The sequence below is a fragment of the Pelodiscus sinensis genome, chromosome 5 (assembly GCF_049634645.1).
Source record: "Pelodiscus sinensis isolate JC-2024 chromosome 5, ASM4963464v1, whole genome shotgun sequence".
Taxonomy (NCBI): domain Eukaryota; kingdom Metazoa; phylum Chordata; order Testudines; family Trionychidae; genus Pelodiscus; species Pelodiscus sinensis.
Window position 1 is genome coordinate 95,738,863 of NC_134715.1, and position 72,089 is coordinate 95,810,951.

Below are 72,089 nucleotides of genomic sequence, written 5' to 3' on the forward strand. Positions count from 1 at the left end.
CCTTTACCCAAAAGAAAAAAAAGAACAAGAAATCTATATTACATTTTGAGGAAAGATCATTCCTATGCTTTGGTATTAGCTTTCATATAAGTTATTTCTTGCAGTAGGTTGCATTCACCCTTTTCCTCAGTACATACTTTGGTACATGTTTTATTTGATGCTGAAAGAAGCCTCATATTTACTTATATGAGGTACATAAAGTTTGAATAACTATTATATACTTTCATCATGAAATAAACATATTTAGAAATTAATTACATTAGTTCATAGAAATTATTCTTCTTGAAATATAGCCTTCTGAACATTTAGTCACAAACTAACTTCAGGAATCATCATGTCTGAAAAGGTAGTTTCATAGCTTTTAATCCATCTATAACCTGTATTATGATAAGTGAGGCATAAATATCAAACAAAACAATGGCTAATTTGGCAAGGCAATGTTATTGAAACTATTTCCCAAACACTGCATAGTCATTTTCCTATTATTTACCTTTCAAAGGAGAGACACATCTACGCAATATGTTATAGTGCCTGATTCTCATATATTTACACCAATTCAATCAACTCCTCTGACTTAATACACGTATTTATCTGATAAATACAGAACTGGGCCCCTGTGCTTTTCTTATTCCCTTAGCTTTGTTATTAATTTACCTAAATATTTTTAAGAAAAAATCAGATAACAGAGAGTGAATCAGATGTTGAAATACCTTGTCCAAGAATTTTTATAAAGTTTCGTAGTGCTGACAATCATGATTCTTGGGTCGTTCTTCCCAATCAAACCTCCAACAGTGAATCATTGGTAAATGAATTGGTAAATGATTTCCAGATTAATTCCACCTGCTAGGTATGGCAACCACAAAATCCCCACATGTCACCATTAGAAAAGGAAGCCAATTCTCCAAAAATAACCTTGCAGATTTTTACCTACATTAGCTTATTTGGTAGCAGGAGTTGGCTATACATTTTGAAGACTCTCAACAAAACCTATCTGGGAGGAAAGGAACTCTCTTCTACAGAGAGGCAGAAAGAAAAGTTTGCTGCACAAGTGACATTGTTGCTTTGGTCTGAAAGTGAAAACAGAAAAGGGTAATTCAGCTTCAAAATAAACAAAAAAAGAAAGCTGGAGAGTATATGAGAGAGATGGAGAGTTCTTCATTATTGTAGGTTTATCAGCCTAACTTCCCAAATTCTTAGACACTAAAATATTTTGCTAGAATTAATTTTCCTGACAGGGAGTTTTGCTTGAGTAATTAAGAGTAGAGACTGAGAAGCATACACTCACTTTCTCAAATAAACTTGAGTGGAGTGGACAGTTAAGAAATATGAGTAATATGTTAAGTATTCATTTTGCTAGAAGTTTATGTTTTCTTCTCCCTCTAGTAGGCTGGAGTTATTAAACTAGCCAACAAGAATTAGATGTCCAGAATCCATGATATTCAAGAGAAAGTGAGTGCCTAACTTCTCGAGACCCTTTGAAAATTCCAGCTATTGGTCACAAAGCCACAGCATTGCTCCTGCCCAAACAGCTCTATAATTATTTTAATTCAGAACTATTATTTTGAAGGTCATGATGGGGGACCATGTCTGTTGAGATGCACTGCCTCCATTGGCCCATTGAAGGATTGGTACACCGTATAGTCAGGACTTCGTGTTAGTTTGAGTAAATGTATTATGTGGGCTCCAGACTCCCGGTAGGGCTGAGCAAACAAACAGTTCACAGGCTTTGAGTCTCCACCCAAAAGGCGAGGTTGGGGCTGACAACAACAGCTGGAGTTTTGGCCCATTGGGTAGAGCAGAATAAAAATCAGTCTATAGCCCCTGATGGGGCAGGGCAAACAAAGAGTTTATGACCAGTAATCTATCTAGCTGGGATCGAGAGCAAACAATAGCTAAACTTTGTGGCCTGTGGGGTGTAGTAGATGTACCCACCCGTTCCTCCAGGTTCTTACCCAGGACCCTTTGAAACTGGGGACTTCCTTGTTAAGGGTTTAGACATCAATTTCTAGTGCATCCCGTAGGTCACTTCGTATCACAAATTTCATTGCAGGCATCTCCTTAGCTGATGGTGGCCTGGTGTCCTTGTCAGTCTCTTCAGTCCATGAGTTGTCCACATCAATAGACTGGATCCATGGCTCTGCTGCCTGGAGTATCACTGGCACCTCTGGAGGAATTTGTAGTACACATCCTTCTTCCTCCTAGCCAGCCACAACTGGGCTGGGCTGCCTCCTTTTTATGGCTTTTTCACCCATAGAATGTGCAGCAGGGAAGGATGGGAGCATGGCCCCCACACTGATTGGTCCATCCCAAGTGCAGGGTTGGTACACCCTATCACAAGGGGGGAACAATGTTTCAGAAGAAAATGTAAAATTTATTTCATATACTTATTCCACTGTTTAATAACATTGCAGGCATTCTGACCAATTGACTATATTCTCTGATACATGACATAAGAGGCATAACAACAATTGTTAGGGGATATTTGCAAAAAGTAACCAATGACTGTTAGTCACACGCACATCCCTGTGGGAGTCATGCATATAACTCTTGTTATTCATAAGTCTCTTGTTACATGTATACAAGTAACACAAAACTAAAATCCCCCCCACCCCACAAAATAATTAATCCAAAAACTTAAGCTCTCATCCCTCTTTGAATAAGAGGAAGAGGAGAGGGCACTTCTTCCCTACACTCACTTCCATTAAATAATGCACATCAACATCTTTTTTTTTTTTGAAGAGTAGAAATGAATGCTGCCCACTAAATCCAATACCATCACAACCCTCTATTTGCAAAAAATCATCCCAAATGCTTTTAAACAATAAGAATTTCAGATGAATTATAGGGTGCATCTACACAGCAGAGTTGTTTCAGGATAATGGCCACTATTCCAAAATAACAGTGTGAGCATCTACATAGCAATTCCGTTATTTTGAAATAAATTTGAAATAACAGATGGCTTATTCTGAAATAGCTACTTTGAAAAAGCTGTAATGTGGACCTTCGACTGCTGCTATTTCTAAATAGCTCCTCCCTAGGGCTATGTCTAGACTACGCAGAAGATTCGAAAGAGGATATGCTCTCACTTTCGAAAGCAGACGTGGGACGCGGCTTTTTTGGCAACTTCCCCCTTTTTCGAAAAGCCCTCTTTTCCTCAAAAAATGAGGCTTATGTGGCTTTTTGAAAAAGGGAGGTGGTTGCCAAAAAAGCCACATCCTGACTACTTTTACAAGCTCTGCTTTCGAAAGTAGATATGCAAATTCCCATGGAATTTGCATATACTCTTTCGAATCTTCCCTGTAGTCTAGATGAGCCCTAGAGCCATTCAAAGTTATTACACCCTAGTGCTCTCTGGGTCTCTACATTGAGTTAGTGCATTCACATTAGGGGAGCCTGCCTTGGACTAATATTGAGGCTTTCCTGTAGTGTAGATGCTCTATTTTGAAATGAGCTATTTCGGAGTATTTCTTCCCGAATAGCTTATTCCAAAATAAGTGTGCAGTGTAGATGTACCCTTAGCTATGAGTATAGACTTCACACTACCAATTTGCAACACACTAATGTTCTAGTTTAATTTCAAACTTCTGTTCTTTATGGTGTCTGATGGCTGTGTTTAACTTGAAAAAGTCTGTATCCAGTATCCCTGGATATAAATACTGTTATGCATAATCAGAGAGAGGGTTTTTCAAGGAATGGCCCCCTTTACTCTTTCAGTAGCTGTAGCAATATTAGCTCAAAACTATTTGAAACACTAGGGCTGCATCTAGACTCGCAAGTTTTTCTGCAAAAGTAGCTGCTTTTGCAGAAAAACTTGCCAGCTGTCTACACTGGCCACTTTGAATTTGCGCAAGAACACTGACGATCTAATGTAAGATTGTCAGTGTTCTTCCGCAAATACAATGACTCTCCCGTTTGGGAAAAAGCCCTCTTGCACAAAAGCTTTTGAGCAAGAGGGCCAGTGTAGACAGCTGAGAACCGTTTTGCGCTAAAAAGCCCCGAAGGGGAAAATGGCGATTGGGGCTTTCTTGCGCAAAACCGCATCTAGATTGGCACGGATGCTTTTTCGCAAAAAGTGCTTTTGCGCAAAAGCATCCATGCTAATCTAGACGCTCTTTTCCACAAATGCTTTTAATGGAAAAACTTTTCCGTGAAAAGCATTTGCAGAAAATCATGACAGTCTAGACGCAGTGTAGCTGACTAGGAAATACATTTTGAGGTTCTTTATATATTTATACCTGTTTTGATTATTGTATTATGGGCTGTGTACCATTTCTGCATTGTATAGACTTTAAAGAGTTAACTGACAAACTTAGCTTCAAATATATTATTTATCCCTAAATCTTAAAGTGATAAAAGCAAAGCAAATGTGTTGCCATTTCTTTTGAATTAACATAGTACATTTTATTACTATACCTTTTTATTTTCTGCCAACAGGCCTGAATAGACACTGACAAGGCAGTGGGACATTATGTAGGCCAAATTTCTGACTTTCATTTCCCTCAGATGTGAATTTATTACAATAGAAAATAATCTGCATCCCACAATGAAGCAAAAGAAACAGCCAAATGCTTTTATACTTAAAGGTTATAGCAACTGAAAATAATTTTCTCTGGAGGGAAACTTTGTTGTGTAGAATTAAAATGGTCTGCTGAGACATGCAACATCAAAAGTCAGAGTTAACGACAGCATGCTCTCTCTGAGTCTTCGTTTAGTTAAAGGCATTGGATAAGAAGAAAACACCATCTGTGTGCAGCCAGAATCAATTTCTGACTCTAGGTGTCAAGAAAACAGGGAAAGTAGCATTACTGTCCCCAAGGAGTACATTGTAGACAAATTAGAATAATAATAGCACAGTAGAAACTATGGGTTTGTTTGTTAGAAATACCAAGACTTCAGCTGAAGTCAATGAGGCTGTGGGCATTCAGAATCACTGAATAGCAAACAGATCCAAAATTTACTTATAATTAAAATTACACTTAGTTACCATACACAAGCCCCAGTCCTCTTTTATCTTTAACCTTTTGTGTAAAGACATTATAATAGTTTCAGTGAGCAACTCTGGATTTAAAACATTATATAAATGGCCAGAAACTTCTTAATTTTGTAGAAGTCATTGGAACACTGGTGTAGAAGACAAATGTTGAACTGTTCCTTGTTACAAATAGAGTACTGTTTGAATGACCTTAATATCCTCATCTTAACGACAACAAAAATTTTGTACTTGAATATTTTTGTTTTTAAATAGCATATATCTATTACTAGAGTTCCTTTCTAATTCTGTGATTTCTGACTGCTAATAAAAGAAACAGGTATAACATATACTAACTGCACAGCTGAACCCAACAGAAACATTGTAAAAAGGACATACGAGTTCTGTCATTTCAAGAAAACTAAGAGTTAAACAAAGAAAAAATAAAATCTTTGCTAATCCAGAAACAGAATAATCTTTTATTTATCTTTTGCCTTTGAAAAAGTGATTACTGAAAAACTGTTTGTGCATCTCTGGGTTTACTACCAGAAAAAATACAGAGATGGGTATTTACCAGTAATAACTTGATATAACTTTCATCCAGAGAGAGCTTACAATGCCTTCAGATTTTATCTTTGACTATAGAAGTTACATATGGGAATTAATGTGCAATAACTCCAGGATCTCAAATGTAGTAACTTTAGATAAAATTATATTACACAATAGATTAGAAGAGGGGAAAATATTTAATTCAATGAAATCAGGGACATATTTTAGGTAGGCAAATTATATTTTCTCAAATACAAATTTAATCATGGGGCTAAAAGTACTACTTTGGCTCTGTGATGTTATCTGGTTGAAATATTAGACATCCAATTAAAATGTGGCACATGATCAGAAAGAGTGAACTAGCTCAAAGACTGACTGATCCAGGATCAACCTTTAAAGACTTGCTGGGAAATACTCAAATGATAAGTGGTCTGTTACATTAGGTTAGAGTCGAACTTTGAAATGCAAACTTGCATTGTTAGACAAGTAGAATGTTAGATGCTTGCTCAGGTCTTCTGATGTGAACAAACAATTCGTGTCTGTTACTGTAGCTTTGATTCAAGATCAGAAGGGAATATTAACCTTTATGATGAAACTTGATTAAAGTAGTATTATTGTTCATATGTCTCTTTGACGGTTGTAGTAAACTGTTTAACAGATAAATTGGTTATTATTCACTTATACTACAGTATCATCCCGAGGCATGCAAAGATTCAAGGCTTGTCTAGACTAATGGTTCATACATAGCAAGTTGGAGTGTAAATCCACATTTTGCACGTAGCATGTCGCAATCTATCTTTGTGGACCTTCATGCCATTCAGTAAGATTACACCCCAAGTTGCCAAGCATTGGCTGTTCATCTAGACCAGGACTGGGCAATAAAATGGGGTGCTTCACCCGAGTTAGCCCCTGGTGGGCTGCCACCACTATATTTACCAGTGCCTCCACAAGTACTGGTGTTCACAGCTCCCATTGGCTGTGGATCACCTTTACCAGCAAATAGGAGGCATGATTACCTAATACTTGCACAGGTATTATAGTGGGGGGGACTTGGGACATTATTTCCCCATCTCTCATCTAGACAGTCTTATGCTTTCTCCCTTAAAGGGTTTACAAGGATGATCACATACATCCCTGTCAACATTTTGTTTTCTCTACTAATCTTATGCTTTAGATTGAATATGTAAAATTCTTAATTCCATGTCATATTTTTAAAGATATCTTTGGAAGACAACTGTTTGTGTTGTATATTGGGTTGTAGATATAGATCTTGTTGTTATGGTAACTGAGTAGGTCACTGGGGTCAGCCCAGCTAGTCTGGGCTTGTTCTAGTGAGTTCTGTGCTATGCAATAAAATGGACACTTGCACCTACTCCAGCTCTCTGCCTTTCCACTGATTTCTTCCTATGCTGTGAAACTCTCTACGACATAACAGTTTGCTATTAGTCTGAGCAATTTGCCAAGATATTATAATTTGGGGCAAGACACTAAGTGCTTTTCCCCACTTTCATACATTGTAACCTTTCTCTCCATTTTCTCACTGGATTGAGAAAAGTGGGAGCAGGAAAAAATAATGAAAAGGAAAAAAAGTCCCCAAACAAAACCTCAACATTTGTCTGTCTATAATAATTGAAACTTAACAACATTTGTGTTTTGAAATTTCAATAAAAATTTAAAAAAATACTTTTAAAATTGGGTCAATTAAGTTGTTTTAATGAGAATATTTTTCATTAGAGCAGTCTTAAATTGAAAATGTATCCCATTCATGTCATACATTGGTCTACATGAATGAACACATTGATTTAGATACATAAATAAATTCCCTTAACCTCCTAATGGTGCACTAAAGAACAAATCCATAGGTGCTGTCTCTGGGGGTGCTCCAGGACTGACACACCAATGGGAAAAAATTAGTAGGTATAGAGCACCCACTGGCAGCCAAGCTCCTGTCCTCTGCCTCTCTCTTCTATACTTCTTGCATGCTGTTGGCCCTACTTACTAATCGTCTACCCTCCCCGTGCTTCTAGAGTAAGTACTTTGAACAGCTGATTTGCAGTATTCAGGAAGCTCCAGGAGAAAGCGGGGATGAGGCATGGGTGCAGGGGTGGCCCGTGAGGCTAGGCAAATTATATTAATGACCGATAATACGAATTTAATTTTTAAAAAAATCATATGTGATATTTACATGCACACAGATACACACACAACTCCATATATACATATTTGCATTTCAGGATGAAAATAAAGTGTTACTTTATTTTCTGGCAAATAAGGCGACTGGGTGTATAAGACGACCCCCTAATTTTCTAGTTAAAAGATAGGTTTTCATCTTATACTTGCTGTATAAGACTACCCCCCCTTAAGAGGCCAACCGGCAGTGCTCCAGCACCCCTCCGCCTCCCCGGCTTTGCTCCCGGTGTCCCTGGCCTGCTGGAGACGGTCCCCAGCAAACCAGAGGCACCAGGAGCAAAGCCGCAGCAGTGGCGGGGTCCCGCGCCTCTGAGGCTTTGCCAGAGCAAAGCCTTAGAAGCGCGGCACCCCGCCACTGCTTCGGCTTTGCTCCCGGTGCCTCTGGTCTGCTGGGGACCGTCTCCAGCAGACCAGGGACACCGGGAGCAAAGCCTCTGAGGATGCCGGCAGCGGGACAGCCGCGGCGCGTCTGGGCTGCCCCGCTGCCGGCTTCCCCCGAGGTCTGTAGACCAGGGAGACATGGAGCAGCTTTTCTTGCCGTGGCGTACACGGGCGGCGGGACTGCGAGGTTCCGCAGTCTGTGTCCTCTGGGGCGAGAAAAGCCCCATTCGTACCTGCAAGTCGGGGACTGCCTGTATACCCGGTGTATAAGACGACCCCCGATTTTTTGGGGATGTTTTTTAGCATAAAAAGTCGTCTTATACGCCAGAAAATATGGTAATCTTTTCACAGTATTAATCCTTTTCTTCTCTTGGCATTGAATATTCACTGCAGAGAATCTGATAATTCTGATCATTTTACTCTTCATCCCTTTCAAAGGTCTCCAAAGATGACACTTATTACTTCAAATGTATATGACACCTCTGCACAGATTAAATAAGTTTTAAGCAGAGAGAACAAATATTCTCTGGCAGTGAAGTTCCTCTGAAAACATCCTGTAACTGTTTCATTTTTATTTTTAATAGATACAATATTTTCCCTATATGAAAAAACAAATATATGATAAACCTGCTGGTGAATCTATTGATAGTTCCTTTTGTTATTTTCCTTCTGAAGAAAATAAAATTAGAGAAAAAAATGCAACACAGGGATACAAGTAGGGAACTAGGAAACTAAAATAATTCATAAAGAAATTCATATCTTGACAAACTTTTTTCACAGTTCAGGTATATTGTCATGTTTTCACAAGAACTCAGCTTACTCAGATTGACAGCTAGCTAGATAGGATGAATTCCTTTGAGTTTTTTATGCTATATTCACCTGCACTACAAGAAATGCCCTCCAGGACAAACAGAATTGTAAGACTTCAAAACTACAGTGAGAACAAAATGTGGTTTCTTGTGCTGTATTTTACATGCAGTTTAGTTATCTTCCTTATATGAATGACATCTCTTCTTTACTTTAATTGTTGGTATTAATTTTCCTTTTTGGCAACGAACAGAATAAAATAGGATTAATGCTTTCACCATATTGTGAGATCCCAATGGGAAACAAGCTGGCTTCTCTGCTGACTAACTCTCCCCCTGATAACCTTTACATCCTCTGCCTCAGGCTTGGTTCCCATGGTCTGGATACCTAAAAGTCTGTTTTGAAGTTACCTCTTCAACTGACATGTTCATAACCTGTTACAGATCTATGTGTTACATCTGAAGATAGAACCAGGAATTCATGCCATCTGGGGCTCAGAGGGAAGTCACCTAGTTATAAGAAAACCTGGAGGAAATGTAGCTGACTCTGCTCAATGACAGCATGAGCTCCTTTACCTTTGATAGCACATAGAGTTTTCTCCTTCCATGTTGGGTAGCTGTAATGATAGATGTGAAAAAGAAAAAGATCACCACTTGGGCCCTCACTCTTTGGGAAAACCATTGTGTCTGTGATGCCACACTAGACAACCCCTGATGAGGCTAACTCTTCTGCAGACATGTAAGGAGATTGAAAACTCAAAATAGAAGAGAAAGATAGAAGAGAATCTGGAAAGTAGTCAGATTTTTTAAGACTTGTAATTTTGTGGAAATACAATCTGAAGGATTTGAAAACTAAATAGAAAGAATAGGCAAAAATGTTCTTGTGAAATCTAATGAAAAAATCTGAATTAGACTCGATGCCTGTAGCCTACCTACTAGTCCTAAGTCTTTTAGTCTTCTGTGATGTCATATTGCAACATATTTCTTCATTATCTTCCTCTATATTTTTTGTTTTTTCATATTCTCATATCTATCCCATGCATCTGTCCCTTTGGGTTGTCATCAATTTAATGGTTTGTTGGTAATATATTTCTCCTAAATATTATCAGTATTTCCCAATATTCCTATATATTTCCTATTGTTACTTAGTTGTAATTTCAGACAGTTAAATGATTTCTATAAAGTGCAGAAATAGTTTCATTTTGTGGTAGGAAAGTACTAACACTTGAGACTTTAAAGAAAAAACGCCTCTTATTAATTTGGGCTAAGTTAACCATAAGACCACAGCCTACAAATCCTGTGGCATGTAAATTTCATGCTACTTTATCATAAGAGTATATTGTAACTGCTAAGATTTCTTGTATGCGTTTAATTACTAGCATCCTAAGAGACTTCAGCAATTAAATATAATTATCATCCCCCAAATCCAGAAGGCACACATGGACTTCACTATTAAAAAACAGTTTGCTCACATGTACCTATCCACTTATCATTTCATAGCAGAAAAATATTAACACTACATTGTAGATTAGAGGAATTACTATATCAGTATGATTTTACTGAAACTATGACCCAAAGAATGAAGGGATAGGAGAAGTAAGTGTTTGAATAATCTTTTCTTTGCATATCTTGTGTTTTGTTTGGGCTTTGTTTTCCCTTACAGTTTTCAATCACTATATCCTCTCTGTAAATGATCTACATGAAACATAGCCAGTGGCTCAAAGCCACTGAAGTGGAAGGAGGTGAAGGGGAGGGGGGACTTCCATGTGCCCTACGTATTGCTGCTATTTCTAGTGTGTCCAGATTTAATATCTCACAAATTTCTTTTGTCTATGATTCTCTATATTACCAATTTTAGAGACTGTCTCACTCCAGTTTCTCCAACTGCTTGATTCAATAATACATCTACATTCCCTCACTCTCCAGTTACAGTTGTAATGCCCCTCTGATCTAGGTCAGCCACATTCTCTCTTTTTACAACTAGTAGGCTTGAGTGAACAGCAGTTCTAACTGCCTTAATCTGTTAAACACTCTTTCAGATAGGCCTTTGAAGCAGAAAGGATCTTTTTCTGTCTCTGTCTCAGGTGTCCTTGGCACAATCTTGTCTCCCTTTTGGAGTGGAGATGAGCCTTTCTGAGTTGTTGCTTCTGAGCCATTTTCTCTTACAAAATAAAATTAAATGCCTAGGTTCCTTTTGGAGGATGCCTATTGGATCCTTTGTGAATTCAGGAGTCCAATAAGAGTGGACCCTGCAGCTGCTCACTCAGAACTGTAAGTTCAAGACACCTCAGCAGGTGCCTCATTCAATATACTTTTAATATGTATACACCTGTATGTTCTAGTCTAACTATAAAGTTTTCCCCCTTCTTTCCTTCCTTTGTGCTGCTGCTTGAGCACAGAATATAAGATGGCATCAGCTTCACTTGCTTCCCACTGACTTATACTTCCACCTACCATATAACAGAATATTTTTCAAAGTAACCTTCTGGCCCCACAGGTCAGACCATCACAGCATCATGCATTAAAGAAAAAGACTACATTTCTTTATAGCAGGAGGACAGAACCATCTTCTTTCAATGGGTTAAACATGGTTATTATTTCAGTGATCCTCTTCTGCTCGCAATACATTTAAAACTTTGCTAAATTAAATGACATAAATCCATAATGAATCTGTAAAGGTTGGTACAGAATTAATGTGAAATTTAATTTGCTAGATATTGCTTTATTACCCTGAAGTTTGATTTAGACCAGAAGTAGTACAGTAATATATTTTTAATATGTCAAGTACATTTAACAAGTATATAAAAGATATATGGAGAGATACTGATTACTTAAATTTACTTTGTAAAACCAGCCTAGTTTAGTATGTATAGTTTATTTTATGGACAATAAGAATGGAGATAACACATATCTGGTGCCCATTGGCATAGTTTCTGCAAATTTCCAAAATGAAAAAAAGAACTAATGAGAACAGGAAAGATGTTCCTATGGTTAAGGCGCTGGACTAGAACATAAGAAATCTGTCCATAAATGTCCTGTGTGATTTGAGCAATACTCTTACCTCAGTATGCCTCAGTAAAATGATGATAATCATACTTCCTTTCTCCCATCCTTTATCTGTTTAGATTGTAAGCATTAATTAATTGGGAGGCTTTTATGAAATGTTTGTCCAGTACCTCGTCCAGTGGGACCCTGCTGACAATTATGGTCTCTGTGCACTGGTGTAATAATAAGAGGGTCTAACAGGTGAACTAGATTTTTCCCTCCTCTTTCAGTAGTGGCTGGAATTTTATTTAAAATATCTGTGGGGTATTTTACTTTCTCCTCTATCTTTTTTTAGCTACTGCTATTCTGCTCTTATTGTTTTGGAAGAGCAAACTCACAACAAAGTGTGTGATCCATTTTGTCTGAAAGCTGTCAAGCTTGTAGCAGTTCTTACCTCTTCAGAAAGGGAATTTCATAAATTGGAGTCAATTGCTGTGAATGCTCTTTCCCTGTGTTCACAAGTCTGACCCTTGAAATGCAATGTTTCAAGAGAGTCCTAATCTCTTAATTAGACATATCTTGAAATAAACGCTGTGTTCAACAGACATCCAATCTAGTGTGCAATGCAAAAGGCTCGGGGACATGGCTACCATATTTTGGACTAGTTAAAATTTTTAAAGCACATTTTCTAGTATGATGGACTGCACATGCAGCATGAAAGACATGAAACAGAAAATCATGGTCCAGTCCTTGTCTGACACTCAAGGCCAGCCTTATTGCCTGTTCCAGGTGAAATAAGGTCTTTTTGGAAGCCATAGCTACTTGAGTCTCCAGAAACAGCAAGGTATCTTGAAGGACTCCCACCTAGGAACTGATTTAATCACTTGAGGGCAAGCTTCTTCAGGAGTGAGAGTTGTTATGGTGGTGACTAGCTCTTAGAAACCTCTTCCCACCATAATCTCTGACTTCTGAGAGTATAGTTTCAGCAAGCTATCACTCTGCCAAGCACTCCTACAAATGAATGAGTATTTTTGAGTTTCATATGGAAATTTCCAACTAGGTGTAACATAATAAAGTCCTTAAGGCATTCAGATATCAAGACAGCAGGGGCCATACCAGTGCTTGTATTAAATACTGTTGAATGCTTTTAGTTCAAGAATGAGCACAGGAATTTTCTCCTGAGAAATACTCATACTCATTCTTGACTCCATTAAACTGAAGTACAGTATTGTAGCTTTTTTCAATATCAAACTTGAATAAATTTATAATAAATGTTTCCTTCTACTTCTGTACTATACAGTCTATTTGTAACAACTTCTTCATATAACTTTCTAATAATGAAATCTGTAGCATATATCTTTGCCTTGTTTATACCTCACATACACAGAAATCACAAACAGTAGATATTAGTAATAGAAGAAAATGTATTCTCTCAGCTCAAGTAGGGTTTATATACTTTTATAAAAATTAGACATTAGCAGTCAAGACCATGAGAACTTAATACACTGAACCAGATTAGAGTCTATCCAGTAGAATGTACCAGTATACACAACAGTACTTTATAGGGTTCTTATAATGTATCTTTTAGCATAATAAAAAAATTCTTCAGCATAATCTAAAGTCTAACAATTCGTCTAAGTTTCCATAGAATTCTGTGGTGTTTGTGAGCATGTTCATTAGTACCAAGGAAAACTGTTGAAGTGAAGGTCAGCATTTTCCCTGCAGTGCATAATTTCTCAAGAACACTGCCTCACCTTGAAACAGTTTTGATCAGACAGAACTATTTTTAAAATGTATTTGTAATCATTTCTTTTAAAAAATGTGCAAAGAATAATATATATAATCAATTGTATTTAATTTCCCCAGAGGAAAGATTGCAATTATTGTAAAATGGAGCCTTGTTTACATTCATCTTCCAAATGAAGTTGTGATAAGCTAAAAGAAATATTGTACTCCTTAGGTTTAATCCCAAACCACAGTTTAATTAAATACCAAAAAGACATTCTAGAACAACCATGTAGGTCTACCCTAAAATAAGAGCAGCAGGGAAATTATAACCGAAGGTTGTGTTTAATATAGTGCTTATGAAAGGCCTCAAATTAACTTGGGCATCGGAGTAATCTGTCAGCCGAGCAGGTTCAATGTGGGCAATTTTATAAGCATCCATATATTACCTTGATAAAAAAAAACTTAGTCCCAATTGCTAAAAGGATGCTGCAGTATAAATGCTGATTCAGGACATGGTCTCTGAACCTGAAAATTAGTGTTTTCCTAATGTGGGCTGAGTTTATCCATTCATTTCAAACAGGGGCCCAAACAGCTATTAGATTGTAATTTTTTTGTTATTGACAACCTTAACTAGATTAAAATTAGTGACCTACATTTGGCATTATCTTTCTCTAAAGCCACTCATCTACAGTCTATTTTATCAGTTCTTTACTAACCCTGATCGAGCTTGTGTTCTTGAATCTGCAGAGTCTATCATACTTGGATGTAAATGTAGCCGTGTTAGTCTGGTGTAGCTGAAACAAAAAACAGAACTATGTAGCACTTTAAAAACTAACAAGATGGTTTATTAGGTGATGAGCTTTCATGGGCCAGACCCACTTCCTCAGATCAAATAGTGGAAGAAAATTGTCACAACCATATATACCAAAGGATACAATCAAAAAAATGAACACATATGAAAAGGACAAATCAAATTTCAGAACAGAAGGTTAGGTCCAATAATGGTATCAGCAGAGTGAAAATGTGGACAAAGCTGGCAACAGGGTTTGTTGCAAGGAAAGGTACCAGGGTTGGTATTAGTGTGGTATGTACCTTTCCTTGCATCAAACCCTGTTGCCAGCTTTGTCCACATTTTCACACTGCTGATACCATTATTGGACCTAACCAAGTGAGTTATAAGATCAGGAACACATATTCCTACGCATTCAGAAATATAATTTATGCTATCATGTGCCGAAAGTGTCCGTCTGCTATGTACATTGGACAAACATCTCAGATACTTCGCTAAAGGATCAATGCCCACAAAACAGATATTAGACAGGATCACAAAGAAAAAACAGTTTCTTGCCATTTCAACCAGAAAGGACATTGTATCAATGACTTGATTACCTGCATCCTGCTTCGAAGGCCTTTTAAGACTGCACTTGAAAGAGAATCCTCTGAACTGTCATTCATGCTTAAATTCAACACTTTATGCCTAAGTTTGAATAAAGACTCTAATTATCTTACCCATTACAAAGATAGCCTCCCCAATTATCACCTCTAATATCATTAGCTCACAGACATTTACCTCCCCACCACCCTCTACCTCCCTTCTGTTCTGAAATTTGATTTGTCCTTTTCATATGTGTTCATTTTTTTTAATTGTATCCTTTGGTATTTATGGTTGTGACAATTTTCTTCCACTAATTGATCTGAGGAAATGGGTCTGGCCCACGAAAGCTCATCACCTAATAAACCATCTTGTTAGTCTTTAAAGTGCTACATAGTCCTGTTTTTTGTTTCATACTTGGATATAACAGTGAAACATACTTGGATATAACAGTGTAACAGTATAGCAGTGTGGGCCAAGCTGCTGCTTTCTATGCCTCCCTTTGACAGCAAACAATGAACCACAGTCAATGGGAGCCACAAAGCTCTGTTGCTGCAGAGCTGATAAATAAACAAAAAGGAGCAGCAAGATTTCAGACATCCAAAAACTAAGGCACATGAAACTAGGAACTCAAATTAAGAGGCTACTTTCTGAAAAATTGACCCTTAGGAGACTTCATCTGTCTGAATGCATAAAAACTTAAACAAAGTTAGTATTTAATCACAAAACCAAATTAGCAATAATTTCCAACGGGTTGTCAGAAATATGGTGTGGTAGAGGCCACTAAAACAGAACAGCTCAGGAGACTTACTGTTCCTTTAAAATCTAGCCCTGTGTTCTTGCATACTAATTGAATTGTATTTTTTTTAAGTACTGATAATGTATTTGCTCTGAGGAAGCATTTTATTATAATGTGAAATATGGAATGTTATTTTGCTTCAGGAGATAAAAGCAATTTAATTTGAATCCCTCTAGAAACTAGTGCATCAGCTCAGCTAAGTCATCTGTAACATCTGTGAGCATTACCTTTCAGTAAACTATTCTGCATGATCATTCACTGGTGTGGGGCCTTTACAGATTAAATGTTTCACAAAAAAAATGACATTCTTCTGATACTAAGTAAGACTAAATTGTGACTGTTCCACATAATTTTTACCCTTCTGGACCTGAAACTAGAGTATCTATATTTTAAACTAAATTGGTAGTGTAGATATAATAGTTGCAATTCTGTCATAACCGTATTACAAATGTGGATATTTCACCAGCCAACCCTGCAGCCTGTGAACTTTTTCTCTTCTTAGACTTCTATTTTTTTTAGAAGTTCTTCAGCTATTAAAAAACTGTTTTGGTCTCCTGAGCTTTCTTGATCAGTTTCACAGTCCATGTAGGCCTTAACCAATCATAGCATGTTGCCTAATGGTGTTAATGGGAATTCATTTCTTCTTCTAATTAAACACAGATGTAGATCTAAAATTTAAGAAAATAGGAAAAGCTGTATTCCCTTGCCAAGCTCATAATTTCCTTTTTCTTGCACATACAGGGTCGTTGACAGTACCCAGGAGCCTACCACAGATGCACATTAATTACCCATTCTCTAATTACTAGGGTACTGATATAACTGTTCAACCATTCATTAAGCTTTCTTCTCAACTTTGTAAAGCCCCTGAGACATATGCATGAAGCACACAACTTGGCAACATTAATTGAACCTTATTAACTCTTAAAATGTATGAAAAGTGTAGCTATTGATAAAAAGTCTTTTTTTCATTTTGCCCACTCAACCCGCACTGTACAAATGATCATTTTCCTTGTGTAGTATGTTTGGATATCAGACAATGCAGCTGCTCACAGATTGTTAATTATCAGGAATACATCAACAGGATTAAGCTAAAAGCCTGGATGTAAAATTACCAGCCTAATTTCCCATTCTTGAAGTTATGCACTTTAGGAGTCAGCTGTATAAGCAAATCTAAATAAGATGATTAGCTAGAAAGTTTGTAAGAGGAACAAAATGAGATCCACAAAATAAACAAATCATCAACATCCAAAGCAATAATATTGAAATCTAGGTAAAATTACTATGCATCCAGCATTTATGGAGACATTCAGTTTTAATATTTTTAAACTACCTGTACATTCTTTACCACCGTCAGCAAAATTTATCCAAAACTTATCTTTACTAAAGTAAGTAAAGTTATCCCAGGGTAGAATTTGGCCCCATAGAACTAAAATCTTCCTTTCAATAAAGTTTTTCTTTCCATTCCTTTGATCCTTTTTTTTTATTAAGGTTCATATTTGTAAAAAAAATACAAGCAGCCTTCTTGAAATTCCATTACTTACTGCTTCACATGCACCAGGATAACATCACTGAATCATGATTTGATCTCATAATTGCATGAATATGCTGTATTTTGGAAGCCTATTAGAATACCTTTTCTGGATACAGTACAAGAAGTGTTGTTTCTTGAGAAATGTGAATGTTAACTCGTGTAATACATTCAGAGCCACACTAATCTGCACATCACAACACTACATGTGATCAACTGCATTAAAAACTGGTGGGTTCTCTACAATTTTCAATAAAGATTTAAGCTTCTTAGAGTATCATCTGATTACTCACCTTCCGTAGTACCTTCTGCCGTAGTACCTTCTGCACTAGTGGTCTGATTGACTACAGTGAGACTACTTTGTTATAAGGAGATCACAATCAGGAGCGGTCCAAAATGAGCTGCCGGTAACTGGCGCCCTAGGTGAAATGTGCAATTGGCGTGCGATCGGTGCCCCCGCCTCCAAAACCCCAACGGCAGTTTATCTTGGCACCCTAGTCGACCGCCTAGATCTCCTGTATTGATGGGCTTCCACTGATCACAATCTGTTATATAGAATTGAAGATCACAATCTGGCTCACATGCTCAAGTCACCCCAGTCTTGTAATTCAGATGACTTCTTAGTCTCAGTAACATAACATCAAAAGTGCATGTGTATCAGTTGGACACCTCAGAGCCAGAGGAAAATGGCAGCTCCACAGTTTCCCTCCAATCTCCACAGAAAATAAATCAAAAGATCCTTGAGACCAGTAGCAATTCCCATTCTGCAGGACGCCTGGGGCAGAGCAGCTGGGGTGCTGCTGGGTTGGTCCAGTAGCGCCGAGGAGCGGTGCTACTGGAGCAACCCAGCAGCACCACCCCAGGTGTCCCCAAGTCAGCCGCTGCTGAAACTGACCAGCGCTGACTACAGGAAGCCCGAGGCAGAGGTGCTCTGCCCCGGGCTTCCTGGAATCAGCCGCTGATCAGTTTCAGCAGCAGCTGACTTGGGGACGCTTGGGGTTCTTAAGTTGAATCTGTATGTAAGTCAGAACTGGCGGTCAGTTTCAGCAGCGGCTGAATCTGGACGCCAGTTCCGACTTACATATAGATTCAACTTAAGAACAAACCTACAGTCCCTATCTTGTACGTAACCCGGGGACTGCCTGTACTCTATTTTTGTGGTCATGTGTCTAGGCTTTGATTTAATATTATGTTGATGGGGTTGCATTTCAAGCACCACAAAGTCAAGGAATGTTGGATCAATGATTACAAGGTGATGGAGAAATGAAATGAAGACAAGACATACTGTATTTGAAAAAAAAAGAATAAATTATTTATTCTGGTTATGTCACTGCACTATACTGAAGGCAAAGCATGAAAAAATGCAGTATTAATTATATAATGTGTTGTGTTACTACACATCTATACTATTATAAATGTTTTGATTTAACACCCTAACGATCAGCTTTTGCAGAACTATTTCTAATGAGGTAGTCTTTTAAGTGAGTTTTACCTTTCAGTATTTTTATTCAATTACATTTTATTTAAAATCTTGTAAAGGGACTTCATTTGCATTTAATTAGTTTCTACGTAAAAAATGATTTCTGTTTCTGAAATTATGCATTAGCACATTACAGAACAATCAAATTATAAATTTCACTGCCAAGAATCAATTCAAAACTCAAAGAAATATGAGTTAGGTTTTCTAGCATTAAAATCGCATATAAATTCTTCAACATTGTCTAAACAATGTGAATGGATGTTATTTCGTTTGTTTATGACTAGCAGGAATTAATGGCATTTTCTAACAAGACTGAATTTTCTAGGAAGTTAATCTTTCAGTAAGTGAATGTTTTGCCAGAGGTATATGAAATCTCCAGAATCAATTTGTATCAGTTGTGTCTAGGTTTTTGTCTCCTCACAATGCCTAGTCTATCATTCTTAAGATAAGCACTCAGATGTTGCATGGGTTCTAATTGAAATGTGATGGATTTTAACATCAATAAAGTTTACCTTTAGTGCACTGGATTGTGAAATAGAAAAAGAAAACAGCCTTAAGTTCTGTTGTCACCTTCTAAATCTTTATTTCAGAGGGTGATGATGAGGAAGGGATATTATGAATGATATATTGAAATAATATAATAGTCTGTGGTTCATTACATTTACAGTGGTAGTAGACAGTAAAACAGGGTGGGTGGAATGGGAAAGAGTAGGACTCGCTGCAAGCTGCTTTTCACATATACATCCCTATAGAAGCCATGCTGGAGGATTCAGCAAATACTAATGTTATTTCCCCACTTTTTACTCTGCAGTGGGGGGAGGTAAGGTGGAGAAAGGGAAGAAGAACCTCTGGCTGCAAGTTTTCTTCAGGAGTTATAGCAAGCTGAGCCAAAGGAGGTGCCAAAATTGAGTGTGTGTAGCCTGTTTCCCCTGGAAAGTAGGGATCCTCTGGGTTTCTGAATCCCATCTCATTACTGCTGAATAAAGTCAAAAAGCCTTTGCAACTTGCAGGGAAATTATAGATGGAATTCTGAGGTACTTCCACTGTAAGCTTTTCCAGAGCAGGGGACAAACTTGTCCAGAGTTCTTTTCACAGAAAAGAAAAAAAAAAAGGATTGTTCACATTAGGGAGGGAGGAAAATCTTCAATGTTTCTGTTCTGTATCAGTTCATGAAATGCAACATATTTGATTGTTCAACAGTCATTTATAACTGTTGCTGTGAAAATTGATTTTTCAATTTATATTTGAATCTGTAAAATCCACCAGTGATTAGATACAGCAGGTTCCAGGGAAAACCCTGTTCTGAAACAAAGTCATTATACCACCATTCCAGATCAGGCCCTATATTTAATAAATTCTATTCTGTTAGTGTGCCTTTGCTAATAGTGAGAGCCCCATGTCCACACCAAGGAGAGTGTGGATACTTCCCATAATACTTTCCATAGTAGAGTCATCAGAAACACATGTCCCAAGGACACAGGTTATTGATGAAGAGGCAAAAATGGATGAAGGGCTTAGAATCAATCGGGTGGCAACCAGTGTGCCAGGCAGCGAGGAACTGGTCTCAAGTCCCAATGATTTGAGGACTCTCAGCAACTGTATATGGAGCATGAAGCAAGGGAATAGACACAGGGTACACATTTATAGCTCTAGTGTTTACAATGAACTAAAGATTACATAAAAGTGAATCTCTGGTTTACCTTGGCAAACAAAAGACTTCATCTATAATAATAAAAATCCACTAGGTCCTTCCTTCCCTCTCTCCTTAAGAGAACATTTGATATTGCATGCTATCAGGTAAAATCTATATGAGTTCAGGATGAGGGACAAGAAGGAACCACAAACCATGAGGCTGAAGATGTTGTTGTGGATCTAACTATTTAAATGCTGTGTGCTGTTATCAAGTGCCTCAGGAAAATTGCAAACCTGGAATTATCCATAGGCTGATTTAATTTTCCAAGGATAAAATCTTCAACGTTCGACCATACGTGGTGGTCATCAGATATTACATGATTTGGGCAGTTGAAAATAAGAATAAGCTTAATCTGTTTTTAGGATTTTGTTCTTTTCTTGAATTGGGTCAAGCCTTCCTTCCTCATCAGCAATAGCTATGATGCTTTCATCTGTCAAAGAACATACAGGTGCCACAATTAGAAGTATAATCATAACTGCTATCCTCTTTCAGTGCTTCCATCTTCAGTTGGTCCTGACAGTGAATGTAGACTTTCAAGGCTCAGTCTTGATAAAGGATCAAATTGGGAGGAAATACCAGCTGTTCCAACTTCAATGTTATTTTCATTGAGATGGTACATTTCTGGATCTCTGTCCCAGGAAATTGTGTCCTGAATAGGCCTTCACAGTGGTAGGACTCAAATATAATTAATATCCTTAAACATCTCTTCTACATATGAAAAACAAAATACTGGGTATTAAACTGGAAACTGCTGTGGGCACTTTTACAACAAGATCTGTAAATAATTCTTCTTAAGCAGATGGCTTCCACCATCAGAAGCCTTGGAAATGCCAAATATAATTAAAGGCTTTATTTTGGAATCCATTTCACATTTGAAACTGCTTATTACCCTGTGAACTTTAGGAAAACTGTAATGAATACAACTGGTAGTATTATTTCAGTAAACATTGACTTACAGGATCTCCATATAACATTACTGTACTCAAGCAATAGCAACCAGAGTGACAACAGAGAGACTCATCTGATATTCGGTGACTAATTTCTCTCAGACTATGTCTACACTAAGGAGTTATTTTGAAATAGCAACTCCAAAACAAATATTTTGAAATAAGCTATTCCTCTGCACAAGCCACAGTTATTATTTTGAAATAACAAGACATTTATTTCAAAATAACCGGTGTGGACACTTGCCTTATTGTTTGGAAATAAGGGGAGTTATTTTGAAATAACTGCCCAGTTTAGACATGCCCTCAGAGAAGAGCTCAAAAGCTTATCACAGAGGATGAGAAAAAAATGCATCTAACTAAAGAATAAAGGAAATTATTCTTGGTCTCATAAGGGTGTGAGTATATGTACAGATGCCTATGTGTTCATGTATGTTTTTTTACTGCCATTGAAGTCTTACTGAGACTGATTCTGTGTTTCTTAGCACCTTGCATAGTCATTTGGATCTGTGCTTAATCAGTCAAAGAGCGGGCGTAAAGATTTTCATTTCATTTTTGTTGCATTTTATACTCAGTTTGCACAAGTACAAATGACAACAAAACTCAATAATCAAGCCCCCCTTCTGTGTATCTCAGTTGTTGTTATGTTTTAAGGGAAGAAGGCATCACTTTGATCATTTGAACTCCAGTATAGTGCATGTCATAGATTTTCACCCACTGTTTCCTATATCAAACCTAAAACTTCTGGTTGCACTAGACATCCCATGTTGATTGAAAGACTTTTGGTTTAGAGGGTTCATCCCACTCCTTGGTGAGTGGTACCAATTTTTAATTACCTTCACTATTTAAAATGGTGACTTGTTTCTGGTCTGAGTTATTTAACTTCAGATTCCAGCTAGTGGATTTATTGTTATACCATTGTTTACTAGATCAACAATCCTTTTCTTTGATAAACTAAATAGGTTGACCTTTCAAGTGTCACTGAAGGCAAAATTTCCAGACCTTGAATCATTCTTGTAACTCTTTTCTGAACCTTTCCAATGTTTCATCACCCATTTTGTTGTTAGAGTTAATTCCACTTCCCTACTACTACTCAATATTCTCCAAAGATTATGTTGTGCCTCTGTGATGGGGTATATTTGAGTCTCCCAGACAACTATGTAAACAAGCATATTAATCACCCTCGGGCTGCTGCATTCCCCCCTTTCCAGATTGTGATATATGGAGTTTTGGAGCATTCTAAGTGATCTTTTGGGTCAGAGCTAACATATTTCAATGAGAGAAAATAGGAACCAATTCATACAACCCAAGCCTTAGGACCAAATTTTTTCTCTCAGTTATTCTAATCTATATACCTTAGGCCTAATTATCTTCTCATCTAGATCAGAGTTCTCAGTTTGTATCACAGAATTATACTTTTTATATCATTGAACAAGAGAGTTAATATTTTCCCCTATATTCCAACAGGAATTCTAGAAAGTATTTCAATAAATAAGGTTTCTATAAATGAGTTATTCTAGTCTGTAAAGAATGGAAAGAAAACTATATGCCTGGCTGGCCATCCTGTTACTCAGATACAGACAGAGATAAATGTGCACCACTTGCTGAGTTATAAGCAGCAGTGGAAAACTGCTTTGCTTGCACCTGGTCCATATACAGATTATGCACTTGACTGTCTAGGTTTTCTGTTTGAAGCATCAAATGCTAGTCACTTAAAAGCAGATAACAGATCCTAGATCCCTGTTCTTCAGCAATTCTTCCAAGAGCTGCTTATGATTACCCTCCTCCACCATCTCTTATTTTTTAAAGATTCACTTTTGTGCTCATTTCAAAAAACTGAAAAATTGTGTGTCGATATCTTAAAAAATATATGCATCTGCCAAACAGTTTCTAAATACTGCACAGCCAACTGCAATATGAAATAAATTGAATCTGGATCATATAGTTCTGGGAGTTTTGTATTTGCATAGAAGAGACAGATGCAGGCAGATGGCCAGCTGGTTTGCTGGCCAGGAGAATGGTACATGATTCCAACTGGGATTTTCTGCTTAGAACAGATAGGACCAAACACATAGGGCATGATGCCCCTGTAATGCTCATTTTAATTTTTAATAAGTTCCTCTGACCAGGAGTTGCAAGGGCTTGCACTGGCTTTTTATACTTTGTACAGTGAGTGGGAAAAGATTAGTGATTGCAAAATTTCACTTTGGGAAATTTAACAAAATTACCATTTTCAGTCAAATATTAGTAAAGCTACTGATCTTGCCATAGAAACAAAGAGAAGGGAAAGGCATTTTTGATGTTGCTGTTAATCTGCTACCTGTGATTTATGATTAATAATCATTTCCTCACCTTCCTCTTGCATTTAAAGCATCATCATTAGGTTTTACAGTGATATTAATGAGGAGGAGATGAGGCAGAGGCATTCACTGATCTCATAGTTAATGGTTTCATGCTGTGTGCAGAGTCAGCTTTACAATCAAGAGGGATACAAATTTACTTTTAAAGAACCAAACAAAAGAGAATAAAAGCTTAATTTCCACCAAATGGAATATACTATGCAGATCGGTCTCTCTCTCTCTCTCTCACTCTCTCTCTCTCTCTCACACACACACACACACACAGATTAGGCTATGGCCGGCTGACAGCTCTGTTATACAGGTACTTTTTCTTGCCCCCATCGAATCAGCAATGACAGATGCTGCCTGTATTACACAAACTTGCATAGATTCTTCAAGCTACAGATGCTAACAGGCAGGAAAGGACCTTAATATTTTCTACACATGTGGACAAATTAAGAAACAAAAGCCTTCTTTTTTTAAGATGTATAACATCCAAGTACTATAAAAATGTACAAGGTATTTTAACTTAAGGCTCCAAGGCACAGTGGTACTGTAAATCCTATGTAACAAGCATAAAAAAATATCCAAGCAGAAAATGACATCATTTTCTTAGAACAGCAAATTGTTCTGATAGATTATTTTATTCCCAGGGAAATCTGTACAATGGGTTCTCATGCAGTAAGTTAAATGAAAGAGGATGCTTGACACAGTTGGTTAATAGATAATAATCCCATGCTACAACTTTTAAAAAGAAACTTAGTATGGAAATGTTCCTGTTGGACCCATTCTAGTGTGCAAGGATACAGTATAATGGTTGGCCTCCTAACTAAACTATAGAAATGAAACTTTCAGGGGGGAAATAAGATACAAAGAAAGAAAGTTGGTAACTGTGGTTAATAACCACTTGCAATGTCTTTCACAAAATCTACAAAGATAGCATGCAACTGTATGACTTTTTTGTGTAAATTATGGTCTTGAGTCTGCTCCAAGGGAAGTCAATTAAATGCTAGTTGTACAATCCTTATTCACATTAGTGAGTATTAACACAAGTTGTTGTATTAACACCAGTCATGTCATTTGTGTAAGTGTGCACAGTCAGGAAACAGGATGAAACACCGTGCTGGGTTTTAAAATAATTATGAATAAAAGAAAAAATACGTGAAGAATTTTTATGGCTAGCATTCAAAAGAATATTTTGAGGTAATACAATTATTTGACTTTAACAGCTTAGTCTGGTAAGAGAGTGTGTATTTATTTTTTCAGATTCCAAGTAACTTCAGTGAAGTCAATATAGTTAAACCAGGGACAAATTTGGTTTAATTGCTTCCAGATCACATGACAATTAAATATTATATATGCCATACATGCAGCCAGATACAATGCATGAGACCCTACCAATTCATGCTCCATTGTAATCATTTTCATGTTTCTAGGATTTCAAAAATGGTAAAGTTCATGATTTGAGCTATTTAAACTTGAAATATCATGGAGTTGTAAAAGGAGTTGTGTGGGGAGGTTGCAAAGTTATTGTCTGATGATTGTGGAGTGCTACCCTTGCTTCTGCATAGCTGAAGCTACAGCACTGCCTTCAGAGCCGGGCAGCTAGAGACTGGCAGCTGCTGGCCAAGAATCAAGCTCTGAAGTTAGAGTTTGAGTCAGCAGCAGCACAGAAGTAAGTATGGCATGGTAAAGTATTGCCACATTCGCAGTCAATCAGCAGCTACCACTCTCTGGGCACCTCGCTCTGAAAGCAGAGGTACAGAAGTAAGGGCAATATAGGTATATTTGCCATCTTACTTCTGCATTGCTACAGGTGGGGTGCTGACTTGAGAGCTGGGAACATGGCCAACCACCTCTCTCCAGTTGCCGAGCTATGAAAGCAGCTCAGAAGTAAAGGTGGCACTACTGTGACCATCATAAAATAACCTTGTTATTCCCCTGCAACTCCCTTTTGGGTCAGGACCCCAAATTTGAGAAATGCTGGTATCCCCTGTGAAATATGAATAGTCTAGTAAAAGCACATAAAAGTCCAGATTTCATGGTCCACAACACATTTTACAGGTCTTGGAATTTAGTAAGACCTTAGCAATCCAACATGGAATCCCAGGACTAGATGGGACCTTGAGAGGTAACCAAGTTAAGTCTTCTTTACTTATGGGAGGACCAAGTACCATCTAGACCATCAGATAGGTATTTGTCCAATATACTCTTAAAAATCTCCCATGATGGAGATTCCAATCCTCCTTGACAATTTATACCAGTGCTTAATCACCAGAACAATTCCCTAATTGAGCTTTATTGAATGTCCATCCCGTACTTCCCTTGCTGCAGCTTAAGCCCATTGCTTCTTGTTCTATCATCAGAGGTCAAGGAGAATAATTTTTCTTCCTCCACCTTATAACAACCCTTTAGGAAGTGGAAAGCTGTTATGTCCCTTCTCAGTCTTCTCTTTTCCAGACTAAAAAAAACCCTTGACACCTATTTCAATCTTGCCTCAAAGGTCATGTTTTCTAGACCTTTAATAATTTGTTTCTCTTCTGGATTTTTTCCAGTCTGTTCACATTTTTCCTGATGTTGCATGCAGGACACAGTATTTCAGGTGAGACCTAATTAACATGGAGTAGAGAAGAAGCACTTGGGTCTAGCTTCCAACACACGTTAATACATCCCAGAATTATGTTTGCCCTTTCTCCCAGACTCCACTTCTCATCTGCTCGGGTGATACTCATTAGTACCCATATGAGTTCGAACTAGCGGGGTAATGTAGGCATACCGCACTTGCAAATGAAGCCTGGGATTTGAATTTCCCGGGTTTCATTTGCATAAGCCGGGAGCCGCCATTTTTAAATCCCTGCTGGTTTAAACCCCGTGCAGCGTGGCTACACGGGGCATGAACTAGGTAGTTCGAACTAGGCTTCCTAGTTTGAACTACCATTACTCCTCATTCCACGAGGAGTAACGGTAGTTCGAACTAGGAAGCCTAGTTCAAACTACCTAGTTCATGCCCCGTGTAGCCGCGCGGCACGGGGTTCGAACGAGCGGGGATTTAAAAATGGCGGAGCCCCGCTTATGCAAATGAAGCCCAGGAAATTCAAATCCCGGGCTTCATTTGCAATTGCGGTATGCCTACATTACCCCGCTAGTTCGAACTAGGAGGGTAGTGTAGACATACCCCCAGAGATATGCCAGTAGTCCTCTGCATCTGGATAGCTTCTCAGCCTTGGATATTTCCACATAAATACTCTCAAGGAATTCTTTCTGGGCACAGATGCTTCTCAATCTAGTCACCTCCTTCTGTAGCTCTCCCACCTATTTCTTGAGACATTTCACCAGCAGACACATTTCACACTGGATGGTCCCACTAGCCAGGTTCTTTGTGAATGGAAAATGAAGGACACAGTCTCTGTAAATCCACACCAGACTCTGGGTAGTGGCATCCATAGTCAGGTTGTCTGTTTGGATACAGGCACACGTGCAGGAGACAGAAGCAGCACTGGCACAGGTGATGCGACCCTTCCTAATCAGCAATTATATTATGACTGCTTCCTATAAGCTCCCTCTCAAACGCCACTGTTTGCAGGTGCCTTTTGCTAGTTGCCCCTGGTCACTTAGCCTCTGACTTTCAAGGTCATGATACATTAATAGTGTGAAAATTACAAAAAGGAAATCACACCTTTAGCATTGAACAGGAGCTGTGTTATGCCTGCAGGTGCATATGCAGCATGCTGGGTAGCTCTGGTGGCTTTAAAGACTTCATTGGGCATTTACACTTCACAAAAGCAGAAACTTTGCTTCTTTTGCCCATTGACTAAATCAACTTTTAAGGGGAAAGCTACTAGTAAACCCCGTAAAATCCATAAATATATGCTGCACTTTTCCCTGCTCTATTGTTTTACTTTAAGTTGATATTAATCATACTTAAGAATGGGCCTATATCTTTTTATATTAATTCATCATTCTAATTAAAGCAAACAAATGCAATTTTAAAAGGAGAAAATACTCACAAAGCAACAAGACTGATTTAAAACTTGAAGCTGTATTGTTAATTTTGGAGCACATTCACTCTCCCAAACAGTCCTATTATCTTCAAAGGGGATAGTATTGTAAGTACTCCTCACAGTGTGTAAGTGTTCTATAACTGGGCCTTAGTAGTCCTCACATTGCAGCCATCAGATATGTTGCCACTAAATTACAGGAGTGGAGATAAGCAGGTGAATGGTAAGCCATGTAAACATTAACCCTGCTAGCTGGAGTGTAGCTGTGATGGGACCCAAAGCATGAGATACAACTGCTAGGAAAAGGGGTGGGGGAGGGGGGGAGAGAGTCATCAGCTGGGAACATCATAAGCAGTTACCTATCCTTCATAGTGCAAGAGTGGCTCTTTTCACTTCTGCTTTCTTCCTCTATCATGCTACAAGGTATGAGAGGTTGGGGGGGGGGGGGAGAGGAGGGTTCATATGTTGCAATTGAACTTGGGTTGCAGGACCTGTACTGCCCACCGGTGGGCAGTGAAGGGAGTGCTAAGTGATTGGCTCCCATTTGGTCAAGGTTGAGTGTGGGTGCAGTTGATACATTTTACTGCATAGGCAGGATAGCTACCGTCACATGAAAGAAAAAGGATGAAAATGCAGCCAGCCTAAACACAGGTTCTGAGGAAAAAAGTTATCCTCTTCATGAATAGAAGTATTGCAAGAGCTCTAGAAGTTCTATAATGTGGGACAAAACAGGCTCTATAGTAGCCCTCAGTTAACATTGTCAGCAAAAGTTTTATGTGGAATGATGGCTCTTTGTACACTGAAGTTTTTGTTCAAGGTCATTATCCAGGTGATAGGGCTAAGGAGCAACTCTTGGCCCACACAACCCCACCCAGATGCAGTTGAAGATCATGCTCCAGCTGGAGGTGGCATTTAAGAGGGAGTCAGATAGTTAAGTAGCAGCCTGATAAGGCAGGAATAGGCATCAATCCCCACGATGCCTGACAAAGGCTGACTAGGAAGAGCCTGCCTGCCCAGAGACACCAAAGGCATGTTTTCTTTTCTGTACTTCTTTGTTAGAGACTTCAAGAAATTAACAAGAGAGTGGATAGTGAGGAAGTGATTCAGAGAGGCAGCCTAAAGGCACTCCTAGGTAACCCTTATAGGTGCTAGGGCTGGAGTCTGCTTGAATGGAAGGCTAAGCTCTCTTACCAACCCACTTCCTCAGTTAAGAAGGGCATGAAAACTCTTGATTTCTAGACTCCCTTCATGGGGAAGGAGGAAAAGATAGATATGTTTAGGAACCCCTCCCCCTGCTAAGAATGGCTGCTTAGAGGCGTCAGTAACCAAATCCCATTTCTTCCTAGGAATCCTGTCACACTGAGTGGTAACCTAAAAAGCAGGTGGAGCAGGTGGTGGTGACAGATCACAACAGGAGAAAAAGTAGAGGTGTGGTGAACAGAGGTTGAACCCATTAACCACTAGGTAGTTTCTCCAATGAGCACAGTCCATCACAATCCCTTTTGTAAATACATCACTGAGCTAAAGCCTCTGCAAAACAAACATCAATGTTCAAAAGTATTTTAAAACACACATTTAGAGGGTAAGGTATTTTTAAGTACATAAATTTCCTATATCAGGATCCTAAATACATTTTGAATCTTGTGTTTATGTAACTAGATAGTACTGTCAAGTAATATATTTTAGTGAGTTCTAAAGCTAAACATTATCAAATTTTCTTTCAGAGTTTCCCTTGATTGTCCCTTTTTCAATTACCCTCAGGCATTTCACTAATCGGACGCAAAAAGCGCATCCCCGGATGAGTTTGTTTTAGCAAAAGAGCTGTTTCAACAAGCAATAAAAAAACCAAAGAAATAGAACTATAGACAAAATATGATGTGTAGTTTCTAACAAACCTGTCACTCTGTAACCCACCGAAAACTTGAAACTTTTCCCAAATTAAATGAAAAAATATCTACAAACATCAACAAAACTTTTATTAACCTGGCCTTATTTTAGGGTTGTAATAAAAGGGTCACACAGCAGAAGGATTTACTGGGATCTGTTGTGATAACTGGACCTACACAATTACTGTAATTGTAAGCTCAATTGTAAAATAACAAAAAACAAACAAAACCCCCCAAAAACAAAATAAACAAAAAACCTAAACAAAACCAAAAAAACCAAATGAAAATTCATAAAATATTACTGTCTTATACTTAGATTCTAAACTGCTTGGGGCAGGGACTTCTCTTATAGTCTGTGTTTGCATGGAATCCTCAGTGGAGTCCGGGTCTATAACTAGGGATGCTATAGTAATATCATAAATACAGGCAGTCCCCGGGTTATGTACAAGATAGGAACTATAGGTTTGTTCTTAAGTTGAATTTGTATGTAAGTCGGAACTGGCTCCAGATTCAGCCGCTGCTAAAACTGATCAGCGGCTGACTACAGGAAGCCCTAGGCAGAGTTGCTCTGCCCTGGCTTCCTCGAATCAGCCGCTTATCAGTTTCAACAGCGGCTGAATCTGGACTCCTGGGACAGAACAGCTGGGGCACTGCCGGGTAGGTCCCCGCAGGACCAACCCGGCAGCACCCCAGCTGCTCTACCCCAGGTGTCCCGCAACAAAAGCCTGGTCTGCTGGGGGGGGAGGGCGCACTAGCTGCGCCCCCTCCCCCCCAGCAAACCAGGGAGACCCGAGCAAAGCCGCGGAGGCGCAGAGGTCCTGCCGCCTATGCGGCTTTGCTCCTGTCCCCCTGCTGTGCTGGGGGGGAGTGTCCCCCAGCACAGCAGGGAGACCCGAGCAAAGCCGCACAGGCGGTGGGACCCCACTGCCCGTGTGGCTTTGCTCCTTTGCCCCGGAGCAAAGCCGCACAGGCGGTGGGGTCCCCCGCCTCTGCGGCTTTGCTCCTGTCTCCCTGCTGTGCTGGGGAGTCCCCCCCCAGCACACCAGGGAGACCCGGAGCAGCTTTTCTCGCCCCGGAGGACGCGGTGGCGGGACTGCTGCGCTCTGGGCGGTCCCGCCGCCCGTGAGCTCCGGGGCGAGAAAAGCCCCGTTCGTAAGTGCGGATCCGACATAAGTCGGATCCGCGTAAGTCGGGGACTGCCTGTAATACATTAATTATCAATAATACAGTGTAGTCCATGGTTCTGGGTGAGATGAAAGCACAATGAAAACATATTTTGGCATGTAGGGGGACACTAGCTCAATTCCCCAGGGTGCAAAGTCAATTTTGCCAGTGCCACTTCACAATAGAATTAAATATGATGGTTATTTAAGCAGAACATTTTACTTGAATTTACATATTATAATATGTACATAACATACAGCTTAAATAGTCAAATTCGTTCCTGTGGTTACTTCTAGTTAGAAAAGGGAAGGTTCAAGAAGCACTATCATGTATCCAATAGTGAAGAATGTGGGTCATGCTAAATTTTACAGCTGTTCTGTCCCCATACCGAGAAACTGCTAATAGTGCCCTCTCTTTTTTATTTAAATTACCTAGAACCTCATCAATGCGGTGTTCTGGTTTGCGGGGAATAAACTCTTCTTATAGAAGGTAGTAAATAAAGATGACTAATAATCAGTTAGCATACCAAAGTAAGTACCACTTTAAGTGCTAGAAAAACGTTAATCTTGGGATTGAATTCCCCACCCTGTCACATGTATTTTACATGTGAAGAGCTAACATTAAACTAAATGGTTCTACTCACACTCTTAAAATTAAGCTTGCGTGAGTGTCTGCAGAATCAGCTAGGAGACATGGAAAAGGAGCAATACTACATTGTAAATGAGACAGCAAGCATGAGCAATGCTATAATATTGATGGCTGGTTATCGCCAATGTTTGCCTAGCTCTCAGGTTAACTGGTATAATGTTAAACTCCTCTACTACAGTGAATTGTGTTTCCACAGAGACTGAACTTTTGCAAGTATTGTACATTGTAAAAAGCATAGATATGGAGAATGTTAGAATAATCTAAGTTAGGAAGAAAGATTAAGGGAGTTGGACTTTTTTTTTTACTTTCAGCGACATCCAGCACTTTTCTGCTGAATTTAAGTATGTAAAATACTGCAACTTTGTATAGTACCTTGAAAATTTAGAGTGCAAAGCACTAGTGTATAAAGGGGACGTATAGCATGTTTGGAAAAGTTTAAAGCACATTGGAAGCACTGTACTCTAGTCAGTTATACTGTTTTTCTTTTTATTGTTTGGTTGTAAATAATGAAGCTATAGATGCTTCAACATTTCTTCTGTCCTGTTCAACTAAAGGGCCTCTAACCCATTCCTTTACTTCACGTGCAGCTCTACATAAATTATGCATGTTTCTGTTATTGATTTAGCTATGGCTCTGACAAACTCCAAGAAGTTCAAAATTGAGCCGTAACTGCAAATGCAGGTGGTATTATTAGGCCATTATCCTTCACTGCCACAACACCAGCCAGTCAGCACTTTCCTTTCCTCTCTGTTCAGAACACAGCCTTTGGGTTAGGACCAGATACAGAGGAAAGGGGAATGTACATTCTCTGTGATTTTCCCCACCTTTTTAATGTTTATATTTCCTCCTCCACTAATGAACTACAGCTGGTGAGGCAATATTTATCAAAGATGTTATTTTGGAATTTCTCATCAGATAAATAATTTATTTGACAATATTTTTCTTCTCAGTATTTAATCAGCTTCTTTTGTACCGGATATGAGACCTATAATCCTCAAAGACACAAATTGTTATCCCAAACTATCAAAACAAAACCCTGTGCTAATTATTTTTCTTGACTGATTTCAGACTCTGGGGAGTTGAGCTAATCTCCCCTTGCACCCCAGAAATGTTTGCATTGTGTTGCTTACATCTCACTCAAACTCAGAAGGACCATAAACTATACTGTATTCTTGATTCATTATTATTCATTATATTACCATAATTTCTAGGATCCCTACTGATAGACTAGGACTATTGTGGTTTACACATGAACACAGAACAAAAAAGAGTCCCTGATCCAAGTAGCTTACAATCTAAGTATAAAAAAAGGAGCAACAAATATATACAGAGGGATAGGAAGTATAACTAAACATAAATGCCACTCACCTGTAACTCAATGGACTTAATGAGATCATCAGTGTAAGAGATCAGTTCTAGGAAGAAGAGAGGGAGGCACTCATTCATGGACACGCTTTTCTTCTAGTCCCCAAAATCAGTAAAGCTCTATTATTAATTTAGCCCCCTCACTCCTAAATTGCCTCCCCCAGGCCATTTTGGTTTCCAGGCTGCTAAGCCCTCCTCTGGAAGTCTCTCCACTTGTTCTCTCATATGCTGTAGCCCCATTCTGCTCTCAATTTCTGGGCTTGATAGAGCCTGTCCTGTTAATGCAAGGCTTCCCTTAGGGTATGTCTACACTGTAGAGTTTTTCCAGAAAAACTACACTTATGTCCACATTGCTATTGTGTTCTTTCAACAGAAAGTTGAAAGAAGGGAGAGTTTTTTTCTGACAGCGATAAACCTCCTTCTAAGAGCAAGAAGCCTTTTTCCAAAAAAGCTTTTCTGGAAAAAGGTATGTGTGGACATGGAAGAAAGTGGTTTTTTTTTAAAGAGGAGGCGTCTAGGAAAAAGCCAGGTGCCCTGGTGGCCACTCCATCCACAGCAATCACAATGTAGATGCTATCTTTCGAAAAAGCACATTGCTTTTTCGTTGTGCTTTTGCTGTGTAGATGCTCTTTTTCGAAAAAATAGTTTTCCAGAAGATCTCTTCCAGAAAAGCCACTTCTGAAAGAAGCTTGCAGTCTAGAGGTAGCCCAAAATCAATCCTAGTGGCTCCAAGAACACCTTAGGGAATTAATTGGCCTGCCTGGCCTCCTTAACCCCATTAAGGTCTTGTGAGGGGTAGACAATCGATGGCAGTGGCTCAAACATTCCTTGACATTTGGGAACTGATTGGATGTGTCACTCAAAATTATGGCATTACACATAGACAAACACAGAAGCGCTGTCAAGTTGAGAATGAGGGGGAAATCTCGCTCCCCTGGGGTACAGAGCCCCCAGAAGGGTTCGAGGCCGGAGGTCAAATCAGTGAGGCAGGAAAGAAACTTAGAAGAGAAAACTTTATGATGCATGCATGCAGGCTGTCACTTCCAAGAGTGAAGCAGCAGCCCTGACAGACAGATTCAGGTATCCTATATACAGAATGCTTAGACAGTTCAGTTGTGGATTGTTCTTCTTTAACATATCAAAGTCTCAGAAGTACTCTGAGACTTCTGTTCACCCCAGGAGTGCTAGAAGTAAGTTTTTACAGTACACAAAGCCACATGAGAACTTGAGTGGAGGAGTCTACAAGGCAAACTGTGACAAAGATAAGGGTTTACATGACAAATTGTGACAGACTAGGAGTATCCATGAATTTGAGATAGGCATTGTAAGGGTCTTTGATTAGAGTTAATTTGATTCTCTCTGTTACAGGGAGAGAGGCCTGGAAAACTTTTAACCCTTACAGCAGTTTTCTTTAGAGAGTTTTGATTTCTGCACAGTCCCCCCTTTAGACACAATTGGAGTTATTTGATTTTCCCCACAAGAACAAACCCTTCAAGATTGACCAACAAATAAAGGAAGCTATATCCAGAGTACATCATGTTATATTTTCACCAAAGATATGTATATAGATGAGAGGAAAAAAAGAACAAGGAATAAAGGAATCTAAAGACAAATAATCATGTTTACATTTTGTTTGATAAGTGACTCCTTGCTGCTCATAGAGGGTACATCTACACAGCAGGGCAAAACTCTAATTAAGCTACGCAACTTCAGTTATGTCAATTGTGTAGCTGAATTTGAAATAGCTTAATTCAGCTTTTGGTGTTGTTTACACAGCAGGAAGTCAAAGGAGGAACACTCTTCCTTAGACTTCCCTTACTCCTTCTAAAATGAGGGTTACAGGAGTCGGAGTAAAAAGTCCTCCAACTCGCCATTATTTCAAAATAAAGGCTTGCAGTGTAGATGTGCACTGTGTTATTTCAGAGTAATGTCAGTTATCCCAAAATAATGCTGCTGTGCTATGTAGACCTAGCCAAAGTGTCTGACCTGACTTGGGTTTGCAATAGATTGTATGCATTAAAATATAATCAGAACATTTATAAGCAGTTTTCAAATTCTTTCTTTGTGTTCTTCTACCAAAAAGTAATCAGGCTGATGAAAAAGCACTTTAATCCCCCCAAATTGTTACTTCTTTACAATTCAATATAATCACATCATAATCAAAGTAAGAAAGGTCTCTAAGGTCAATTCAAGGATAAGTCTCTGATAAAGTAAGTAAAGTTAACCACAAAAAATATTTTTATAAAGCCAAGGTTAAATTTGATTACTTTACATCAGACATAATGATTTAGGTTATTTTAAAAAGTGGTATTTTACATCAAATGAAATATTTTTGCAATACTTCTGTTTACATACAGCTATCACAATGAGCCAAGATAGCTTGTGTTTGTGCAGGAGTGCAAAGATGATAAAGCAAAGTTTTTCTAAATGGAAATATAGAGAACTTTGCTCTATTTCTGCAATTCCTCCCATTGAAGTCAATGAGGCTATATGCAGGTGTATCACTTTACATATGGACAAGGGATTGATTATATGTTTTATTAAATCTAAAAAAGTGCTATCATGAATTGTGTGGATAAAGCAAATACCACAAACTATCCTTAGACTTTTTACTTGAAACAAAGTGATCTTATGTCCTTATGATCTTATAAAAATGTATAACAACAGCCATACTGGATCAGACCTAAGGTTCATCTAGCCCAGTATTCTGTCTTCCAATGCCAGAGACCCCGCAGAGAATGAACAGAACAGGTATCTTCTGTCTTTAACAAATTGTGATTTAGCTTACAATGGTGGCAATGAAGTTACTGTTGTTTATCCTGGTATATTGTATACTTTGAATTTTCTGGCCTCGCCTCTGAATGATCTCACTCCATAACTCATATTAACTTCAATTGTCCTTATTTTTCATTCTAAAAATGCTAATAAAATAACCAAGGAAAAATAAAATAAAATAAAAGGTCCATATTACAAAATTTGCATCCAGAGCTGAGTTTTGAGTACAGTGTGTCCCATACACTTCCAGCCCAATTAATCAGCCTCATAAGCACAGGTCCTACAATTCACATGTACTTTTTTCCCCATGTTATAAAATACTTGGTTTCTGTTCTTCCTCTCGAAGTCATGATCTTATGAAGAAGGTTTTGCCCACAAAAGCACATGATAATATATATAACAGAAACTCATTATATATAAAAGAAACTCATTAACAGGAGGGGAGCTAATAAGTGTGAATGGATAGAATAGAATTTAGCATCTAAAATTCATTTTTTTCATTTAACTTTTCTTCAGTAGGTTCAATTGCCACTCATGGCACCACCTTGACTTACATGCTGTGCCAGGTTAAGTGATTTTTGCCCCAGCAAAGAATAATCTCAAGAAGTCACTGTCATCCTAAAAAGTGGCATTTATCAATATTTCTTAATATCAGACAGTACTTATTAGATGTTCTGATGTCACTGACAGAAATTGTCTCTCTTTTTGGTAGTGCTTAGAAGTGATACAAGAACAGAAAGTACCTAAAGGTTTCTGTAAATGGTGGATAAGAAGAAGTACTTTTTGGAAGCTCACATATTAATCAAACGTTCTTAGTTAAAATAAAGTTCCAACATAAAATAGTTCAAACGTGTTTTTTGGATTTATTTTGTTGTTGTGGTTGTTGTTTAATACACAATGGCTGTGTCTAGACTGGCTATGTCTAGAGTATCTGTCTACACTGGCCGCTTGAATTTCCGCAAGAACACTGACTATCTCATGTATAAAATCAGTGCTTCTTGCGGAAATACTATGCTGCTCCCGTTCGGGCAAAAGTCCTTTTGCGCAATAGCTTTTGCACAAAAGGGCCAGTGTAGACAGCTCAGATTTGTTTTGTGCAAAAGAACTTTTGCGCAAAAGCATCCGTGCCAATCTAGATGCTCTTTTCCGCAAATGCTTTTAAGGGAAAAACTTTTCCGTTAAAAGCATTTGCGGAAAATCATTCCAGTCTAGACGTAGCCAATGAAAGTATGCAGCAAAATTTACTGAATTATATCAGTTTGCTGTATGGCAAGGAGATAAAGAGAAAGGAGAAAAAGGGGATCCATCTGGAGATACCCCTCCACTCAAAGCTCTACTCTCCCAAACTCAGAAGTGTGCAGGGGAGACTCAATGAACTCTGGAGGCACTAGTTCCCACTGGTACCTTTTACCTATTTCCCTGTCATGTGGACTGTTGTATTAATTTATATGGAATATTTGGGCTGAAGATGTTAATGTAATGTAAACAAGTCAATGTCCAACATTAAACTGTGTTTATCAGGGTTTGGTATACAAAGACTACAGCCTTCTTAGTTTCAAGGCAAATCCACCATTAAAAATCCATTTTATTTTCATTAGCAAATGGAAAACCACTACTTTTAAAATGTCCAAATATTCACTATGAGTGACTCACTGGGAGTGAATCAGTAATTAGGTCAGTGGTACTGAATGGGAAGACAACACTAACCCAGTGAATATTTCCTGATTTGAAGTTATGCTTTTACTCTAAAACCTTGACTAAAGAAATTTAAATTTGAACATCAGATAATTTGTAAAAGAGAATTATCTATCTTAAGTATGAAATTGCCAATTAACTTTGTGACCTTATAGTCAGGGCATGCTTAGCGTCTATGAAAAGCGACATGGAAAGAACATTGTGCTTTTAACTGCCACCATAAGGATTAAAGAGACTAATGATGAGTACAAAAATAATATTTTGTTAGCAGGAAATTTATACATTTTATTTTTGCCAATTAATTGAGTGGAATAATTTCTATGATCTGCTTTTTTACATTGCATCTTCTTTTATATATTTTTAAACACACATGGTCATATTAAGTTGGCTATGATTTTCTAAAGAACAGGGCATGTGATTAATGTAGGTTTAATTAGAGCCATAATAGGTTCAGCCTGAGGATATCCTTTGTTTTTAAATGGCTGGCTTTTTCTTATTTAAATTTGAAAATTGGTTTAGTTAAACTTGTATTGATTTTTCAGACAGTCTATATATGCAGCTCATAAATTAACTTGTAGTTTTACCCAGAAAATTTGACAAGACAATTAAATAATCTTACACTTTCTACTAAGGATGAGCTATGAATTAGCTTCTGAGGATATTAGTATCTCAGGTGAATATATAAATTGTCCCTGTTATCTCGGCCAAGTAACAATTTTTCAGGCAAAACCCGTTATTCACTGACCTAGCTCATTCTTACTTGTGCATGTCTTCTATGTCTTATCTAAGGGAAATCTGAGCCTCTGTCAGGATATTAACATGATAGCTTCCTCATTTTCCTTTACCTGCTTGGACTGTATCAGTTTGCAGTTTAGCAGGTGAATGTTATGGTTAGAGTGAAATTCAATGAAATCAGAAATGTCATGCCTTCTGAAGCTGTCCTGTCTGAGAATCATAGGGTACCAATGCAGAGGGATTGGGTCCCCTATGTTCTTTGTATAAAGGCAATGGCACGAGGCCTCCTAACAGAGCTATACCAAATCAATTATGGAGCAGATCACAGTATTGTAGCACAGCTCCTTTGCAAATTGACACCCAAACCAATAAAATAGTGGCCTTTGCCCTCCCACACTCAACCCTCCATGCAAGTATGCAGAGATTCCCAACTTTTAGTTTCACTTAAGCATATTCAGCCTATTTTGAACTGACATGAAGCTCTTCTTCCCTAGAGAGGGCTACAGAAGTGCCACTGAATGTCTTCTCCACCAGATCCCTAATTTAGCCCCCATCTCCTCTCCCATGTATACTGAGAAATTTCCATAATGTACAGGACCTCACACAAGCCCTCTGCCAGGGAGCAATTTTCACTCTTACATGAAAATTCAAAACATTCTATGCCATCACAGCAGAACTAATGCAGTATAATGCATTTCCTATCCGTTTGCAACAAATCTAGTTTTTACCACCTGTGTTTTCAGCTCTGTCAAAAACATTTTGACATGCTATTTCGACAAGTGCTCTTTGAGAAGTGTCATGAAATGTCCCTACACTACCCTTTTGCTTAAATAAAAGTAAAGATGGGTAGACTCCTTACAGACAAAAGGGTTAAAACAATACTCTCACCTTCACAGGTTGACTGTCATGCCCCTTGAAATTCCATATTTTCAGTTTTCACATACTCCATTGCTTCTGTTCATTGCTTCTGTCATTCTGCCAATTAAATGCATATTGAAAGCTCCCATTGTGAAGAAAGATAGTTTCATTCTAATGAGCTTCTATTATTGTTTACATTCTTCTACAGCACCTGGAATTTCAAGGAGAAAACTTGCATGATGACAAAGGAAGGCATCCTTGTTAGTGAAAACTTGGATGAAATATGGTAGCCTTTCTGACATGCAGAGATGTAGCTTCACAAAACTATATGTTTAAGGAAAGTACTTTTTTATAACTGAAATAACTGTAAAAAATCTGGGGGTTTCATTTTTTACGATATTTTGAAAGCACATAATTTAAATCGACACACATATATGACAGCACCTCTATATTTCTAGAAGTATATTAATATTACTTTGGTTTAGTTTAGACAAGAGGGATATAATTTATATACTACAGGTTCAGTTTGACTACATGTACAAAGAATAGTCCTCCTGAAAACGTCTGCAGGTTCCAGTCTGGTTTTGAAGTTGCTGCTGCAATTTTAGATTGCCATTGTTCTTGCAACTTATAGATTGAACAATAGTTAATATTGTATGTGTATATGTTAAGTTTGTGGGATGACTGCCATCTTGGCTTGATTGAACCTAGAACCTGAAGAGCTAAAAACATAAGCAGCTAATATTTGAGCCAAAGTGTCCAGCTACTGTAACCATGGGCTGTAATAATTCATATCCTCTGCCATTGGCATAGACTAGAATGTGTAAACACACAGACTCACCAGTCGATTCTATCTGCCTTCCTTGCTTCCAAGCAATTAGGCTGATCACACATCCCACCTAGCTGCCAGAACTGCCAATTGTAGAGACCTTCACCTGGAGCTGTGATCAATAAGAAAGCCCAAACACAGTTATAAAGAAGGGAGACCAAAGTCAGAGAAGAATAGCAGAGAGTTAATTGCTCATTGCCAGGGTGTATCTTAGACACCAACCCAGAGACAAAAGGAGACTGGAAGCTGAGCAGTTAAGGGCCAATATGAATTTATATTAAATGGAGTCTATGGACTAGTCTGATTGAAGATGGATTGGAAGGAATCAGAGGGGGAAATTTTGCATTCAAGAGAGAATGCAGCAAGAGCATGTGACATGCATATTTATATGATATTACAGTGCCATAAACAGATTTTCTTTACATGTGCATAATTCCTGCAGATAAGATTTGAACAGAGTAGATTTTAAAAGCAAAGAAGTTCATACAAGTGTTACAACTAGATATTTCTTTCACTGTGTATTGTGGTAAATCTGAAAAGCTTCCTTGTTGTGAATGTATGTTTATAATCTCAAGACCCCAGAGTTAAAAGTTTCCTGGTATGTAGTTTTGCCCCAGCATTGTGGATGAAATCCTGGTTCCATTGAAGTCAATGGCACTCCTGCAGACTTCAGTTTCACCCTTTGATTCCGGTTAGTTTTCCTAAATGATAAGTTAATTCAGGGAAGTCATATGGCCTGTGTGATATAGTCCAGACCAGACCCTGCCCTTCAAATCTATGCGTATGTGTCTCTCAGGAGTTGAGCTGTAAGAATTATTCCCATGTTCCCACTTAATAAAAGGTATCTCTATACTGGAGAAGACAACATAAGAACCTATATGAATTACATCCTTTATAATGTCATACTAAGGGGTCAAGTTAACAAAAAAAAAGCCACTAATTTTGCTGTGGCAGTTGCAGATGCCCCTCTCGAGACTCACAATCAAGACACTCAAAGCCTGTGGACATGGCAAATTTCAATCTAAATGCCTCCATTAACTTTGCCATGATTAATTTGATTGTTTCTGGCATTTTGCAAAGTGACAACCTCTCAATAACTTTGCAGGTGTCACTTTTTAAAGTTCCTGCCAAATTGATAGACCAGCATGCCAGCATCAGAAGTACCAAATAATGTGAGAGACTATTTTCACGGTATTTCTGACCCAGCTGGAAATACAAAGCACCAGAAATCTCACAAGAAAATGTGTTCTTATGAGATTTTCAGCTCTATTTCTGAAATCAAAAAGGCTGAATGAGTTCACAGCAAATGCAGACTCTTCAGTGTTCTTCCAAAATGAACTGAATCTCCAAACCTTTTGAAGTTTGTCTACCACTTGCTGTAATTCTTTATTGAGGGACTCAAAAATATATAAATAAAATATGAATGACAAACACTATTTAACTTCATTATATAGAAAAAAAAAGTAGCAGTTGAAACAGAGGAGGCATCAACATCAAAATGTTTTAAACAACAGTGTTTTGGTTCCTGTTGTGGAAGATGTTAGGCAAACAAAATCAACAGTCTCAAAATATTCTTAAATATCAAATGATGCATTTGTTTTGAAGATGCTTAGAACTTATAAATGTCACATTTGAATTATATCTTTGCTAGCTTATCATAGTGACAGCACTTCCTCCCACCCCACCACCCACTGCTCACAAACTGTGGGGTTTAGAGGACAGATATTGGCTTATAGAAAAGGAACTATTACATTCTAATCCCTGCTCTGCAGTTCACTTATTGAATGACATGGGGACATAGGGAAAACTGTTGTCCATTTCCTTTGATAGAAGATGAGGAGAACAATACCTAACTTATACAGACACTGTGAAGGTTGGATAATATTTGCATAAAAATGTGAATGTATAAAACAGTACATATCTGCTAATTACCAGGGATAGATGAGGACCTGGGCCAATTTCATTAATATTGGCATAACACAAGTTATTCCAATTATGTACTCTCAGTCCAGGGATTAGAACAATTTAGTCATCTGAACAGGCAAAAGCTCTGTACACTCTGAAGGGGAAAAAAACCAGTTGTCATTAGGAGAGAAGCCTTGTAAATGTTATTTAGGACCCAATGTTAATTATGCCTCTCATAAAAATATGGCAATTGCCCCACAAAAATCAGATTTGCAACTAGAAAAATGTTGTAATTTTCACAATTGACATGCCTACTCCTTTAAAACTATAATGTGAAATGTGAGTATGAGGCCATAAAAGCAAGAATATTTAGTCTACCTTCACTAACTAGTTAACAACTGAGGGCACATCTACACAGCAGCATTATTTAAGAGTAACTGACATTATTGCAAAATAACAGAGTGTGCATCTACACAACAAGCTTTTATTTCAAAATAATGTCAAGTTGTAGGTCTTCTTACTCTGACTCATGGCAACCCTTATTTCATGAGGAGTAAGGGAATTCAAAAGGAGAGTGTTCTTCCATTGACTTCCTGCTGTGTAGACAGTGCTAAAAGCCGAATTAAACTATTTCAACTTAAGCTACGCAATTGATGTAGCTGAAGTTGCATACCTTAATTTGACTTTTACCCTGCTGTGTAGATGTACCCTGAATGTTCACAACAGGAAGACTGTCCTGAAAGACAGATCAACCTGTGGTGTCCACAATCAGCTCTACCTGCATGACGGATTTCTTTGATGGCATAAAAGAGGTACTTGCCATGGGAGATTATTTTACTTTTCACTTTGACTAACTGCTGGTCTATTTTCCGTCTCTTTGACAAGTCAGTAATGAAAGATGTGTTAGGCTTTATTTACAGTGGGATTTCTAAGTGAGATGTTAGAATGTGTTGGCAAATACATTTGAAAAGTCTCAAAAAGTCTCTCACAATTAGAGCCTGGTTCATTTGTTTGCTGACCCAGTGTATTTATTATGGGCAATTGTTGTCTTCCCCCATTAGTTAGGTCATTTGCAGCCACACAGGCACTTTTTGGCTTGCTTTTAGATCCAAAGCTATCAGCAACTCAGAAACTCTGTCTTAAAAAGGGACATAATTAACTTCCAGCAGAGTTCTGATTATTTTACTTTGAAGTCCTGCTTCCAAAACACACAGCAAAAATACAACCATTGTGACTCCTTTCTAGAGTCCTAATAGAATTGTAACTAAATAGCATACCTTGTTTGTATTGTAAAAGCTGTAAAAAAATGCACATTGCACATGTTATAGAAAAATACACATTTCTTTCATGGTTTAACTTTCATAACATTACTTTAGCCATATCAATTTTTACATAAGGTGTAATTATTTATTTTATGCTCACAGATTTTATCTTCCCGTATCAGTGACAGTCTGATTTCTCAGAACCAGCACAAGGCTCAGTGTTCTAACATTGCTTTTTTAACCTTTACTACAGCTCTTATCTGCTATTTTGTTACCCAAAAATCAAGAAATCCAGAATCTCTCTCAATTTTCTTGGTTTTGGCTGCCCTGTGTACTAGCCACAACCTGCTCTAGAACAAGATATTGAACCTAATAAAGCATTGAGGTATCTTAAGGGTTAAATGCTGAATACCAAAAGCCACACAACATTTGTTAACTGTGTCTGGCAAAAACTGTCTTGTCAGTTTTGCAACTTTGAATGAAATGGTATCATTAAAAACAAAACAAAATGAATCCATTGGAAGCCTACAACACAGATATTCACAAACCTACAAAACAGGAGTGTTGGTTAGGCCATTAAAAGCCTCACCAATTTATATAGTATGTATATGAGCACACACACACACACACACACACAAAGATATATATATATATATATATATATATATATATATATATATATACACACACACATATATTCCCTTTTACTTTAAATCTCTTCTACTAGTTTAATTATTTTTTATACACTGAATAGATTGCATTTCATTTTATACACTTGGGCAGTTAACTTTCAATAGAAACCCCTTATGCTCTTTTAGCAAATTAAACTAACGGGTCCATGCTTAAATTATTTAAATTAGATTCTCTCTTTCCCTGGATTATTTACAGACTTTCCTTACAAAAAAGGTCCATTTTTCCTTCATAAAAGCTTCAAAGAAACCAAGAATTCTTTTTCTATAACTCGTGTGCTTTTCAGTATTTTCACAACATTTAACAGCTCAATTTCCTCCAAATTCCGCAGAGATAAATTTTCACTCTTTTTCCTTAACTTACTTGCTTGTCTTTCAAAATGAAAACTTCATTAGTTCAGATATACCACTGTACTTTTTATTCCATGGATTTGAATCTCAAATGCTCGTACTTACCATTTTCCTTTACTCTTGCCACTATTCCCTCAGGGCTCCAAGCCTGTTTTCCAATCTCTTTCTTCAGGGCTGGCCTAAGCCACTCTGGTGCCCTGGGCGCGCTTGGCATCGTCCCCCTGGGCACGCAGCACATATGCGGCCCCGGCGCGTGGCACATGCATGGCTTCACCCCCACTCGGCCTAGCAGCACCGCGAGGCGCCCCTCACAATTGGGCACCCCGGGCTGTTGCCTGGTCAGCCCATAACTTGGGCCGGTTCTGTCTCTCTTGTTTGCCTGCCTGCTTGTCTGGGTCTGAATGGCCACTTTCCAGGACCATAAGCTTTCTTTCACTACCAGTTTAGCAAGGAGGGTGGGCTCCTCAACTAGCCTTCACGCCTCCTTATCCTTTTTCTTTAACATTTTAGATATCTAATGTTTATCAACTTCTCACTCTAGTTTACCCAATTAGCTGTTGGCACTTACCAATATTTCTTAACATCACTAACAATATTTTCAAGACACAGTATACAATCAAATACAGAAAACCTGTACCACAGCACAGGAAAGGGATCCTAAATCCTTTCCCATTTCTCAGGACTCTACAGCCAAGGGTATCTATTCCAATATACTATGCCTGTAGTCTGTGGATGAGGATATTAATACCTAAAAATGATGTTTTCTTTATTTATTTTTAATAGCCTCACACTGTGAGGGGGAAGCAAGTAATCTAATCCTCCCTCCTAGCTCAGGTCTGCTACCGCTAGAGGTGTGCCACACCTCAGTGATCAATCACTTTTCAATATTCCTCAATTTCTTTCAGTACTCTCACCAGTAATAGGCTGGCTGGGGAAATCGTGTTATTCCAGGGACGGTCATGTAATTCAAAAAACGTTCCCTAAAAAAACCGTGCTATCGTGAAAACGTGTGAAGCGGGCATGTGTTAAATGAGGAATTACTGTACCTTTCTGTCTTGACATCAGATACAAACTCAGTTTGCCTGATGCAGCTTTATTAAGGGCCCTAGAAGACTGCTTTTCCCTGCTAACAAGAGAAGGGAGGCTGGCCAAGTTGTTTAATATTTATTTTCATACTACCCCATTTAGCACATTACATAAGACATTATAAAACATTACTGTCTACATTATTGTTGCTAGAGAAAAGTAAATCTGTTTGTATAGGAATACAGTTGAACCTCCCTGGTCCAGCACCTTTGGAACAGGACTAGTGTCGGATGAAGGATTTTGCTGGACCTGGAAAGACATTTCTGGACCCTTGTTGGTGGCACCATCCCCTGCCCTGCTTTCCCTCCCCTCCCCCTCCGGGCCAGGCTTCCTGGTTTCCCCAACCTGCAGCCTAGCTGAACTGTTCAACTGGCTTCCTGTCTCCAACACTTTCCTCTGAAGCCCAGCTGAGTTGTGCACCAGGCTGCCTGGTTCCTGATTCACCCCAGCATCTCAGATGAGCACTGCACTAGGCTCCAAACCCTTCCCTCCTCTCCCCCCCACCTATCATAGCCCAGCCGGGCTGTGTGCCGGGTTCTCAGCCCCCCTACTTCATGCTCAATTTCCAGCCCCGCCCCACCTCCCTTACAACACACCAGGACTCTCTTATCCTGGAATGTCTGTGGTCCTCCTGGATCATTGATGTTGCTGGATGAGAGTGTCCTGGTTTATTGAGGTGCACCCTGGTTTATTAAGGAAGTTAATCTAGTATCCTGTAACTTCTCTTCCTTCTGTGGTTTCAGTTTCTTCCCTAATAATCTTACCTCAGTTGTCCAATGTTCTTTCAACTACATTATTACCAATTTTCTGTTTTTTAGCTACCTATCGAGAGTCGTTATTGAAATTCCAAGAGGTGGACAGATACAAGCCCTCCTGCATTTGAAGGCCTCTCTCTCCACATTGAGAGAAGAGCCACTGAACTCAGGATCTCAGTGTACATCTATACTACAGAGAAGATTGAAGCTGCCGATGTCAATCTTCTAGTGTTCAAATTAGCAGGCCTAGCGAAGACATGCTAATTTGGACTGAAAGGGGCATGCCAGTTGGTGCCAAGAGTCCTGCTTCCATGAAAAGTAAGGGAAGCTGAAGAGAGAGTTTTCTCCCTTCAACTTCCTGCAGTGTATACAGCACCAAAAGTCAAGTTAAGATACTTTGAATTCAGCTACACAATTAACATAGCTGAATTTGCATATCTTAATTTAACCTTATCCCACAGCGTAGATATACACCAAGTGGGTTCAGGGGACAACTAATCAATAACCGAGTCAGGAATGGAGGTCAAAGGACATCAAGTAGAGTACCCCAAACTGCTACCACTGCTCAGGAGCCAGCGCATGCACCCAAAGGAACTCTGCCCAGATATGTGACATGGGATGAATGGAAATAGGTCCCCCCAGCTGCAGAGCACCTCGCTATTTAGCATCCTCCGCTTTTACTTCTTTTGCCAGAACTAGGAGGAAGTAGCTAAGGGCGGGAGGGGAGGGGGGGGGGGAAGGAGAGAAGGGCAATATAGGCACCCAGCTTGGGTTATGGAAGAAGCTGCAGGGGCTTGTGGGGCAGGAGCCCAATGACAAAATCCAGATGGCCTGGGGTGAAGAGCAGGTGGAGAGCTCTCTCTCTCATAGGACTGGCTCAAGAAAAACCCAAGATGTGGGTGGAAAGGCTACTCCTGTCTTTTAGCCTAACTTTTAGAGTGACTACTGGATTCTTTCAGACTGGCTCAGCTCATGTCCAGTGGAAATTAAAAGTACTTCTTACATCTTTGCCTTTTAGTGAAAGGAAGAGGAAGAGAAAGAGAAAGAATCTTTTTTTGTTTAATCATAATTTTTCAATGTTTCCATAAAAGGCCAGTTATTGTACATTGATATTAAAGTTAAAATGTAAGTGGGGAACAGCAAGGTGAACTGGGATTACTTATAGTAGGCAGAACTCTGATGTGACTGACCTTTATATAATTTAGATTTAATGATTTGTGTGATTTCATTTCTGCATATGTATTAATTAACTCTGATTTAGCTTCTGGAAATGTTAATTGTGCAAGAACATTTTTATAAATCACACTGAGAACCTGAATTAAAACTGTGGTTGGAGCTTCCTCTAATACTTTTTTGTGCAGCCAGTTCTGGAAGTCATACAGCTGGGGTATTAAAGCTCAAGAGCAAATCTAAACAAGAGGACCTCGTAACCTAGCCAGCCAAACTGTCAGCAAAGTGGCAGCTAGTGCAGAATCTCATAGTCATTAATAGCTGCCCTTGAAAACAGTTCTGAAATATTAGAAGAATGAGTATAAGCATCCTTGGGAATTACTGTAATGGAGGATTAAAAAAAAGTAAAGGGTGGAAAAAATAAGGTTATATTCTCTACTCTCTAAAAGGCCCATTGGGGTAAATGTGAGGTTCTTTTTTAATGGATTCAGCCCACGGAAAAATAGAGGGAAGCAGTTTCTCTGATTCAGAGGGTTTTCTAATGTTTTTCCCAAGTTAACACTTAAAAGTGCTTTTTCTGAAACTTGAGGAGAATTTTAAATATTTGACAGCTTCAATGTCTGTCTCAAGTTTCAAGTGCTTGAAATTTAATCTAGAGTACGGAATGTCCTGCAACTCTCTTCTCTCAGTTTACAAGAAGTAAATGCCAGTAACTCAATAGGACCAAATACTGTTCATCTTAGTTACACTAACAGTTCCTCTAGACTGCATTAGGAAAGCTAAAACTTATAAAATGATACGTTTGTACTTTAAGATTGGACAGTCTTCCTAATATGCACATCACTGACAATAATAAATAGAACTGCTATGCTAAAGCCAATTTGTCAAATGTCACCTGTAAATGATCTTGCAAGGAAAAGATCAGACCTCGCAGATTGTTATAGGTCTAATTACCACAGGCTCACTGATGGGGGTGAGGAGGGCAAAGGGGGCAATTGCCCTGGCACCCAGCAATTCAGAGGAGCCGGGGCTCCTGCCACCTTTACAGCAGCAGCAGCCGCCAGAGCCCTGGGCCCTTTAAATCACCACCACAGCACTGTACTCGTGGTGTAGCTGCAAGGACTGAGGGGGGCCAGCACAATGTGCCACGCTCCTTGCACCGAGTCCCTACCCCTTCTGGGAACATGGAGCTGGGCCTTCCTCCACCTTGCTCAGGGACCCCAGAGGCTGTCAGTGCCCTTGATCTACCAGAAACTAAAGAGATGAAAGAATTCTAAGTGTGAGAGATAATATATTATGTTAATTAATAACTATGATCTCAGTGCCCTAAAATGTGCTAATTACCTCTTGAAATCAGGTAGTACTCAATTTGGGATATAGGGCATTGGTTTTGAGGTCACTTTGAGAAAGTGTTTATTTGAATGTTGAAAATTCCCAGGAAAAACGTAAACAACAAATAGTCTAGTAGCATCTTAAAGACTAACAAAACGTGGATTAGTTTACTAGTGTGAGAGACTGTGTTTTAGCCTTTAGCATTTTGTACTGGCTGTTGTGTTGGCATGTCATACCAGAATCTATTCAGGGAGAGAATTAGGCCAAGAGAAACATGAATATTACCTTGCTCTCTTCCTGCTATAGGAGGATAGTAACTTGCTGCATTGTTCCATACCAGTGGCAAATTACTGGCATCCTCATGCCAGGTCATCCAGGTGTTGTAAGCTGGGGCAAACAAACAGCATCTGCTTGTCTTTGTGAGGTGGTTCTAAAATCCAGGGAAGCTATGAAGGAGTCTAAAGTGATGTGTGTCGTACTCCTCCTTATGTCTCTATGCAAGCATATGGTGCAAAGAACAACTAAGTGTTGAGACAGAGCTTAGAAAAGCAGAAAGGACTAAGATGACAAATACAACTGGCAGACAATAAATGAAATTAAAATAAAGATTTATTATGAAATCATACAAGATCATGCCATGTGTACAGGACTAGAAAAGTACCAAAGTATCAAAAGAGACATACCAAAAGGTCAAATTTGGTTGTTCAAATAACATCAAATGTATCAGTCTTTCAGAGAAACCATTCCATAAGTTTTAAATTATCACAGATTTTAGTTTTTATCATTCAGAATCATTAGCACTGAGGGCTTGATCTCTTGTAAATGTAGTAATGTTGCATGGTCTACATATAGGTTTGGCAGTATTGGTTTCACTGGGTGTAGGATTTAAATATTGTTTAGCATGACTAAAGATACTGGATTCTGGCATTAAATAATAAAAAGGATGATGCCACTACTGATTCTGCATGGCTCAAGGGTCACTAGCCAGATGCAATACTTGACCTGACCAGAACACTTTGTATGGATACATGGTAAAAAGATTCCTTGGATTCTTCCCCCTCATGAACCACCCTCACAATTTGGTGTGGAGATAATGAGGCAGAAATTCATCTGGTATTAATTAGCTTAGGGTCATTATCAATATGCCGTGACTGAGGTTTTGGCCCTGCATGTCACAATTCAACTAAAACTACAGGCAGTCCCCGGGTTACGTACAAGATAGGGACTGTAGGTTTGTTCTTAAGTTGAATCTGTATGTAAGTCGGAACTGGCGTCCAGATTCAGCCGCTGCTGAAACTGACCGCCAGTTCTGACTTACTTACAGATTCAACTTAAGAACCCCAAGCTTCCCCAAGTCAGCTGCTGCTGAAACTGATTAGCGCTGATTCCAGGAAGCCCGGGGCAGAGCAACTCTGCCTCGGGCTTCCTGTAGTCAGCGCTGGTCAGTTTCAGCAGCGGCTGACTTGGGGACGCCTGGGGCAGAGCAGCTGGGGTGCTGCGGGGTTGCTCCAGTAGCACCCCTCGGCGCTACTGGAGCAACCCAGCAGCACCCCAGCTGCTCTGCCCCAGGCGTCCTGATTCAGCCACTGCTGAAACTGACCAGCAGCAGCTGAATCAGGACGCCTGGGGCAGAGCAGCTGGGGAGCTGCCGGGTTGGTCCAGTAGTGCCCAGAGCGGGTGCTGCAGGACCAATCCGCAGCGCCCCAGCTGCTCTGCTCCAGGGTCCAAAACAAAAGCCTGGTCTGCTGGGGGGGGCACACTATCCGCCCCCCCCCCCCCAGCAGACCAGGGACACGGGGAGCAGAGCAGCAGCGGCAGCGGGGTGCCGCGCCTCTGAGGCTTTGCTCTGGCAAAGTCTCAGAGGCGCGGGACACCCCCCCCCCCCGTGGCTGCGGCTTCAGTCCCGGTGCCTGTGGTCTGCTGGGGACGGTCCCCAGCAGACCACAGGCACCGGGTCTCAAGCGGCAGCAGCAGCGGTTCCCGCGCTTCTGAGGCTTTGCTCAGAAGCGCGGGAACCCGCCCGGTGCCCCTGGTCTGCTGGAGACGGTCTCCAGCAGACCAGGGGCACCGGAGCCGCTTATGAACGGGGCTTTCTCGCCCCGGAGCTCGCAGGTAGCAATCCGCTACCTCGACCTCCGGGGCGAGAAAGCCCCGTTCGTAAGTGCGGATCCGACATAAATCGGATCCACGTAAGTCGGGGACTGCTTGTACTATTGATCTGCACCCCTGTCTTACAACACACAGTCATGACAGAACAAACAGTTCCATTCTTTATGATATAGGAGTTAATTCACATAGCATTAGAAAACAGAGACAATCTTAGACATGGCGCCTAACACCAAAATAAATGTTTAAGTGGACAAACTAAACATAGTGACATCTACACTAGCTGGAAAATACAATAGCTAAGCAAAGGTTTGACTAAAGCTTATAAAGTCTTTATAACAATAATATCTGAGATTTTCAGTTCAGCACAGATGATCAGATATGGGAAAATACAATGACCCTTTAAGGGGAAAAAACAAAATAGGTGTCAAGAACCACTTTTTTCCATGAAGAGAGCCGGACATGTGTGACAGACAAAGTTGCTGAGGCAAGAACATAGGGGTTCTCTAAGAAAAATGAGATACCATTCACAGGGAAATAGAGTACTAAGAATGGATGAACTTGGATGGGTTGAATAGTCTCTCACTCCCCAAAGACTTGTGGGTTCTCTCAGTTATTTTATAGCAATCATTTAATTGAAAAGTTTAGTCTGGCTCATCGTTTTATCACAGCATATTCAGAACTTCTTCATTCTGGTGCTGACCTGCTATTCCAATAAAGTGTATCTTTCCTAAAGATATCATACTGTGCCTGCTTAAAGTAAGAATTGGGTACAGAAATTTAGGAGTGCTAGCTGACCTACAACAAAGAAAAAACCCTCTGATACATAAATTTGTTGTCTTTTTTAAAGCTCTTCTCTTTTTTGACAATTTTTTTAAAAACAAGTAATTTATAAACTTAATCCATTTTAATTCTGTTTTTTTCCCCCCAGAATTTTATATCTGAGAAGTCACCAAACTTAGTTCCAATGTCACTGAGTGATAGTATTTAGTTAACTTTACAGAAACAATATCTTGTCATACTGGATAACTATACAACTCTGGACTCATCAGTGCTACCATTGTTAACCTTTACTTTGTAATAATGATGCACTAAAATGAGGTTTTGAATTCAGAATATCTTTGTCTTCCAAAGAGCAGGTATTTATTAGGGACAGAAGAGATTTGGTAAATATATTAGGTATAAATACTTATTCTAAATATCTTCACAGACAATCCTGAGATGAAAAAGTATACAAAGTCTTAATGCCTGAGAAATAGGATTGGGGGGGGGGGGGAGGGAGGGAGCTTGTTATGAAAATGGTCTATTGTGTCACAAAGAGGATAAGGGCAACCATACCTACTGGATGGAGCAGGAGTTGAGGTAGGTCAGATATGGAGAAATTGGAATCCAAGATAAGCCAGAGAGTGAATTGAGAATTAGACTCCAGGAGGCAAGCAGGGTGAGTTTACTGGGGGCACCGTAGTCTGAGACAGGCCAAAAGATGAACCAAGAGTCAGGAGCTTCAGGGGGTAGCTGAGTTAGTCTGTACAGGATAAACTTAAACAACAAATGGTCTGGTAGCACTTTAAAGACTAACGAAACATGTTGATGGCATCCTGAGCTTTCGTGGGCACAGCTCACTTCTTCAGATGACCGAAATGTTGGATGTCCAAGAACAAAATAAATAGGGGAGAAGGAAGGGGAGGTGGAAGAGGGAAAAAAATGGGGGATGGGGAGACACAGGAAGAGGCAGTGGGTAAAAAATATCAAGGGGACAGCCAAGCTGGAATGTACTAGGAAAAACAAATAGTCTATAAGTACCTAAAGACTAGATAGTCAAAAGAGGCAGTCAGGAGACAGGGGAAAGTCAGGTCAGTAGGAGATCAGAGTCATATACAACATTAGAGTCAGCAATCAAACAGTGAAGATGAGTACAAATTAAGCCAGAGTCTAGGGTATATTACAAGCAAAGTCTGGAGCAAAAATGGTAGGTAGCCTGTGTTGTTGCTCAGGCAGCTCATTTTCATGGCTTCCTTGATTAAATACTGGTATTGGTCAATTAAGCAGCTGCAAGGAGCTGCCTATCAGCTCCTGCTGGGCAGTATTTCCTGCTGGGCCCATCCTCATAGGGTCATCCTGTGGGCGAGACCAGAGAGGTATCTATCACATACAGACACTAGCAAAACCAAAGAAATTTCAGAGGATGGTTGCCCATTGGAATATCTGATCAACTGTAACATGAGTACCTGCAAATTATTGTTGCATTGTAATAGACAAAAGCAGTTCTCATGCTGAATTGTTGTAAAAGCGTAGCAACAGCACAAGCAGAATGTTGGGGTTCAGGTATTATCTCAGTGAGAGCAGCATAAATTGTTTTGTCTCAGAGAAACAGATTCAAAATGGCTTACAATGACTCTGCTGGCTTCATTAATAACTGATTCACAAAGGGAATAAAGACCTTTCCCTTGTAAATGGCATGACTAAGCAAACTTACTCAAAACCCTGCTGAAAATACAGCACAAGAAGCAAAGTAAAATTTCCTCAGTTCCATAAGGAATATTGTAAGAATCCATGGCCTGTCACACATTCAAGAAGGCAGGAAAACCTATCCATTCACTTTTATAGGTTTTCTGTAAGTTTTTGTTGATATATAAAATAACTGTAGTTGTATCCAGTTTTCAATGTTTAAGACTTGTCTTAAGCATGAGCCATGTATCTCTTTATTAAGAAAAAAAATACACCATATATACACTCAAGCTGAAAGATAAGCCCATTCTTTTATGTCAACCCCCCACATTTACAGAATAAAAATGATAAAAAGTCACTGACCCATTTATAAGCTGATTCCAGAGTACAGGCAGATGCCCAGTCCCAGCACTTCAGGGTCATCCTCAGCATGCAGGCTCTCAGCTGAGCTTTTAGCACTTTACAATTTAACACTGAGCTTTTAATACTTCCCCAGTCACAGGAAGCAATGCCTGCTGAAGAATTTGCTGGCTGCAGGGAAGTGTTAAAAGCTCATTATTAAAGTGTTTAGTGTTATCAGCTAAGAGTGTTATCAGTTAAGTGTTATCAATTAAGAGTCTCTTAGCAGAGAGACATGGTGCTAACAACTAGAAACTTCAGAGGGGTAGCCCAGTTAGGAAAAACTTAAAAACAACAACAAATAAATTAGTGGCACCTTAAAAACTAACAAAACACGTAGATGGTATCATGAGCTTTCCTGGGCACAACCCAGTTCTTCAGATGACTCTTTTTAAGCATCTAGAACAGTGGTCTCCGACCCTTTTACACCCAAGATCACTTTTTAAATGACAGACCAAGCCAAGATCTACCACTCCGCCTCTTCCTTGAAGCCCCACCTTCTCTATTCTCCTCCTCTCCATCACTTGTTATCCCCAGTCCTTATACTGCTGCTTCCCCCCACCTCAATTCTTCTGTAGGATGAGGTTTTTCCAACATTTGGCCTGTCTACACTGGACCAAATGCCAAAAAAAACCCTTTTTTTGGAAGCCTCCTTATTCCTTGTGGAAAGAGGAATATAGGGGTGACCGAAAGAGCATGTTTGCTCTTCCACTAAAAAAAGAGGAAGAACAAATGCATCCCTGGATGCAGAAGAGTGTTTCTGGGATATCTCTAGAATCCTGAAAAACTCCTGCAGTCTAGCCATACCCTTGCTGGGTTGAGCAGGATGTTTAGGCTCAGGGGTGGGAATGAGGGATCTGGGTGTGGGAAGGGGTGAGAGGTGCAAGTTCTGGGAGGAAATAAGGATTCAGGAGGAGGTGGAGAAGGGGACGCTGGCTCGGGGAGGGGGGTCCAGGCCGGGCAGTGTTGGGGTACTAAGCAAGCCACAGGCTTGCGGATGTGAGGGTTCAGGAATTTGGGTTGTGGTATGTGAGGGGCTCAGGACAGGAGGTTCCAGTGTATGATAGGCACAGACATGGGCGGCAAGTTATATGAGCTCATGGTGCCCATGCTCCAGCAATATTCAGAGCCGGGGGCCCTACTCCACCAATATTTGGAGCTGAGTCTCTCCCCTGGCCCTGCCTGGAGCAGGCCTAGGCCCCCACCTGCCGGTCCCCCCGTGCGTCCTCCTACCCCAGCCCCAGAGCATCCCCTCTGGCCCCATCCCATCCCTGCCATGCGTAGCTTTCAGTCTGGCTCCCCCTTACCAGTGCACGCTGCCAGCTGCTGCTGCCATGCATGGTGTTTACAGGTGAGCGGGGAGACGCCCTGGTGTGACGTGATGTCATGGCCCGTGACTTTAAAACTGCTTGTTGTGGCATTGTGCCTTGCGGCCTAGCTCCGGGTTTGGAGTCAGGGGACTTCTGAGGCAAAGTGGAAGGCAGAAGGTAAGGTAAGGGGAAAGGTATGGGAAGGGGGACGAGGAGGAAGGGGCTTGTATGGAGGGGGAGGGGGAAATGGGGAAGGGGAGGAGGGAGGAAGGGGCTTGTGTGGAGGGGGAGGGGGAAGAAAGGGGAAGGCACCAATGGACAGCACAGAGGAGAGACAAATGCCAGGGGGCCAAGTGCAGACAATGAGGAAAAGAGCAGGAGGGAAGGTGTCAGTGGGAGGGGGACAGTGTGATGCTGGGAGAGGAGAGAGTAAGGGCATTGTGGACTAGAGGGGGGAGGGGCAGGTGCTGGGAGAAAGCTTGAAAGAAGGGGTGGGCATGAGAAAGGTGGAGATGGAGCAAGTTATGTGTGAGGGCATAGAGGGGTGTGAGGGCAGAGAGTGGTGAGGGGGTGGGCATCAGGGGAAAAAAAGGGCAAAGGGGGTAGGGGAAGAAAGGGAAGGAACCAGGAGGGCGCAGGGCTAAGGGAAGTTGCAGGTGCCAGGAGATTCTGGGGATGAAGCAGAAGGGCAGACACCTGCAGGGGAGGGACCAGCAGGGCAGATGTGTAGAGGGAGGTGTTAGAAGAGGGTATGAGGAGGGGTAGCTCACCTGACTAGAGTGGGGCTACTGGAGGAAAGGGCACAGGGGGCAGAGAAGGGCTTGTGGAGGGGGGCAGGTCAGAGGAGGGCTGAGGGCAGTGAGAAGGGTAGGAGTCAGAACAGCAGAGGAGGGTGAGGAGTTGGGGGGCGTCAGGCACCAGGGGAGCTGATGGAGCAAGGGGAGGAGACATGGCAGCAGAGGGAAAAGGTCGAGGTTTATAAAATATTTATTAATAACTTGGGTGCACAGTGGCACATCCAAACAAGCCAAATGAACTCAGTACTGGTGCACAACACAGCAGAGGAGAGGGAACAGGGGGGTAGGAGGGCAGGGGACAAGGTTCTGCGGCAGGGGACAAGGTTCAGGGGCAGGGGAGAGGGAACAGGGTTTGGGGGCAGGATGCCAGTGGAGGCAGGGAGTCCCCTACACCAGCCTTGGAGGGAAGCCTCCGTTGCGTGCTCCCTCTGGGGTCGACTCCCTCCTCCCCATGGAGGAAGATCCCGTTGCGTGCCTCTGCTGGTCTTGAATCCCCCCTCCCGCCAAGCAGGGAAGCCTCTGTTGCGCGCTCCATCTGGGGCCAACCCCCCTCCCGCAGAGGAAGGAAGCCCCTGCTGGACCTGACTCCCTGACCTCCCCCTTCCAAGGAACAGGGAAGCCCGTGCACAGGACCCCTCAGGGCGGACCCTGCTCCCCCCGCACAGCAGGGAAGCCTCTGTTGCGTGCCCCCTCCGGGCCTGACTCCGTCCTTCGACCAGTCAATCGCGATCAACTGTGACCACGGATCTAAAAAGTCATTCAGCACCAGTTGATTCCTGCGGTTGGGAAGAACCCATGCATAAGCCGACCCCGCTCCTCACAGCAGGATTTTTTTTTTAAATCAGCTTATGAACAAGTATATGATAGTTTATAAACATGCATTGCTACTTCTGAGTTCTACCAACAGTCTTCTCCATAAAAGTCTTACTTTAAAAATCATGCTTTGTAGCATTTTTGATGATGATGATATATGCTTGTCCGCTTTAACTTTAGCATAGCTTTCATCATTTACATGTCAGACATGCCAAACTGATGATTTTGTATTTTGATATATCAGACATATCAGTCATTTTAAATGGTGTTACTATGTTAATTTGTTTTCTGTAATGTGAATCTTAATTCACAGTTAATGTGTTTCATTTTGCAACATCCATCAGACATCTATCGTTGTATCTTTTAGCACTCTTACTGAACCCATCTTCTATTCCTCATGGGTTGTCGATATTATGTTGCAATAATTTAATTATCTCCACTATGGGGTCGCCCATGTGCCGCACTTCCGGGGCCAGCACCACGTATGTGCAGCGTGCCCGGGGCAGGGCCAGCTCAGATCATTTGGCTGGTGCACATAAATGCCCTGCCGGGCGCCATGGCACCCGCAGGCACCGCATTGGGGACCACTGATCTGGAGAAATGGATAAATAGTGAGCTGGCAAAATTTGCAGATGATACCAAACTGCTCAAGATAGTTAAGAACTAAGCAGACTGTGAAGAGCTGCAAAAGGATCGGACAAAACTAGGTGATTGGGCAATAAAATGGCACATGAATTTTAATGCAGATAAATGCAAAGCATATTGGAAAACATAATCCCAACTACATGTCCAAAATGATGGGACCTAATTTAGCTATAACTACTAGAGAGAGAGAGATCTTGGAGTCATTGCGGATAGTTTTCTGAAAACATCCTTTCAATATCCAGCAGCAGTAAAAAAACCAAAACAAAACAAAAAACAGCCTGTTTGGAATAATTTGAAAAGGGATAGAGAATAAATTAGAGACTATCTTATTGCCTTGATATAAATCCATGTTATGCTCACATCTTGAATACTTCTGCCAGGCTGCTCCCCACTCTGGCACTCCAAGTGCAGAAGGTGAGGGCTCACAAAGACTTTAAACACCTTGCCATTATAGGCTTTTCTTGCAAAAACTCCCCAGAGTCAGATTCACTTACTTTTTTGGGGATAGCTGCCACCATCAAGTAAAATAAAAGAAAAACCCCTTTCTTCTTGAACCCAGGAAGAAAGCATTTGGACTTCTTCCACAGGGGTACCCCCAAGCTCCTTTGCCACAGGAGAGCTTGAAAACAAAGAAAATTATTGCAGTCTCTTGTAGCTGACCTCTTAGTCTGAGGCATAACCTCCTGTTACTTTCCAGGACACAAGAATCAAATCATCACCTTAAAAAAGTGATTTTTATTAACGGACAAAATATATACTTGATAAAGCATACTGGATTGCTAGGCGTTACAAAGTAACTAAGTAAAACAAGTTAAAACACAGAGGAAAATCTCTGGGAACAACTCTTAGGGTGTATCTAGACTACCCATTTTTTTTCGAAAAATGTTGCCTTTTTTTAAAAAACTTCACCAGTATCTACACTGCCGCCACGTTCTTTCTACAGTAAATCGAAAGAACACGGCAGTTTTATCAACAGAGGTAAACCTAGTTTTACAAGGAAGAACGCCTATTTTGACAGAGATCTGTTGAAAAAAGGCATGTGTAAATGCAGGGAGGGGAGGGAGGTTTTGAAAAAACACACCTCCAGGGATAGGCCCTGGTGGACAATCCATCAGCAGGAAAAACCTCTATTGTTCCTGTCTGTAGCCATGTCTTAAAGGCACAGGCACCCTGGGCAGCCATTGTGGCAGGAAAGCAGCCAGAAGAAGCCACTGACCACACAGTTCTCCCTGCCTTTCTGTGAGAAGTCAACATGGCACAAGCCCAAGACCCCAAGGACCTTCCAGGGAGCCATCCCATGACCCATCCAGGTGCACAAAGAGGCAAGCTCCAGCCTGGACAGGCCCTGAGGTCCTGACACTTTTGGAACTTTGGGGAGAGGAGGAATCGCTGCAGGCTCTGCATTCCCGACACCACAGTGCAGACATTTATGCCTGCATGGCCAAGGGTCTGGCAAAAAAAGGCCAATACCCCAGAACCTTGGACCAGGTGCAGGCCAAGGTAAAAGAACTCAGGCAGGGCTATGCCAGGACCTGTGAGCGCAGCTCCACCTCTGGGGAAGCGCCTCACCACTGCGCATACTTCCAGGAGCTGGACAGAATCCTGGGTAGTGGGGAACCACTCTTTGCACCAGTTCTAGTTCAGTCCAGGTTGCAGACACCCGTCCAGCACTGCCAGGAGGTGACAGGACAACCCAGAGCAGCAGCTGCAGGAGGAAGAGGAGGAGGACCCCAACCAGAGTCTGGTCACCCCAACCCTGGAGCCAGTCCACCGGACCCAGGAGGCCTCACAGGCATCTTCTGATGCTGGTGAGGGAACATCAGGTGAATGTGGTGAGGTTCACACACATAGAATGGGGGAAGTGGGAGCACAGGGGATGCAGGCCTATCTTCGTATGTCATGCTCTTCCTGGACAGCTTGTACCTCTCTGTGCATGTGCAAGCATGTTCAGTCCCAGGACACACATAGGCAGCTGCTCACAGTTCAGGGAAGGCCCCACACATGTCTGACCCCAGGGAGGGCTGTCCGCCCCCCAACAGGAACTGTGGGAAGTAGGCTGGTCACAAGGGTGCATGCACAACACCACACAGACCACCTCACGTGTCACACATAGCACTTGGGCACATATGCACAAGTGACACAACAATTGCTCCCGCAGACATTGCTGCCACAGGCAGGTGGTGGACGGGTGGGTGGGTGCCCTGGGACACCCAAGCTGCTCCAGGCCCCTGTCCTATATCTTGTGACCCACTATGGCCAAACACTTCCCTGGGCTGTATGGCCATGGCGGTGGTGTTGGGGGAGGGGGAGGGGGAGCAGGATGTTGCCCTAGCCACCTTGGGGCCCCTGTGAGGCCAGGGCTGCTGGCCAGGCCAGACGTGGGCTTGCAGTGAGAACAGTGCCATCCCTTGTTCCAAGGACTTATTCACTGATCACAAGCAGGGACAGTGTGTGCATGCATAAAAGTGACCACTTCTCCCTCTTATCCTTCACAGCTGGACCTGACGGATCAGACCAGCGTGTGACACCCATGACACCACTCACCCAGTCCCACGGAAGCCACAGGCACTGGCGGGTCTACAATGACCTTATGCATAGGTATGCTGAGGCCCTCAAAAGGATGGAGGAAACCATGGCAGAAAGGACATGGGAAGATGCTTGGTGGCATGACCGCTTACTGGAGGAGCTCCTCCAGGACCGGACAGCAATATGTGGGACTATCTGGGAGGCCATGGGTGTCCCAGGTCTTGCCCCCATTGCTTGCCCCAGGTCCTCCCACTCAACCTGCTCCAGCTCCCTCTGCCCCTTTCTTCCCCCTCAGCTCCTGCCTCCCCTTCCCCTCACCTCCTGTTTCCCCTTGTCCCCCCTCAACCCCTGCCATCACAGCCCCAGCTGCAGCCCCCCCACTGTCCCAGGCCCCACTCGACCCAAGCATGTTTAGGGCCAAGGACTCGAGGCAGCAGACTTTTGTAGGCCAGGTGACACCCTCAGCCCTAAACCTCCCTCTCTCCCTCCTCCCCGTTTACATCCCCACTCCTCCCCAGTTAAAGAGCGACACCCTCAGCCCTAAACCTCCCTACATCTCTCCCTCCTCCAGGTTTACATCCCCTCTCCTCTCCAGTTAAAGAGACTTTGCTATTTTTACAAGAAAGTTTATTTTTGAAAACATTTTGCACATAGTTTTATTTTGTTACAAAAAATTATTCTTTGCACATTGTTTGATGGTTTTCTAATAAACAATGTTTTTTACATAAAACCTGGTATGTGTGTTAACTGTTTGGAGACTGGTGCAGGAATGGATTGTGGGAAGAAAGGTCCAGGCCATAGGCCCCATTGTGGAGGCGCTGGGGAGAGTCACTGGACTCCTATTGAGAATCTCTCATACAGAGCCTCCTGGATGCAGACTCTACCTGATGAGCTTGGAGGATGGCAGCTGTCCGGGGCTGCTCGAACTGCCTTTCCTCAACATCAGCTCATGCCCCCACCCTGGGAGGAAGGCCTTCCCTTTGCTCTCCACCAGGTTGTGGAGGACACAACATGCAGTCACCTCCTCAGGGATATTGTTTTCCCTCATGTCAAGGCAAGTGAGCAGGCACCTAAACCTTCCCTTCAGCTGGCCAAAGGCTCATTCCACCAGCAAGCATGCCCAGGTCAGGTGTGTGTTAAATTTTTCCCTGCTCACGTTCAGATGGCCAGTGAACAGCTTAATGAGCCAGAGCATAAGGGGTACGTCACATCGACCACGATGCAGATTGGTATCTCCATGTCCCCAACAGCAAAGCTTTGCTGCAGGAAGAATGTTCCAGCCTGCAGCCTGTGGTAAAGGCATGAATTTAAGAAGATCCGGGCATCATGTGCCCAGCCCAACCACCCCACGCAAATGTCAGTGAATTGTCCACCATGGTCGACCAGGGCCTGCAGCACCATGGAGAAGTAGCCTTTTTTGTTGATGTACTGGGCTGCTCAATGGGGCGGTGCATGGATTGGGATATGAGTCCCATCGAGTGCTCCTCCACAGTTCAGGAATCCCAGCCCAGCAAAGCTGGCCATGATGGTGTCTGGGTCTCTGAGGTGGACAATCCTGTTCAGCAGCTCCAAGTTGATGGCCCTCATCACCTGCAGAAATAGACACATACAAACACACAGAATAGGAAGTTAGAGAGGTTGCCCGAGTCCTTGGGAGGTGCCCCCTCCATACCTCTCCCCCCAAGACTCCAGGAGCCCCCTCCCCAGGGGGTCCCTCCCAGCAGTAGGGAAGGGTGAGGCCAGGAGCCCTTTCCCACTCCCACTACATTCCCCCCGCCCTTCCCTGTTACACTCCCCCTACCCCACATGGGCTATCCCCTGAGAGTTTCTTACCTCTATTAACACAAGGCCAACAGTAGATCTCTCCCCATGCTAAGTTGGTATCCTACCAAATGGTAGCTGTCAGGAGTGGCCAGCTTCCAGAGGGCAATAGCCACCCTCTTCTCCAGGGGGATGGCAGGGCACAGGTGGGTATCCTGTTGTTGCAGAGCAGGGGAAAGCCAGGTACACAGCTCCTGGAAGCCTTATGCATTCTGAAGTTTTAGAGCCAAGCCCGGTTGTCCCACCATGCCATAACAAGCAGGTCCCACAAGTCTGAACTTGTCTCCGGCCTCCAAAATTGCCTCTCCTGGAAGAAGTTCGGTGGCAAGAATAGTGTGGCTGCAGCCCGAGTGAGGGGCTTAAGGCTGGGTTCTGGGTCCAGACTTGGTATGAGCATCATGAAGTCTCATGGAAGTGAAGCAGAACTTGAAGCATTACAATGTGGGGACATCACCTGCCCAGGGGCAGCTACAGCTCCATGGAAAAATAAACAATGAAAATCACAAAAACCAACAAAAAACCAAACAGCTGTTGTGTCCCAGAAAGCAGGGCATCCAAAGCAAGCACTGCAGAAGCTTTGCTGTCCCTCTAGGAGGTAGGCAAGCCAGATGCAGGAGCAGAGGAACGGCTGTTCAGGGGCGTCCCTTTAAGCACGTGTCTCTGAAAGAACATGCTGTAGCACCTGGAAGTAAAGGCTGCCTCCATGCCCTGGCAGAAGTGGTTCCAGGTACCCTTTTTTCTACAGAGTGTCCAGGCAGTCTGGATGCTCTTTTTGGAAAAAGCAGATCACTTTTTCAATCCACTTAGTGCAATCTAGACACTCTTTTTCAAAAGAGGCTTTTTTGAAAGTATCTTTCGAAAAAGGCTCTTTCAAAAAAGGCGTGTAGTCTAGACGTAGTTGTTGTACCTCGGTGTTCTGTACCTCGGTACCTTCAGTGGTTTGAACTGTCAGTGTCAGCATCATCTGGTCAGGGTCATCCTGGCGCGCTCCTGACAGGACCTCTACTCCATCAGTGATGATAAACTTTTGGCTGCGTGCATAACAATCAGTACTCCCTTTATCTAGAGTGTTAGACCCCGAGCACTTGGGACAACACAGGAGATCTCTGAGAGGCTCCAGAAATGACAGATGCAGGCAAGGTTTGAAATCAATCGAGCAAGTTTATTGTCAAATGCAAAGCTCTACCAGTTGGTAACAGAGATCAGTACAATGCTACACCACTGGGCACTATGGCCCATGCTGACAGGGTACCAACACCGGGCAGGCCTATTGCCATATAACAGATATTAACAACAGTCAGTCAGAGTTAAGCTACTGTGCATTCTGTAAATTTAGACAATGACACCTGCCGTTCAGGTGCCTAGTGCACCCCCCACCCCCAGGTTGGCTGCAGAGTACCCTTTGCGGTGTCCTTTTATAGACAGGTACAAACAACTTACATCACTTCTTTACGTACCAGGTTGCCACTCTCTGTTGCCTAGTTACCACCCTTCACCTTACAGAAGAGGGAGGGGCTTATTTACTATTCTTCATGCTGTCAATCTTGACCCGGTCCTGAACCTAGGTTGGTATGTGCATTAGTTTTTGGGGACTCTTTGTACCAAGACATTTCTTATTAAGATGATCTGTTACTCCCCTTTGGCTTACAGTCTGTACCCAGTGCCTCCCTGTGTCCTTCCATGCTCTACCGAACTTACACAATTATACAATTATCAGTAGGGCCTCTTTCTTGGCTCCTGTGTTACTGAACCAAAGTCTTGCTCACTAGATTGCAGGCCTGTTGCTGTTTTCATGTTACAGGCCTGTGTTTAGGCCTGCTGACTCCATGTTACTGACCCTCAACTTACTCCATTAGGGTATGTCTACACTACAGCGCTAATTCGAACTAACTTAGTCCATTAGTTCGAATTAACTTTGTAGTGTAGACATACCTTTACTTACTACAATAGTCTTTGATAGTGAAGACAGGAGGGGAGACATTGATTCACACAGAGAAGTTCAAACCAAACAACTAAAAGAAAAATATCCTGATCATGATTAAATACACATTTTCTCTTTATTTACTCATGATGCCTTCCTGGTTCAGTCCACTTTCATGCTCCAAATTGTTTGGAGGCATGGTAGTCTTGCCTGGGTTTAAATCATTATGTCTGACTCAACTCAAGGCTTAACTTCCATACACAAAGAAAGCAGGCAATGTATCATATACAATTCAAATTTCAGCACTGTATCTCCATTGGTTTTTCTGGCCCCCTTCCAACACCCTTGCAAAGCTACATGAGTTTAACCCCTTAGTCATCAGGTACTGGCCAGCACTCTTCCTATCCATCACAACTGTGTACAGATATTGTCCCCTCATCTCAAAAAAGATATATTAGCATTGGAAAAAGTTCAGAAAAAGGCGACAAACATTATTAGGGGTCTGGAACAAGTATGATAAGAAGAGAGATTAAAAAGACTGGGACTTTTCAATTTAGAAAAGAGGAAACAAAAAGCAAATATGATAGAGGTCTATAAAATCATGATAAGAATGGAGAAATCATAGAATACTAGAAATGGAAGGGACTTTGAGAGTTCATCAAATCCAGTCCCCTGCCCACACGGCAGGATTAAGCATCATCTAGATTATCCCTGATATATGTCTATCCAACCTACTCTTAAATATCTCCAGTGAGGGAGATTCCACAACTTCCCTAGAAAATCTATTCCAATGTTTAACCATTCTGACATTAGGAAATTTTTCCTAATGCCCAACCTAAATCTAGACCTTTCTTGCTGCAATTTAAGCCCATTGCCTTTTGTCCTATCATCAGAGCCAAGGAGAATATTTTTTCTCGCTCCTCCTTCTAACACCCTTTTGGAGACTTGAAAACTACTATAATGTTCCCTGTCAGTTTTTTTCTTTTCTAAACTAAACAAGCCCAATTCTATCAGTCTTCCCCCATAGGCTTGTTTTCTAGATCTTTAATCATTTCTGTTGCTATTTGCTGGATCTTCTCCAACTTTTCCATATCTTTCTTGAAATGTGGTACCCAGAACTGGACACAATACTGCATCAAAGACCTAATCAGTGTGGCCTAGAGTGGAAGAATCACTTCTCGTGTCCTGCTTATAACACTCCTATTAATGCATCCCAGAATCCTGTTTGCCTTTTTTGCCAAAGTGTCACACTGTTGACTCACATTTAACTTGTGATCCACTATGACCCCCATATCCCTTTTTGCATTACTCCTTCCTAGACAGTCACTTCCCATTCTGCATGTGTGAAATTGTTTGTTCCTTCCTAAGTGGAGCACTTTGCATTTGCCTTATTAAGCTTCACCCTATTTCCCTCAGACCATATTTCTAGTTTGCCTAGATCATTTTGAATTATGACCCAATCCTCAAAAACACTCTCTATGCCTGGAGAAGCAATGCAGTCTAGACGTAGCCCTGGTTAAGCCAAGGTGATCTCTTGCCATACTTTCTATTTTTCCTATCCAGTGGAATAGAGCACATCTAGTCTACAAAGCTAGATGTCTAGACTACCCATCTTTGTAGCCAGGCAAAGGACGTACCTGTCTCTGCCTTGGTCTGTACTTTTGACAGGAAGGCCTGAAGGGAATACCACCTTGGACTCCAAATTCCTTCACCCATACTCCCAGAGCCCTATAGTCACTTTCGATCTGCTCAAGGTCACATCTTGCATTATCATGAGTGCTCACATGGATGAGTAGCACGGGGTAGTGGTCAGGAGGCTGGATAATCCTCGATAATGCCTTCATAATGTCTCAGATATGGGCCCCTGGCAGGCAGCATATCTCCCATGATGTCATGTCAGGGAAATAGATGGGTGCCCCTGTCCCCCTCAGAAGTGAGTCTTCAACCACAACTACCCTATGTTTTCTCCTTGCATTGGTGGCTGCAGACCTCCCAATCCCGGGGATGCAAGGCTTCTTCTCTTCTACCTTCAGGGGTGATTCCTTGTCTCCCATATCCAGAATGGCATAACTATTCTTCAGAACCATGCTGGGAGGGTTGGGAGCAGGTGTCAAGCATTTCCTACTGCCAGAAGTGAACTATTTACTTGTTTCCATAACATAAGAACTAGGATTCCCCAAATTAAATTAATAGGTAGCAGGTTTAACACAAACAAAAGGAAGTTTTCCTTCCATACACAGTTGTGGAACTCCTAGAGGATGTTGTAAAGACCAGGACTTTAACAGGATTCTAAAAAGAACTAGATAACTTCATGGAGGTTAAGTCCATCAATACTTATTAGTGAGAATGGGTAGGAGTAGTGTCCCTAGCCTCTGTTTGTTAGAAGCTGGAAAACGGATGACAGGAAAGGAATCACCTGTTTTATTCATTCCTTCTGGGGCATCTGGTATTGGCCACTGTTGGAAGACAAGAGGGACCTTTGGTCTGACCCAATATGGTCCTTCTTATGTTCTTATGAAGTATATACTGTAAATTAGCTTTTATGAAAAGTTATCGATACGAGAGTCCCCAAAAATTCTTTCTAAATATTTCATAATTGGTCCATGCTTCATTTGCATAATCGCGTTACAGCGTTTTTTCGAAGGGAAACCACAGTCTAGATGCAGTTCTTTTGAAAATAAAAGCTTTTTTTTGAAAGATCCTATAAATTTTACTTTTTGAAGAGTACAGGATCTTTTGAAAAAGGCTTTTCTTTTTGAACGAACCATGCCTAGACTGCGGTTTCATTTTCTAAATAGCATTTTTCGAAAAAAAATGCTGTGATGCAATTATGCAAATGAAGTGCAGGAAATTCAAATCCTGGCTTCATTTGCAATCTCAATATGTCTAATTTACATCTCTCTTTCGAAAGAGGGACGTAGTTTAGATGTACCCTTGGTATTAAGGATGCCAAGAAAGAATGGGATTTTCAATTCCAGGTAAGGAATTTGCAGTTTTTAAGACCAAATTCTGAAGATTGTCACTTAATTAGATGAGAGACAAGGTGGGTGAGGCAATATCTTTAATTGGGCCTACTTCTGTTAGGGAAAGAGAATTGGTCTCTCTTTCATCATCAGAATTGGATTAATTAAAGAGATTACCTCACCCACTTTGTCTCTTTCCCATGTCCTGGGACTAATACAGCTTCAGCAACACTGCAAACAACTCATTTTAAATGTAATTTCTGAGATGTAAAAATTACATCAACTTCTTACTGAATCAATCAACAATATTGTTACCCAGGCATGTTTTGCTTCTGAAACCTAAGATACAATAGTGTGCATAAATAATTATGACAATGTACATTAATTAAAACTGAAATATATATTATAACAATTGTTTATTAACATCTTCAATATCCCTATTAACTTCAATCTATGATGGGTATAGGTGCTTCAGTTCATCGTACTGGGGACAAGCTTTCTCAAGTCATTCAAAATGAGGACAAAAATTGCAAAGAGAACCACTGAATGAATAAAATATAATAATATATGGTTTTGGGGAGAGGTGGAGCAGGGGTAAGCAGGGCTTACAAGGAGGCTGGTATTTGCCACACAGACCACATACCTGGAGAACTTGGGGGGAGGGGCGGGGGGATTGCCCAAGCTCCTGGCCCTGCATGCTGAGACCTCACTACTGCAGAGTAGAGAGGGAAAATTATTGCCCATGTCTTACATACGATCCTTCTGATAGGTCCAGATTGATATTAACCTTGCTGACTCATTCAATTTGTGATCTGGTATAATTTTTCTGCAATACTACTGCCTACCCATTTTGCAGTTGTACATATAATTTTTCTTCTCATGTGTAATATTTTCACTTGTCTACACTGATTTCATGCTGTTTTATTAAGACCAATTCTCCAATTTGTCAGTTATCCAATCCTGTTCTCTAAAGTGCATGAAATCCTCCCAGCTTGGTGTCATCCATAGATTTACAAGCATAAATACCACTCCATTATCTAGTCATTTATGAAAATATTGAATAATGCCAGTTGCAGGATTGGAATTCCACTGGGATCACTAGGTAACTCCTCCCTGTCTGCCAACAAATTGTTGATAACTACTCTTTGAGTACAGACTTTTAACTATGTACTTCATATTAATTTAATCTAGAACATGTTTCCTTACTTTCCCGTAAGCATTAGTTTGTCATTTCCTTGTCTTCTCTGCTTTTAAAATAATGTAACTGTGAAGGTTTCTCATTTTTTCAATATTATTTGAGGAATAAGTGAATAGGCTTGAAATTCACTTTATTACTTTGCTTTTCTTAGCCATCAGTTACAAGTCTGAAAGTCAAGATTGACATAATGCTTGGGCGGGAACAACTGAACTTTCACAGTGAATTTCCATGTTTCAATTGTACCAGGAAAGAAATACATTTTGGTGCTGATGAGCAAAAGTGATTAGTCCCATATAGGTGAAAGGGGGGAGAGAAATTGAGACAGGATTCCCTGAAATCTGCATAGATCCTAACTAAATGGTATACAATTGGGGTTGGCAGTTACTATTAGCCTGCAGCCACACCACCTTTTCCCTAGAAAGAATTGTTGTAAAGCAAGGAGCTTTAGCAGTGACAGGGGTATACCTGGTGAGAATATTAAAAAATATCTGTATGAAGCATTGTCACTTGATGTCGTGTGCTGAAATGTAGAATGATTTCTCCAGTACAAAAATCTATTAAAATTCATTCTGAAATACCTCTGGGATAGATTTGGTCTTGAAAAATTCTACAAGATGTGCAAATACTTTCAGCTTTGATAAGGGGGGGTTATTAAAAGGTAGGAGAAAGTAGCAACCAGGAAATTTAAACTAGCATAAATTTCTACCATAATCTAAAGCAGAGTGATAATATATTTCTTAAAATTTTTACAAAGACACTGCTTTAATTAAGAAAGCTATAACACATTTACAAGCTTCCAGACTAAATCCACAAACATGAAATGGGCCTAATGGTTAACAACTTAAGTACTAACTTAAGTACTAACTTAAGATTCAGGCCCATGCAGGAATTTCTGTGTGGGGGTGTGAGCTCTGTGTAAGGGGACTGTTACCCCTTACTAAAACTCTGTGGGAGTTTTTTGGTTTACCAGCTTCAGAAGGGGAAGGGTTCATGAGACTGACAGACCCCAGAGACAATGGAAAGCAGTCAACACTCCAGCTCAGCCTGACTGACAGGTTGTAAATGGGGATTGTTCTGGCTCTGTCTCTGAACAAACAAGCTGTGTGCAGAAGAGGTCCTGCAAAGACAGAGAGCTGAAAGAGGAGTACAAGAAGAAGTCCTGCAGCAACAGAGCCAGACACAGACAGGCCAAGCAGTGCAGACCCTGTGTTGAGCAGCAGACTGGCAGTGCTCAGAAAGCCAAAAGGAACAGAGAAACAACACAAGGAGCTGGAACTGGCCAAGCAGCACAGCCTGCAGCTGGATGTGGTGAGCTACTGGGACCTGCAAAGTGTGGGGAAAGGCTCTGGACTGGGAGAGGGGTCTGGCCACTTAGAGACTGAGGCTGTGTGGTCACTGCCAGTGCAAGCGTGTCCAGCCTGCAGCCCCTTGCAGCACATCCAGGGCTTCTAAGGAAGAGACTGTGAACTGTCCTTACACTCTGCAGACTGCTGTGTTGATGTCCCTGTGCTACAGAGCAGGGCTGTGTGTTCCCATTTAACCATTCTCATTGTTTCTTATTCTATTCTCTTTAATCAGTTGATGTTTAATAAATTGTATTTGCTTTGAACCTTATGAAGTGGTCACTGGGCCAAGAAGGCCTGCAGTGTAAAGAGAGCACCTCGGAGTGGGGACACCCTAACTCCTGCCCCTAGTGATTACAAGGTCAGGGATTAAGCCCCAGGAAACCTGGGCCCAGCCTTTTTGGGGTTTCAAGGGCTCTGCTACTCAGGAGAGTGGAGGGGGAGTCCTCAGGATCAGGGAGCCGTGGGGTAAAGGAAGTGGGAGCGGGGACTCAGATCCTTTCGCTGGTTCATTTCACCGGGGTGTATAGAAGCCAGGAAAGTTCCCCACAAGAGCGGGACCATTCCCCCACTTACATCTGGGAGGGGTTGGTGGCTGCCCTGCCTAGGGACCCAGCCCTGTCCCCTGCAGCCCAGCCTCGCTCCTGGGTGAAGGAGAAGGGAATCAGCCCCAGCCTTCCCAGGCCAGCCAGAGCAAAGGGGAGGGAGGCTGGGGCAATGCACAACCCTGCCTTCCCTAGGTCAGCTAGAATCGGCCCCATGAAGGACCATGGTGGTTGCGGTGCTTTTTCACCCTTCGCATGCTCCCTGCATACTGGCCTGAGATTAATAGAACTATCAGAGTATGCAGTGTAATTATCCTTCATACCTCTCACAAACCAAACCAAACCTTAGTAAATTTGGGCAGTGACATGACAGACAGGTCTCATGTTCTATTTTAAATTTTCTGTATTGTGCCATGCATACCTGAGATGCTTTATTATGCCATCAGCTGATTGGAACAGTTATAATCACAGATTCCAGGTTCCTTTCCAGCTCAATTTTCAGTCACTTGTAACATTTTTAAACTTCTACCTGAAATTTTCTGGCTTGTTTAAATAATACACCCTTCCCCCCTACAATAAACCATAAATCAGCAACACACATGCTACCTTTAATGCTAGCAAAGTTACAAAGTCAAGTACTCAAAAAAGTTAGGAAAAATCAGCATCACAGGTTGCCTGTGCTACATTAATTCAGGTCCCTTTTGCATGATGATACAGTTGTTAATTACATCATAACACATTTTTTCTTCATAGGATGACTGTCTCATGCTGTGCACAGCATAAGCCTGTTCTGGAAGTGAATTAGTCTTGTGCAATGAAGGGAGTCTGTCGTTTTGTAGGACCTCTGAGTAATCTAATGAAAGAGTTGTGAATGAGATAGGGGACTGCAGGATGAGAAAGGAAGGTCACAAGGTTAAGACAGCTGAATTTTATGCCCTGGAAAATTGAGTTCCATCCTTGCCTCTGCCACAGAGTTCCTATATGATGTTGAGCAAATCACTTAAAACTAAAATTTTCACAGGTGGTTGCTGACTGTGTATTCCTTATGTTTTGGATGCCTGAGATGATATCCTGTGGTCTGATTTGCAGAAAAGCTGAGTGTTCATAGCTCAAATTGAAGTCAATGGGGACTCTGTTTTGAACACACAATGTGTGCTAGATCCTATCAAGTATTCAGAAGAATGAAAGGGAAAGCATCTCAAATAGGACAGACCAAATTAGAAGATACATTTTCCCTTAATCTCTCTGCATTTCAGTTTCCAACCTGTAAAAAACCTCCAATCTTAGAGGAGAGTTTTGAAGTCACATTAATGTATCTGTAAAGCACTCAGATGCAACAGTGATGAATGTCATGGAAAAGCCTGTGAGGAAATTGGTAACTCTCTCTTCATAGTAGGGTTTGAATAGTGTAATAATAGAATAGGATAGAGTAATACTAAAATAAACAAGGCATGGCATACACATTGAGTAAGGAAAAAATAGAGCAGCGAAATCATTCAATAGCTGCTATTCCATTCCATCCGGTGTACTTTATGATGCCCTGAAGAAAAAAAAATAGGCTGTAATTATGTAATTAGAGATCACAGTATAGCCCCATAGCTACTTAAATATCAATAGTGTTTAGTGTATAACGTGTTAATAAAGCACCTTCGATACTGACAGAAAGTAAAGGTAACAAAAATTTTCATCCCTTCTCCCCTACCATTTTTTGTTTTCATTTCAGAATCAGTAAGGCAGGGTTTTACAAGCATACCCCTTCTGCCAAGCACTGGCACAAGTGGTCAGTGCAAGTTTCTAGTGGGCCATCTTGAAATTAATACTTGAGCCTGCTTGAGCCTGCCCTGGAATCTTGGGACAGAAACCAACACCTTCCTTGGACATCCTCCAAATACAATACTTCCCCTCTCAGAAGCCATCTGTGTATCAAACAAAGAAAACACTTCCATGGAGGAAAAGATCACAGCATTTATCTGAGAACACACAACAAATTAACAATAGATTTATAAGACTAATAACTAAAACACCCACTTCCCCAGTATCTTCAGCAGTAGTCCTTTGCCTCCATTTCATTATCTTCTGGTATGACCATCCAATGGGCAAATGTATCTGCAACAGGACACTTCCCCCTTTCCTTTCTCTGTGTCCTACTCACACATTGTTAACAGTGTTTCATGAATTACAGAGTACAGGAATATGCTCAGAAGTATACCTCCAGCCTGAGAGGGAAGAGCTGCCTGGCTTCTGTGGAGAGATACTTTGCTATCAATTCTTGCCATGATGCTGCTTCCAGAATCTCTCTGAGAATGCTGCCTCCATGCTGTCTCTCACCACTATGTTGTCTCTATACTGTTTTTCAGCACACTGTCATTTCTAGCCAGGATGCCAAGTCCAGATCCTCAGGTTCCTAATCCATTTATAGGAATTACAGATTTAGGTATAGTGGATAGGATCTACTAAATTTACAATGTTGGATCCAGGCTTCTAGCAGAGTTCACAAGTTCAAAAGCACGTCGGGAGTCCTTGACACTAGGGATTCACTTCTCACGACAGAATAGAAGTCATGCCTTGTATCCAGTTCCAGTGTCCAGCTGTCCAATACTCAGAGGCTACATCTGCACTACAAGGTTTTTGTGCAAAACCAGCTGTTTTTCTGCAAAAATCTGGGGAGCGTCTGCACCTCAAATGAGCTCTTGCACAATTAAATGGGCAGTTAAATGGCAGAACAGAGGGATTTTTCTGTCATAGGTAAACCTCCTTTTCTGAGGCATAACTGCATTTAGCTCTACAGCTATTGAGCAAAAAGGCCAGTGTGGACGCTCCAGAGGGGTATCTTGCGCAAGAAATGCCTATGGAAAAACCACAGGTGCTCTGATGGCCAATCTATGAATGGCCATTAGAGCTTTCTTGCTCAAGAGCATCCAGCAGTGTGGACACTCTCTTGTGCAAAAGCACATTGCTTTTGCGAGTGCTTTGAGGTGTGGACGTGCT

The 72,089-nt window shown here is 41.0% G+C and overlaps 1 long non-coding RNA gene across 1 annotated transcript; it reads right to left on the bottom strand.

The window, feature by feature from the left end:
* Positions 1-32,430: 32,430 nt before the first annotated feature.
* Positions 32,431-53,244, bottom strand: LOC112546734 (uncharacterized). Its single transcript, XR_003090443.2, has 4 exons — positions 53,184-53,244; positions 39,729-39,828; positions 38,918-39,098; positions 32,431-32,874 (listed from the first exon to the last, which is right to left on the bottom strand). It is a non-coding gene; the product is annotated as an uncharacterized LOC112546734 (long non-coding RNA).
* Positions 53,245-72,089: the final 18,845 nt, after the last annotated feature.